Source organism: Plenodomus lingam (genome assembly GCF_022343315.1).
Source record: "Plenodomus lingam strain CAN1 chromosome Unknown contig_2, whole genome shotgun sequence".
NCBI classification, from domain to species: domain Eukaryota; kingdom Fungi; phylum Ascomycota; class Dothideomycetes; order Pleosporales; family Leptosphaeriaceae; genus Plenodomus; species Plenodomus lingam.
The window spans coordinates 76,520-148,608 of record NW_027093937.1 but is presented as its reverse complement, the minus strand read 5'-3'; the positions used below and the strand labels follow the sequence as shown (position 1 = coordinate 148,608).

Sequence of the window (72,089 nt, the reverse complement as noted above, 5' to 3'; positions counted from 1 at the left end):
GATAAGTTAGATAGCTAGAGGTTATAAGTCCCTTTAACTTCTAAATTAAGTATACTCCTAGATCTTACAACAACTAAGCTAATATCCTAAGTAGAAGGGAATAGGATATATTTAACCTTAAGACTACTTAAAGGGATAATTGCTTACAAGTAATAATTACCCTAGATAGGTTACACCCCTAAATTAACTCTAACTTAGCGCAAGACTACCTAGCTAAGCGTTCCTTACTAATCCTTGCTTTAATTATAGTAGTTTAGAACCCTATAACTCTTAGATCCCTAGAACTTATTAAAACTCTTCTCTAAGAAAATAGGTCCTTATTCCTAAAAGAAAGATTAGAGTTGCCTAAGCACTATTAGATAGAAAATAGACTTCTTCTCTACTAGGATTAACTTTGCGTGCCTGCTAGATTAGTCCTATATACTAGACTAATTTGTAAGGCTTATAATTAAGTGTCTACTACCTACCTATCTACTACTAAAACCTATTAGATTCTAGCCTAATATTACTACTAGAAAGGTATAGAGACTACTTATAAACGCTATATTTAAAACTATATCCTATACAGGAGAGGGCACCTAAGATAGCACTAACTCCCTAGCATGTTACACCCCCTTCTTATCCCTAGTCTACTAATGCAGCACCTGTGCATTAATTTTAAGGATTTTCCCTAGGATTAACGTAGTTATAATTAGATTATAGTTATTATTAATCGCCTATTAAAGCAAGCTATTACTATCCCTTGCTACAAAACTATAGACGCCTAAGGTATAGCTACCTTATTTATTTAGTAGGTGTACTAATTTAGATATACTTTAGATACTATTATTTCTAATTAAGGCCCTTAGTTTATATCTAGTTTCTAGTCTAAGTTCTGTTAGATTATAGGCACTAAAGTTAAGCTCTCTACTACCTACTATAAATAAACTAATAGACAAACTAAGATTATAAATAAGTATATTAATTAGAGACTAAGGCCTTTTATATCCTATTACTAAGATAACTAGAGTAACCTACTACCTATAATAGACAGTGCCTAAAGTACTCTTCTATATTTATCTATTAGCATAGCTCTATATTAGCTCCTCTTTAGTTCCTTACTAAAGCTAAGCTAGAATTAGAAACTAGAAAAGACCCTATCTACTATACTAGAGAAACTAAACTATAAGGACGCCTTATCCCTTGCTACTTAGATGCACAACGCCTAGAAGATTGCTAAAGAAAATATAGAAAGAGCTTAAGACTAAATACGCTCTACTACTAATTGCTATTATTATCTAGTTAACTAGAAGGTTAGTAACTATATTTATCTATCTACTACTAATCTTGCTATTTTACAACCTAGCTAAAAACTATCTAAATAATAGGAAGGTCCCTTTAAGGTACTAGAATAAGTAGGAAACGCGTATCGCCTCTAATTACTACCTAGTTCTAAGATCTATAACGTTTTCTCTCCTAATATACTATATAAAGATCCCTAAGACCTATTACCTAGATAAGAGGCTCTAAAACCCCCTAGTACCCCTATATAAGGTGTAGAGGAATAGGAGGTAGAAGAAATCCTAGCTAGCAAATTATATTAATCTAAGCTAAAATATAAGGTTAAGTAGGTTAGACACAATCCTAATCCTGTTTAGTATCCTACCTCTAACTTTATAGGTGCTCCCTATAAATTATAGGTATTCTACTAATAGTATCTAAATTAGCTAGGTCCCCTACGCAGCTTACTAAAATAGATTTAAGCCTAGGAAAAAGGTAAAGAGGATCTAATATTACTTTATAATAATCATACCTAATATTAGAACTAATTTATATCCTATTTAGCTTCATATTATCTATTAACTACTATCTATTACTATTATTCTTGTTGCTATTTATTGTTATATTCTATTTAGAACCCTTAATATTCCTAGGACACTACCCCTAGGAAACCTCTTTAATTTATATCTATCTCTCTATTAGAACCTAGTTTAGACTCTGTATTAGTAGAGATAGCACCTAGACCACCTTTCTTGGCTAGCTTCTGGACAACTAGTGCAGCAGGTGCGGGAGCAGGCGTAGGAGTAGGGGTAGGAGCTAGGACTAAATTAGACTCCTTCTCGTGGAACGCTTTTATTTTAGCCTACACTAGAAAGGTTGCCTCCTAATTTAGTGCTAATTCCTCCTTAAGTTTATTAATAGCCTTTATTAAGCCCCTAACTACTAAGACTATCTTATAGATACTATTCTAAAGCTAATATAAATTAGATATAGTAGTATAATAGGTAGCTATAAGGATTTTAGCAGCTTCTATACCCTTAGTCTAAGTATTAGTAATAGTAACGCACTTAGCTAGGTTTTAGGTGGTGTCTTAAATAGTAGCCTTAAACTGCTTAACATCCTTCTAATAGGCAACCACAGCTTCCTTATCCTTATCCCCTTTAGCAGGGTTTGCTATTAGGCTATAGTACTCTTCTAGAGCACCCCTAAGGGTAGAGTACTCTTAGCTAATAAAGGAAGGAATCTACTAGGATTAGTAAAGGAACCCTATTAGACTTAGATACTTACTAGATTGCAATACTTATTCTAGGAGATATAGTACTAGCACTTCTTAGAATTCTTTAACTTAAAATTAAAATTATTAAACCTAACCCTAGCTAGAGCCCTAACTACTCTTATATAGAGAGCGCGATAAGCGATAGGAAGGACTCCTAGTAGTACTAGTACTAGCATAGCTAAAGGTTCTAATTTAGATTAGTAACTATTTAATTATATAGATTAAATACTTACTAGATTTTAAATAGATTAGGTTAAATAATTAAAAAATAGGGTATATAGGAATAAGAAAGTTAGTAGGTAGAGGGCTAGTTATATGTAGGCTAGGGATAGGGGTCTGTGCCCTAGGAAGAAGAAGTAAAGGTAAAGGTAGAAGTAAAGGTGGATTTATTTTGCAAAAAGCTCTTCTTTAATAAGGGATCTAAACCTAATCCTAAGGATAGGGACCATCCTTTCTCTATAGGAGGGGGTAGTATAATAATAGGGTAGAATTGCCTACCTATTATTCTATGCTAAGTTAGGCCTAATAAAGGCCTAACTTACTTATATATATAGAGAATAGCTTACCTATAGTTAGGATAGGCATGTTCTTCTTGTCCTTTTGTACTAGACCTATAGGTGTAGGAATCTTATCCTTTTCCGTACAGACGCGCACTCCCATATGCCTTTAAGTCGTATAGGATACCTTTTGGATGCCCTACCTACCTAAGTTGTTACACTATAGTCCCTAAGGTTAAGCCTACAACCTAGAGGGTTATAGCTACTACCTATAACACCTAGAAGTTTTGCACTAGACTATTAGCATACGTTATAATAGAGGAGTCTTTTAGCTATTAAAAAGTTAGACTTAGTTTAGCCTAAAGAGTTTAACGCGCGGACCTAGGCACTTTATAAAGGTATCCCTCTTCTATAGAAAGGAGGTATAACTATAGGTAGCTAGATTAACAAGATACGTGTAAGCACAATTATATAACAGAGGAATATTATACATAACTTTATAGGAGCACTAGGGGAGCACTTTAATAAAACTTTAGGGTTAATAATAGTAGTAGGGAGCTTTATAGAGTCTAGCCTAGCACTTATATAGTTATATAGTAGTATAGCTAATTTTAGGTTATAGTACCTATTTATAAAGGAAGCGCGTAATATATATAAGAAGCAACTTAATAAAATACGCTTAGTAATATAGTATATCTACGCTAATTACGCTAAATTTAGTTAGAAATACCTAAGCTAATTTACCCTATAGGTTAGTTAGACACACTAAGGATATATAAATATAAGGTACCTCCTATATTATATAGGTCTAGACTAGCTTGCTAGCTTCCTAAACTTAGAGGTATACTATAGAATATAGGGGCAAAACTAGTTAAAAGATAATTTTATTAATATTACTAACTAGCATAGGGTCTAGGTTATAATTACTAAGCTAATAGGGAAGGTAGATGCTATCTTAAAGGCTAAGGAGGAACTAGAAGATTATTTCTTATAACGTGTTAGGGTAATTATTTATTACTACGTAATAGGCTAATATACCCTACCTAGACTAACACTTAAAGGTATAAGTAACCCTTATAACTTTAATATACGCTATAGGGAAGAGGATAGTGCTTACGCTAAGATTTAGCGCCTAGTGCTATAATAGTATAGGAAGTTAGAGAACTAGGTAAGGGTACTACTTAGTATAATCCCCCTTAGTAAATAGATATAAAAAGAAGGTATAAGGTTATTAATAAACTGTAGGATACTAGTGCTAAAAGAAATTAAAGATATTCTAGCTAGCTCTTTATAAGAAAGCAGAGAAGTAGCTAAAAAGAAAGTAGAGGAGGAGAGGGTAACACAAGAGATTAAGAATCTAGGTTATAACTAGCTACCTAGGACTATATCCTACGCTAGACGCGCCTAGACTATACTACTAGATAGGAGTGTAGTCTAGAATAGAGGACTATTAAGGTTAGGAAGTATAGTAAGGGAGTTATAGAGTTATAAGAAGAGGATAAAGGATATACTAGATACTACCCTAGGAGAAATTAAATTAGCCACCTATATCCTAGAGGAAGAATCCCTAGCAGAATCGCCTATATAAAGGATAACAAGAGCCTAAGGAAGACACGCTGCCTAGCTCCTAGCAAGGATAGGTAATATATTTACTAGGAGTTTAGAATTATTAGTTAATATATAGTAGCAGGCCTATAACTATAGGATACTAATATAGAGGTAATAAATAAATTACGTAATATATTACCTAGACTACTTAAGGAACTTAATAAGACTCTAGATACTAAAATAATAATACTAGAAGAAGAGGGTATTACTAAAGATAAGCATGCTATAGTTAAGAATAAAGCACCCTATTAGTGCAAAAACTAACGCTCTGCACTATAGTTAATTGCTGCTAGGATTAGGAGTGGCGTACTTAATAATACTAAGAGAAGGAAGCTACTTAAAGTATAGTACTACAAAGTTACTAATTATAGCACTATCTAGGACACTAAGGGGAGGATAGTGCAGGATTTAAATTAGGTATGCTTTAGCTACTTAAAGTTTATTACTAGTAAGATAGGGCTCTACACCTAGACTTTAAACGCGGAGGCAAGCAATAGATAGCTAAACATGCTATACTATAAGCCTAGAGAATAGGGGAATTTATAAGCTAACCTAGTTACTATAGTAGCTTTTACTAAGCTATTTAACTAAGATTATACCTCTAAGGATTTGCAAGCTTATTACTACTAGCCTAAGAAGATAGCACTAATAATTAACTAGGCCTAACTATAATAGGTAATAAAATTTAAGTAGAGTTACTAAGGCTTCTTATAGAAAGGAAGTATAACCCTAGACACCTTTACCTAGATCTATAAAGACCTAGAACTTATAAGGATAGTAGATAAGTGCTTTAAGATATATAAATAGCACTTAAAGTAGATAAAGTAGGTAGCTAATTTAGGGTAGTGTAGGACTATATACTACTCTATTATTTAATAGCTAGTATAAGGGGATATAGGATACTAGCTCTAATATACTATAATCTAGGAAACTACAAACCTAATCTTATACCTATACTATACTAAGTACACCTAGGTAGGAGACTAGATATTCTTTTGTTACGTAGACGTGAACCTTTCTAAGGCAGCGTAGTTAGGACAAGGGCTTAAGATAATCTAAGGCTTAGTTTCTTTTAATAATAAGAACTAAGATAACTATACTAAGCTCCTAATTAGATTTAAAGAAGTATAGAAGAATTAGGTAAACTAGATAGATAGAGTATTAAGGAGGAATAAGAGGGCCTATATCTAGGTATAGGAAGATAGGGTGCACTAGCCTAAGGAGCTAAGGGAGAGGTACCCTAAGGTAAGATAGGAGAAGGAAATCTATAAAAAGGGATAGGTAAGGATTATAAGCCTAGTAATACTATATAGATCTACTAGACCTACTACTTAAACGTGGCGTATAGTTCTACTATAGTATATAAAAGTGCAGGATAATATAATAATAATAGAGGTGCTAGAGATAGGGATATATATAGAAATCGCGCTAGCCTATCTATAGATAAGTATAGCCCTAAAGACTCTATTAGGGCACCTAGTTAAATATAGTAGAGTCTAATAGCAATTTCCTAAAGATGTCTAGGCTACCTACCTAACCTAGATCTTAAAGGTAATTATATATTAGGTTTAATAGGATAACCCTTAAATAAAGGTAGAGATCTAGAAGTACCTAATAGGAGATTTAAATAGGGAAAGGATAGAAGTATAGATTAGGAAAAGTTAGGTTAAGATAGTAAAGGAGTTAAAGAAGTATTAGGCTATCTACGTTAAGAATAAGAAGCTTGTATTTAGTAAGGATAAGGATGCTAGGGTACTAGACTAATCCTACTTTAGTATAAAGGGGGTGCAGCCTACTAAAGTAGGAGAATAGTAGAGGTATAATAGACAGATTAAGTAATTAGAGACTCTAGATACTATTAAAAAGCATCTAGGAGCTATTAAAGAGGAATAGAAGGCAGAGGGATCTAGGCGCTTAGGGCTAGGCTTTGCAGGAAGCCTAGCAAGGGCGTGGAGGAGAACTGTCTTGTTAAGTTTAGGTTCAAGATTAGAGACCCTAGATACTCTAACTCCCTTACCTAAAGCTTAACAAGCTAGGAACTAGGGTCGTAGACCTAGAGGAGGAGAGTAAGGGCTAAGCTTAATAGGGCTAAGCTTAAAGGAGGGGGAGGTTTATGCTATAGCACGGGATATATAGGAGAAAAACAAGGCTTACCCTAAAAAGTTAGGCAGGTTAAATAGTATAAAGGTATAAAGGATTAGAGGATAGAGTAGTATAACTCCTAGAGACTTTACTTTAACTCTATAATATTAACTTTTCTCTTATAATCCTGCATTAAATTTATATCCTCTACTATAGGATCACTACTATTAAACCTTGCCCCTCCCTCTTCTCCTCGTTTAAATAGGTTACTCTCCCTAATAGTTTACTAGGATTGGACTTATATATATAGAGCTTTAGCTACCCTTACTAGAAGGTGTATAATTAGTAAACCTTCCTTACTAGAGGTCCTGCTTTTGTTAGGCACTTGGCAGTAAGCTAGCAGTTAATTAGATAGTGGGTTATACAGGGGTATTAACTAGGATTAACTGGGATTAATTAAGATTGATTGGATCAAGATGCTCTGTGATCCGGTTAATATCCCTCCTGCAACAATACCTATTTAAAAGTAGATTAGGGCTAATACTAGTTATACTAGAGTCCCTAATATTAAGTATAGGTTAGTAGGCTAGTAGGTAGTTAGGCTAGTTAGTCTACTTAAGGTATACTATTATACGTAGGACTACTTATACCTCTTAGTTTGCCTGCTCTATCCTGCTGTCTGTCTAGGGGTAGTATGTAGTAGATAGTAACTAGTTTATCTTTATTATCTAGCATAACATTATCTAGAAAGATCCTAACTAGTCTAAGCCTTAGTTAGTAATAATAGAGGATAGGAAGCCCTAGAACTGCTACTAATTATCCTAGAAGATCCTTGCACAATAACTAGCTACTATAAAGACTATTACTATAAGCTAAATATATTTAGATAATCTATTAGTAATAACTAATAGGAACTAGGGTTTACTATTATCTTTTATAGGTAGGTTAACTTTAGAATCTATAGATATTTAGGACTAGTATTATAATACTACTAGTATAGGTTATAATACACCCTATTAGCGCTTCTAGGATATATAAGCACTATAATAGTAGTAGTTCTAAATATACTACGTTATGTCTCCTAATATTCTATCCTAATAATAGTTATAGTATAGTATCTAAAATATTGTGTTCTTTCCTAGATATCCTACTAAACCTAACTTATATACTTGCTGTAACAATAAGGCAGAATTGCCTGCCCATTGTTCTATGCCAAGTCAGGCCTAATAAAGGCCCGACTCACTAATGTATATAGAGAACAGCTCGCCTATAGTTAGGATAGGCATGTTCTTCTTGTCCTTTTATACAAGACCTATAGGTGTAGGAATCTTATCCTTTTCTATATAGACGCGCACTCCTATATGCCTTTAAGTTGTATAGGATACCTTTTAGATGCCCTACCTACCTAAGTTGTTACATTACAAGAAGAATATTATCCCTGCTAGTAATAGTATTTAAGAATATCGCACTTGTTATTATTTTTAAGCTACTAATTTAGTTCTAGTAGCTATCTAACCCTATAACTCTATAGTTAGAATAGCTATTAGAACTTCTAATAACCAAAGCCTATAGGCTTGGACTTCTAGACCTATAGGTGGTGCTAGATTACCTTTAGAAAAATCGCGTTAGATTGCGTTAAGGTAGAGACCTAGAGACTACTAAAAGCCTAGAGGAATTAGAGGCAAAGCTAATATCCTCCTACAACCAAACCCCCTAAAAGAAAGAAAAGATTTATTATTCTTATTAACTATAAAATATTAGATAAGGGCAAAGGAAGGGTATCTAGTTTAGCTACTTTTAAAAGCCTATTTACTAATAGAAAGAAATTAGATAAGGAAGACTTAATTAACAACGCCCTCCTTAAAGGACCTACTTCCTATCTATCCCTTAAGGTACCTTATGCTCCTAGGAAATCTTAAAGCAACACCTCCCTTAAAGATAAATATATATTAACCCTATCTAAAAAGAAGAGGTTAGAGGAACAAGTTAAGCAACTTACTAATTAGTTATACAACACCTCCCTCTATAAGGAGATATAGGGTACTACCTAACCTAGCTAGTCTTTAGCTTCTATATTAAACCCTATAGTGTATGCTATAAAAACTAAGAGATAATCTAAAAAGATGCTAAATATCTCTATACTTAGTAATAGTGCTAATCCTACTTTTAGATAATAGCAAGCATCTATTTAGGATAGGCTAGAGATTAACGCTAATTACTACCCCTCTTCTAGAGCTTAGATAGCGTTAGTCTAGGGACACTACTCTAGACTAGCAAGAGAATACTTAGAGCCACGTTACCTATCTAATTCCCTAAGTCTTTAATTCTAAAAAGCTAAGGAAATAATTACCCTCCTTTAAACTTACTTTATTACTAGAAATAAGATAGCTAAGAGTTAGACTATATTTAACTGCCTATATATAACTAATATAGAGATATTCCCTATTTTTAAGTTATAATTCTAGAGTCTAGCTATTAGAGGAGAAGTACCCTAATTAGAGTAGTATTACTACCTCTAGATAAAGATTACACCTTCCCTAAGGATACTAAACCTTGCTTTCTAACAGAATTAGCATAATAATTTTAAGACTATAGTAGATTATCTTACTACTTTTAAAATAGAACGCCGCCTATGCCCTACCTTATCTACTTCTACCTAGACTACTCTATTATCTAGAAAAGGACTAACCCCTTTCTAACACTCTAGAAACTAGTCCTATTTAGATACTAATTAGAAACCCTATAATAGACCTTTAATAGCTAAACCTTATATACCCTACTTATAATAATAAGGCACTACCCCTTAAAATAATTAACCCCTATCTGCTACGCTAGCTACTCCTAGCGCTACTATAATAGGAACCCTAGTAACTTGCTATAATTATAGAAAGCCTAGGCACTTCTCTAGTAACTACCCTAAACCCCCTAGGATTTAGGCTATAGATATAGAATAGGTTATTAAGAATTCTAAGGAAGAAGAAACTACTAAATTAACTAATTTAGATAGCTATTAGACAGGAAATAATAACGCCTAGGAGGATCCTCCTTCCTAGGCCTAACTTAATATAACCTATTAAACCTTTCCTTAACTAAATTATTTATTAGTTCCTATTTACTTGCACGTATAACCCTATACCTTAATAGATCTAGTGTTTGCCTAAACGCTTTAGTAGATACTAGGGCCTAAGGTTATTTATTTCTTAATTTAAAAATTACTTATAATATCTCTTCTATACTTAGGGTATATATCTAAAAGCTACTATACAAGCTTACTATTAAAGGATTCTAGGATTAGATTACCTCCCTAGTTGCCTACTATATTTAGCTTTATATAATAGTTAGTAGCTAAAAGGTTTATAACTACCCCTTTATAATAGTAGACTTAGGTTCTTAGGATTGTATTATTAGACAATACTAGCTAAAATAGTTCTAAATCCTAATTAATACAGATAAATCTTATCTAATCTAGCTAGAGAAATATCCTCTAACCTATAACCCTGCACCTCCTATTCTAGTATAACTCTACTAGCAAGTGCTATCTACTCTAGTTACCTATAATATCTTGCAAAGAGACGCCCTTTAGGATTAAGAAGAGAACTAGAACTAAAATAGTCCTAGTTTAATTAATAGGATACGTAGTATACTTAAAATTCTAGCTACTTATAGGGCTACTACTAAACCTATTACGCTACCTACCCTAGTCTAATTGCTAACTATTACCCTACCTGCAAAATTCTAAATTACTACTATTTCTACTAATACTTTCTATTTTAATATAAAAAAATCTTCTAATAAATTCTTTACTACTAGCCTATATAAGATTAAGTGTAGGATCTAAACCCTATCTAAATAGGACGCTCTTAACTACAGCTTGTTAGATTAGAAGCTCCTATCTAACTATAACTCCTATTAGGACGTCTTTAACAAGGCTAAGGCTAACAAACTTCTAATCTACTAGCCTTACAACTATAAGATAGTCTTAGAGGAACCCCTTCTAAACTACTAGAGTCCCCTCTATTATTAAAATGCTAAGGAACTCTAGGCTACTAAGGAATATATACAAGAGCACCTATAGAAAGGTTTTATTAAGACTAGTTAGAGCCTGTTTGCCTCTCCTATCCTGTGGGTTAAGAAGCTAAATAGAGGCCTTAGGATCTATGTAGACTACTATAAGCTTAATAGCTTAACGCAAAAGGACGCGTATCTAATACCCTATATAGATAATCTTTTATCCTAGCTAGCTAATGCAAAAATCTTTATAAAATTAGATATTTATACTACCTTTAATAAGATCTAAATAGACCCTAACTTAGAGGAGTACACTACTTTCTATACTAGGTATAGTACCTATAAATGCAAAGTCCTACTATTTAGGCTATATAATAGACCTGCAGCCTATTAGCGCTATATAAATAATATACTAATAGATTATTTAGATAACTTCTGTATTACCTATCTAGATAATATCCTTATCTACTCTAAAAACCTTGCTACTTATAAGGACTATATTTAAAAAGTCCTTAAGCGTCTTTATTCTGCTAGATTATAGGCTAATATTAAGAAAAGCGAATTCTATATAACCTGTACCTATTACCTTAGATATATCCTAACTAATAAATGCTTAGAGGTGGACCCTAATAAAGTTAAAGTACTCTAAAACTAGTCTGCTCCTAAGATAATAACTAGAGTAAAGTCCTTCCTAGGATTTACTAGATTCTACTAGCAATTTGTAGAGAACTTCTCTAAGATAGCTAAGCCCTTAACTACTCTCTAGAGCCCTGCTACCCTATTTGTATAGACTTTAGAATACTAACAAGCCTTTAACTAGCTTAGGAATACCCTACTAGCAATCCTAAGCTTAGCTTACTTCTATCCTAAGTACCCTCTAAAACTAGAGATAGACGCCTCTAATAGAGTTATTGCAGCTGTCCTCTTATAGGAGTATCCTAATAGGAAATAGTACCCTATATCCTTCTTTAGTTAGACCCTTACTAGTTCTAAACTTAACTAGGAAATCTATAATAAAGAATTATTTATAATAATCTGCGCCTTTAAGAAATAGCGTGCTAACCTAATAAGTACTTAGCACCTTATTAGAGTATACACAGACTATAGAGCACTAGAGTACTTTATATCTACTAAAGTCCTTAGTGCTAGATAAGTTAGATAGCTAGAGGTTATAAGTCCCTTTAACTTCTAAATTAAGTATACTCCTGGATCTCACAACGCCTAAGCTAATATCCTAAGTAGAAGGGAATAGGATATGCTTAACCTTAAGACTACTTAAAGGGATAATTGCTTATAAGTAATAATTACCCTAGATAGGTTATACCCCTAAATTAACTCTAACTTAGCGTAAGACTACCTAGCTAAGTGTTTCTTACTAATCCTTGCTTTAATTATAGTAGTTTAGAACCCTATAACTCTTAGATCCCTAGAACTTATTAAAACTCTTCTCTAAGAAAATAGGTCCTTATTCCTAATAGAAAGATTAGAGTTACCTAAGCACTATTAGATAGAAAATAGACTTCTTCTCTACTAGGATTAACTTTGCGTGCCTGCTAGATTAGTCCTATATACTAGACTAATTTGTAAGGCTTATAATTAAGTGTCTACTACCTACCTATCTACTACTAAAACCTATTAGATTCTAGCCTAATATTACTACTAGAAAGGTATAGAGACTACTTATAAACGCTATATTTAAAACTGTATCCTATGCAGGAGAGGGCACCTAAGATAGTACTAACTCCCTAGTATACTCTACCCCCTTCCTATCCCTAGTCTACTAATGCAACACCTGTGTATTAATTTTAAGGATTTTCCCTAGGATTAATATAGTTATAATTAGATTATAGTTATTATTAATTACCTATTAAAGTAAGCTATTACTATCCCTTGCTATAAAACTATAGACGCCTAAGGTATAGCTACCTTATTTATTTAGTAGGTGTACTAATTTAGATATACTTTAGATACTATTATTTCTAATTAAGGCCCTTAGTTTATATCTAGTTTCTAGTCTAAGTTCTGTTAGATTATAGGCACTAAAGTTAAGCTCTCTACTACCTACTATAAATAAACTAATAGATAAACTAAGATTATAAATAAGTATATTAATTAGAGACTAAGGCCTTTTATATCCTATTACTAAGATAACTAGAGTAACCTACTACCTATAATAGACTGTGCCTAAAGTACTCTTCTATATTTATCTATTAGCATAGCTCTATATTAGCTCCTCTTTAGTTCCTTACTAAAGTAAAGTTAGTATTAGAAACTAGAAAAGACCCTATCTACTATACTAGAGAAACTAAACCACAAGGACGCCTTATCCCTTGCTACTTAGATACACAATATATAGAAGATTACTAAAAAAAATATAGAAAGAGCTTAAGACTAAATACGCTCTACTACTAATTACTATTACTATCTAGTTAACTAGAAGGTTAGTAACTATATTTATCTATCTACTACTAATCTTGCTATTTTATAATCTAGCTAAAAACTATCTAAATAATAGGAAGGTCCCTTTAAGGTATTAGAATAAGTAGGAAACGCTTATCGCCTCTAATTGCTACCTAGTTCTAAGATCTATAATATTTTCTCTCCTAATATACTATACAAAGATCCCTAAGACCTATTACCTAGATAAGAGGCTCTAAAACCCCCTAGTACCCCTATACAAGGTATAGAGGAATAGGAGGTAGAAGAAATCCTAGCTAGCAAATTATATTAATCTAAGCTAAAATATAAGGTTAAGTAGGTTAGACACAATCCTAATCCTGTTTAGTATCCTACCTCTAACTTTATAGGTGCTCCCTATAAATTACAGGTATTCTACTAATAGTATCTAAATTAGCTAGGTCCCCCACGCAGCTTACTAAAATAGATTTAAGCCTAGGAAAAAGGTAAAGAAGATCTAATATTACTTTATAATAATCATATCTAATATTAGAACTAATTTATATCCTATTTAGCTACGTATTATCTATTAACTACTATCTATTACTATTATTCTTATTGCTATTTATTATTATATCCTATTTAGAACTAACCTAGAACCCTTAAGGTTCCTAGGACACTACCCCTAGGAAACCTCTTTATTCTATATCTATCTCTCTATTAGAACCTAGTTTAGACTTTATATTAGCTAAGATAGCACCTAGACCACCCTTCTTAGCTAGCTTCTGGACAACTAGTGCGGGAGCAGGTGCGGGAGCAGGGGTAGGGGCTAGGACTAATTTAGACTCCTTCTTATAGAACACTTTTATCTTAGCCTATACTAGGAAAGTTGCCTCTTAATTTAGTGCTAATTCCTCCTTAAGTTTATTAATAGCCTTTGTTAAGCCCCTAACTACTAAGACTATCTTATAGATACTATTCTAAAGCTAATATAAATTAGATATAGTAGTATAATAAGTAGCTATAAGAATTTTAGTAGCTTCTATACCCTTAGTCTAAGTATTAGTAATAGTAACGCACTTAGCTAGGTTTTAGGTAGTTTCTTAAATAGTGGCCTTAAACTACTTAATATCCTTCTAATAAGTAACTATAGCTTCCTTATCCTTATCCCCTTTAGTAGGGTTTACTACTAGGCTATAGTACTTATCTAGAGTACCCCTAAGGGTAGAGTACTCTAGGCTAATAAAAGAAGGAATCTACTAGAATTAGTAAAGGAACCCTATTAGACTTAGATACTTACTAGATTGCAATATATATTCTAGGAGATATAGTACTAGCACTTCTTAGAATTCTTTAACTTAAAATTAAAATTATTAAACCTACCCCTAGCTAGAGCCCTAACTACCCTTATATAGAGAGCGCGATAAGCAATAGGGAGGACTCCTAGTAGTACTAGTACTAGTATAGCTAAAGGTTCTAATTTAGATTAGTAACTATTTAATTATATAGATTAAATACTTACTAGATTTTAGATAGGTTAGGTTAAATAATTAAAAAATAGGGGATATAGGAATAAGAAAGTTAGTAGGTAGAGGGCTAGTTATATATAGGCTAGGGATAGGGGTCTGTGCCCTAGGAAGAAGAAGTAAAGGTAAAGGTAGAAGTAAAGGTGGATTTATTTTGCAAAAAGCTCTTCTTTAATAAGGGATCTAAACCTAATCCTAAGGATAGGGACTATCCTTTCTCTATAGGAGGGGGTAGTATAATAATAAGGTAGAATTACCTACCTATTATTCTATACTAAGTTAGGCCTAATAAAGGCCTAACGTACTAATATATATAGAGAACAGCTTGCCTATAGTTAGGATAGGTATATTCTTCTTATCCTTTTATACAAGACCTATAGGTGTAGGAATCTTATCCTTTTCTATACAGACGCGCACTCCTATATGCCTTTGAGTCGTATAGGATACCTTTTGGATCCCCTACCTACCTAAGTCGTTACAATCTTAGCTCTTACTTACCTACTTCCTTACTAGGAAGGATAGTATAGAATATTAGGCAAGCTTAGGGCTAAATTAGTTTATTAGTATTTAATCTTACTATATATTATAAAGAAATAACTCTTATATAGATTATATATATTAGGATATAGCTATACCTAAAGGAGTACTACTAGTACTATGTCCCCTTACTAGAAGAGTTATAGCACTTGCTATTAGACTTATTAAAATGTGTAAAGCGTAGATAATTTAAATAAGTTTTAGTATAGCAAATACTAGGCTACTTATAGTAGGAGGATCTTAGGGTCTCCTTAGGAGCTAAACAGGGAGTAGGAGTAGAAGTAGGGGCCTTAGTTAGGGTCTAAGGAGGAATAAGAGCGAGAGAGGGAGTAAGCGCTAGAGAAGGAGATGGAGCTAGAGGAGGAGTAAGAGCTAGGGCAGGAATATACCCCTTCTTTAGCTTTTTAATCTTAGCTAAATATAACTATATATACTTCTTATAAGTAGTATTAATTAAGGCCTCCTTAATAATAGTAGTAGCTATATACTTAGCTACTATACGCTTAGTAATAGCCTTATACTTAGTAGCTATACGCTTAGCTTCTTTAGTAGCTTTAGTAGTAGCGTGCTTAACTTTAGTAGTAGTAGCTTTAGTAGCATAGAAGGTATTAAGGGTAGTATAGGTAGAGTAAGTATAAGTAGTAGATTTTAACTTTAACTAAAAAATAGGTTAGTAGGGATATAAGTATAGGTTAGATCTTTAAGGTTATATAATCTTATAATTTAAGCTATAGTAAAGATTATAGTTAGGTAGATAGAGTTTAGAGCTTACTCTAGATAATATCTTAGCGCGTAAGCGTATAAGCTAACTAAGGAAGGCAAGCTAGCTCTAAACTACTATCTAAAGGGTGCGCTAATTTAACCCTTTAGATATATAATACTCTAATTAGCTACACTAGTTACCTAACTATATATACAGATAACTATAATAAGAGATCTACCTATACCTAGGGCGTGTCTTATAGGATGGATAATAACTAGATTATAGAGTATCTTAATCTAATTAATCCTAATTAATCCTAATTAATACCCCTATATAACCTACTATCTAATTAACTAATAGCTTACTACTAAGTGCCTAATAAAAGCAGGAGCTCTAGTAAGGAAGGTTTACTAATTATACACCTTCTAGTAAGGGTAGTTAAAGCTCTAATTATATAAGTCCTATTGTAGTAGATATAATCTAATATTCTATCTCCTAAATCATTCCTAAGCTTAGTGATCCAAATTTCCACACTTACTTTATATCCTATGGATGACGACTGAGAACATGCTACGGATGATGGCCGAGAGTATGCTACGGACGTGGCTATTGAATTTTGAGTGGTGGCCTCTTTGGTACTACTCTTTGAAGGTGGTGTATGCACAGACTAAAGTAAGCATCGACAACAATAGAGGCATAAACATGGACAATATGTCGGTCACAATCAGGATTGTAAGCCACAGCGCGATGATTAACAGAGGGACATGTGTTATGTGAGTCCAATTACATAGACTTGTTCTCTAAATATAATTATGTTAAGGGTCTTGAACGACCAGACTAACTCGCTCAAGTAGGTTTCCTGGATATATTCCCATGGCCCTGATATGCAAGTAAGACATGTTAAGGGCGCCCTTGTACATGTGCCTTCAGAAGTCGCCGTCCAAGAGTAGATTCGCGGCGGCGCGGCCTCCAGCACGGCCTAGATAATCTACTCTTGGACGGCGACTTCTAAAGGCACATGTACAACTATATAGAGTGAATTGAGAGTAGGCAAGACAAGGATTATTATCGTGAAGGTAAGTTTAAGCAGGTCCTATAGATGTTTGTAGAGATTTGGCATATAAGGCTTTCAGTCGTGTGGTGTTAGTGGTGGTTAGTTAGTGGTGAGTGTCCACGAGCTCGAGGGTTTACTAGTATATACAGATGCGAGCGCTGTTAGTATTAAGTATTGAGAGCAACCTATTTGTATACATGGACATGTTTACCTAGTCTCCATCACTAGGCGCAATACCAACATCACTAAGAACTAGATGTAGGTAGTTATTGGGCTTGGTAGCTAGATAGCAAAAGACTGACTCCCTGGGTAATTCGTGCCTGAGCATCCTTCTATGAATGTTAGCGTGGATGAACAACCACTGAGAAAGCAAGTGCCTTTTTATTGGCTTTAGTGGTAGTCTCACTATTTGTCCAAAGACTGTCAAGCTATTGCCGAAGGCGATGAATTACTTTGTGACTTTGGCTGCTTCCCGTCGTGACTCCAGCTACTTCATGCCTCCAAACATGCCTCCAAACATCTGCATCATTACCAGCTTACTGTTCACAACCAGAGCCACTGTCTAGATATACATTCAGTAGCAAACCATTTGGTGGGGGTGATGCAGCGAAGTGACAGGCACCTTTTGCAGGTTAAAAGGCCATCGTCTCCACCCTGCCTGAACACCCTGATAGCCTTGAAGTTCTTGTTGCTCCGTCGTCACAATCGACATATAGGTGCCGTCGAGCACACTCACATACTCTTTTATGGACTCGTCTAGTACTCCTAATAGCCATCTAAGCACAAGCGACAGTTGAAAAAACTCTCGAAGCACATTTACATGCATCTGTGAAATATTCCATGGATCATGGTACTGTGATGACGAAACTTATTAAAGAGGATTGTGAGACAGCTACAGGGTCGGGCTTATTTACTCTATACAGTTATCTTGTCAAGACTAAGAGATTACCTAATAAAATTGCGCAAAGGTTACTTGCTAATCCTACAACACATCAACTATATCGGTCCAAAGCTAGTTAAGACGGATGGACAAGATTTGCACTACACAGGGCTCGTAGAAGAAAGGATGAAGTCGTCTCTTGTGATAGGAAGTGGCCGTTCAAATCCTGCAAACTCACTCCCACTCTCTACTGCACCAAATTCTTCGAACTTCCCAAAGACTGCCCAAAGCAGACTATGCATCAACTCTTCACTCTTGACCCCTCGAGCCATTTCTGGAAGCCCAATTTCCTCGAGGTAGCAGAGCGCGTTTTCCGAGGCGCTATGGCGGTCATTGCCTTGTGCGCAGCCCCACATGCTTTGTGGGAGCAGGAGGTTCTGGCTCAGGGTTAGCGAATGGTGACGAGATGAAGAGGGTACAAGTGGAGAATACACACCCTTGCAAGCACCAGAGCCCCAAGACTGAGCCGGCGCGCCAGGAAGGCATATTGGGAGCCCACCTTGCGCCACTTCTTCATGTTTGCCACAAACTCCTTGTAACTCAGGCCTGGTGGCAAGTGGTCCTGTAATGCGTCGAACAACTCTGACTCGCGCTTTATTCTTCTCCGCGTCTTCGACCTAGCCAACATCCTACTCTTAGCAGCCCACAGACAGGCGTCGACATCGTCTGCAACGTAGAAGAAGAGATGCATGACCAGAGATACGACGATACTGACGACATCGGTGCATTTAAGCTTCATCATGAAGGCGACATATTTCGCGTACATGACAGGTGTTGGGTCAGATGGATTAGCTAGGGAGGCGAAGATGGTTAGGGCACGCTGAGAGATGAATTGAACCGTTTCGATGTCGAGGGAATAGTCGTAGCCGAAGAAGCGGCGGTACCACTGGGTGGTCGAGCCCTCTGGTGGCGAGGTGGCACGCTCGCCGTGAGGTGTCGATGCGGTCGAAAGGATGGAAGCTTCAGATGATGCTTGGCCAAGGGCAGGTGCAACGACGATCCCGTTGTTTGAGTCGAAGTGATGGAAGTCCACCAATTGCGTAGAAGGTGCGCCATGATGCAGGGGGGGGGAGTTGCCTAACCTTGGGCATGCAATTGTATTGATTGCGCTTGAGATATTGTCGAACACTTGATTGCCAGTAGCCAAAGGAGTTTCTAAGGCGGGAAATGACGTGTCTAATATAAGAGACGTGTTGCTGAGCCCAGGGTTGTTGGAGTGAGATCTTAGGTCAATGTCTGTCCAAAGTCAGCACACCCCCAGCATGCAAACAATGAGTCACACCTTGCCACGAGCTCGAGTCATAGCTAGCCAACGGAGAAGGAGAAAAGTCATCCATGTTCCAAAAACTTGAGTTATCGTCACAGTACTGGCCGGTTTCGTGCGCGAGTGCACTACCAGGCGGCGCAGCGTCAGTCGACTGTGAGCATGAAGAGACGTCTTCCATCTGCCCTGAATTTGGTTCTAGATTTGTGGCCGGATGCAGCGACGTGAAGATCGACGACTCGAAGCCAAAGGGCGTTTGGAAGGCATGAAGTGGATATGCAAAGGCCTGGTGTTGCATCGGCATTTGCATCTGATAGCCCATGAAGTGTGGCCAGGACAGGCCACAGGTAAAACTCAATGGTGACCAGCAGGTGGGTGCAGGCGATGCAAAGAGGCCTATGACTGGACTTGGACTGTAAATCGAAGCCGTGGCATTGTCGTTATGGAAGGCGGTGCTGGGCATGGGTCTCTTGGAGCGGTCAGAACAAGAAGAGCACTCGCCAGCATCTGGAAATGTACGCTTCGACATGCTGACTATGGTGTGGACGATGGCGGCACGGGAGGGGAGAATGGAGTTGAAGGAGGCAGAGATGCATGTGTTCCTGCCCCCATTCGCAGCTCCCGTCTGGGAGTGCGGCAGAGTGCAGCGAGTTGCATCGCAATGGAATCGAAATTGGCCGAGTGAAACCAGACAGGCTGGCGAGAGGTGCAAATCAAATGGGAAGATGCAGCTGCTACCAAAGGCTCCAAGACAGGGCTGAGAGGAGTGGCAGAGGGGGATGAAGAGTGAGAGTGGGTCGAGTGAAACACGGTGGTGGTGGAGGGCCTCAGGGGTAAAGTTGGTGGTGTTGGCCTGGCCGCAGACGACGAAGACGACGAGTTTGCTACTTGGCTAATGTCTTTTTAACTATCAGCCATTCCTCATGGCTGGATGAGCATCATGCCCACGGTGCTAGTGAATCGGCGATTGCGCAGCCTGCTCGACCTGGCATACCTCTACATTCTCGTCGCACTCGCTCGGCTTCTGGCCGCCACGGAAGCAAGTACAGCAGCGGCTGCTGCTGCGAGTAGACGGCGAGCGACACTGCCGCGCGGTCGGAAGCGTAAGCGGGACGGCTTCACGGGCAACGAGGAGGATAAAGCCAAGGCGCAGAAGCGGTGCTGCACAGTGCACCCTAACCAGCCCACAGACACCGTCGGCGGCCTTGTCGACAGCCACGACGCCGTCTGTCATGTCATCTGCCATGTCGGCCGCCGGCCTGCTCTTCGCTGCCACCACGGTGCTTGCCCTAGCTGTGCCAATTGTCCTGTTGTGCGGGTAAGTCAGACTGGGCCACACTCGCTCTCCTCGGTGCTCTACTCCTTGCGCCTTGCTCACTCGCCTGCCGGTCTAGACGCGCCTCGTTGCGCACCATGGTCGCCCTGGCCGCCCTCATGCCCCCCCCGGTTGTGCTCGTCGTACACGCACGCACCCTCGCCCACGTCGTTAACCCTGGACCCGGCGCTGAAGCCATCTACTGGGCCCTTGTCGTCGCCGCCACGCTTGCCTTGCTCAGCGGTGCCGTGCTGCTGGTAGAGGCCATGGGTGTGTTTACGGTGCTGGGCGTCGTGGGCCGCGCGCTGCGCCTGTGGTGGCTTGGGAGGGGCTGGGTGTTTGGCTGGGGCTGGCGCATGGCCCGGCCCGCGCCGGCGCGAGACTACTTGTACAACAACTACCTTGCCACGCACCCGCTGGAGACAGGCACCGACACAGGAACAGGAACAGCTACCGCGGATCCATGGAGGCCGCGGGACGATGGCGATGGCATGTGGGCTGAGGATCGCGAAGCGAGAGCCTATTGGGCGTGGAGGGTGGCGGCAGAGGAGGCGGCGCTTGCGAGGACACTACGTCAGATAGCTAAATAAGCTGTCTGCCCAGCCATTGCAGGAACTGTGCAAAAGGCTAGGAGACAGCCCGGAACAGACCGTGGGTGGAGAGATGATGGTGGGGCGGAAGATATTGTATCATCCATTTGGAGAAGGCGGTGGAGAAGACTGGACATGGAAAGGCTGTGGCTGTGCTAGAAATCGAATGCTGTGGCTGTGGCTGGAAATCGAAATTCTGTGGCTAGAGGTAGCATGGTGTTGCAGAGCGGATACAAATCAGATCGCGGAGCATCTTGATCCGATTATCTAATCTAACCGCTAATCAATATCCTTAATTAATATTAGTCAATCTACCTATTGTAGAGCGGATACAAATTAGAGTATAGAGCATCTTGATCTAATTATCTAATCTAACGCTAATTAATATTTGTGGAAATCTAGATTACTAAGGTTAGGAATAATTTAGGAGATAGATTATTAGATTATATCTACTACGATTAGACTTATATATATAGAGCTTTAGCTACCCTTACTAGAAGGTGAATAATTAGTAAACCTTCCTTACTAGAGCTCCTGCTTTTTATTAGGCACTTAGTAGTAAGCTAGCAGTTAATTAGATAGTAGGTTATATAGGGGTATTAATTAGGATTAATTAGATTAAGATACTCTATAATCTAGTTAATATCCCTCTTATAACACACCCCCTAGGTATAGGTAGATCTTTTATTATTATAGTTACGCTTATAGTTAGTAGGTAGTATAGCTAATTAGAGTATTATATATCTAAAGGGTTAAATTAGCTTACCCTTTAGATACTAACTAGTATACCTTCCTTATTTAGCCTACACTTATATATATAGATATTATCTAGACTAAGCTCTATAACTCTATCTACTTAACTATAATCTTTACTATAGCTTAAATTATAAGATTATATAACCTTAAAGGTCTAAACTATACTTATATCTCTACTAACCTATATCTTAGTTAAAGTTAAAAACTACTACTTATACTTACTCTACCTATACTACCCTTATTACCTCCTATATAGCTAAAGCTATAGTTACTAAAGCTACTACTACTAAAGAAGAGTATACTACTACTAAGCATAAGGCTATTATAGAGCGTATAGTAGCTAAGTATATAGCTACTACTACTATAGTTAAGATTAAGAAGCTAAGGAAGGGCGCTTCTGCCTTAGCTCTTACTACTCTAGCTCTAACTCTAACTCTAGCTCCTGCTCCTCCCTAGACCCTACCTAATATCCCTGCTCCTACTCCCTTTCTAGCTCCTAAGGAGACCCTAAGATCCTCCTACTATAAAGAGTCTAGTATTTATTATACTAAAACTTATCTAAATTATCTATACTCTATACTCTTTAATAAGTCTAATAGCAAGTGCTATAACTCTTCTAGTAAAGGGACTTAGTACTAGTAGTACTTCTCTAGGTATAGCTATATCCTAATATATATAATCTATATTAGAATTTTTCCTCTATAATACTTAGTAAGATCTATACTAATAAACTAATAGCCCTAAGCTTACCTAATATTCTACACTATCCTTCCTAGTAAGAAAGTAAGTAAGTAAGAGCTAAGACCTTCTTAAGGATAAGAAGTAGAGGGTCTTAGTACTCCTTAAGAAGAGTAAGGCTAAGTAGTAGGAGCTAGTAAAAGCTACTACTACTACTACTAAGCTTATATGTAAGGCTAATACTATAGCTAAAGGCGCCTAGAGCTCCTTATTAGAAGATAAGGACTCTAGCTTCTCTAAGGTTCCCTCTATAGATCCTAGGCTAGGGTAACCTAGGTAGCTCTCTATAGACTCTAAGGCACGCTTCTTACGCGTAATAGAGCTCCTTAGAGAAGCTACCTAGTTAATAATAGAGAGGTAGGCTATAGTTAGTTATTCTTATATTATATATTAATAGATCTTATATACTACCTTACTTTAATTAATACTATATAATATATACTCTACTATTATATAACTTTAGGTACTCCCTAAACCTTATAAATTATTATATAGTTAGGTTTTTAGTAAGCCTATTAGCTAGTATATTACTAGTAGGTAGGTAGGTAATATAAAAAGATCCCTTTATATACTCTTATCTAAGCTATATATTTTAAATATCTATATAGCGTAGCTTAGTAGTAATCCTTTTATTATTACCTACTACTAACCTAATAGATTATTAATTATTATAATTAATTATCTAGGTAGTATCTAAAGTAAGGTGTATTTTAGTTAAAAAGTGTTTTAACGCTATTACTTCTTTACTTACTTACTTAAGTGTAAGGAGCTCTACCTTAGTAGTTAAAGTAGTAATAGTTACTTATTAAGCTACCTTCTAAATAATAAGTCCTCTAAAGAGTATAATTAGGTATCTATGTAATAATTGCTAAGTATTAATATTATTAGTAAATAACGTATTACTATATATTATAAGCTTATTAGGATCCCTATTCCTATATTAGATTAATTAGTATTAAGTTTAGTATAGATAGATAGTTACTAAATTAACTGTATTAAAGTGTTATTTAGATAGGTTAGTAAGGTATTAGGAGAGCTAGGAGGCTATATAGGTAATATTAGGGCGCACTATAATTAAGGTGTAAAGGATTAATCTAACGCGCTCCTAATAGTCCTTAATCTCTTGTTTAGTAGCTTCTCCTGTGCTCTTTTTAATATCTTTAATTAATAGTAGTGTAGTAGGGAATTTTCCTATCTCTACTAGATTAAATTTCTTTGTAATCTTGTTAATATATTTATTATAAACAAGCGTTATTATCTGTCTCTTTCTATCCTAGATTACTCTTACCCCTAGAAACTAGCTTACAGGTCCCTTTTCTTCTATAGTATATCTTTGCTTTAGAGCTTAGATAACTTTATAAGCCTAGCTTGTATAGTTTTAGTAATAGAGCGATAGGATATTGTCTATATAGAATATTAACAAGATACTATAATCTCTATTAAAGAATAGGTATAGCTCCTCTTTAGAAGTAATAAGCTTATTTTCTTAGAGTATAGTTAAGAGCTTATTATACTATAATAATAGTAAGACTTTTAGTCTATATAGAGCTTGTTTAAGCTTAACGCACTTTCTAGGTATTTAATATCCTTTAGGTAGCTTAAAGATAACTATAGGGTGTTAATCCCTTAAGGTGTTAAGGAAAGCTCTAACAACGTTATATTAATATATCTTAAGGTTAAACTTAGCTCTAATAGCTATTATAGTCCTAAAGGTTTAAGCTACTAGGGTAGCTACGTAGGTTAAATAAATTAAGTTAGTAAGCTATAGATCTCCTCTTACTACTATCCTTGCTTTATACTTAATTAGGTAACTATCCTAATTAAGCTTATATATAAACACCTATTTAAGTAGGAGTAGACGCTCTCTCTTATTTAGCCTATTAATCTCCTTCTAGGTACTAGCTTTTAGTAGAGTATTAATTTCTTTATATGCTACGTCTCTAAATTGCTATCCTATTTAGTAGTTATAGAGATCCTTCTATTATTTTAGCTCTTTTTATAGAGCGTCCTAGTGCGTATTTCTTTTAAGGTTTTTAGGAGATTTACTCCCTATTGCTACTGCGATTATAGCGTGGATTATAGCGTTTAGTTTAGAATATACTAAAAGATTATGTAAGGGATTTCTAATTAGATCTATATCTAATAGATCTATTACTATATATATCCCTGCACTTATAAAGCCTCCTAGTAGTTTATTAGGGTCCTATCCCTAAGTTTGCTTACTAACACGCGTTAGTGGCAGTCCTTTAATGCGCAGTTTTCTACTTCTTCTAGGAGCTCTAGGTACCGCTTGTAAGGGATCTGCAGGAGATACAGAATCTAGTCCTAAAGCAGGTAGGTAGGAGCTCTGCTTACTACCCCTATAAGAGCTAGATAGGGTGCCTTTACCTATCTCTGTGCTCTTATAGAGTAACCTACTAATAGCACTCTCCCCTCTAGGTCTTTCCTAGGAGCTACCTATTATAGCGTTAAAGTAAGTTAGATTACTACTATCTTAGGTAGTAAGACCCTAATCTATAACCTATATAAATCCTTTATCTCTGTGAAGGGCTTAGGCTTATGCCTAAGCCTGGGTCTAACACAAGACAGACCAAGTCCAACACCACTACTAAGCGAACACACTAGACACCCATAAAAAGGCGTAGAGGGCTTATCTCTCCTTTAAGATACTAAATACTATTATTAACGCTTATTATATTCTCCCTTAAGGCTAGTCTATAATATTTTAGTATCTTCTTCTAAACATACTATAATAGTAATAAGAGATAGACGCGCTAGATATTTAGAATAACTAGGTGCAACCTAATATAGTAGAAAGGCTAATACAACAGGTCTATAGTTTAATAGAATAATAGGCTTAAGACTCTGCTATAATAGCTATACTATATTAATAGAACAAGGAAATACGCAATTAGATTCTATCCTAACCCTCCTCTAAGCCTACTAGGTTTAATAATATGCTGGCTCCGCCCTCTCCTACCTTATATTACAAACCCTTCCTAGTTAGCTTACTATATAATAGCACTAAGGTAAACTTCTTCTCCTAGCAAATAACTATAGAGTTTAAACTGCGTGCAGATAAGGTCTTTATTAGGGATAAGGAGGCAAGGTTTATATATATTTAGTCCTAGTTATTGCCTATAGTCTAGCGCGCTATAGCACTATACTTTAAGGATAGTGCACGCAAGTATTAGGATATAAGCAGGTTTCTTAACTACCTAGCGTTCTATTATAGCAACTATTACAGGCAGGAGCACGCCTAAGTTATATTAGAATACTTATATTAGGGCTAAAATTAGCCTTTTATAGAGTTCTTTGTAAATTTTATATAGCTTCTTATATAGTTAGGAGGGTTATACTAGGATAATAAATAAAAGCTTTTATAACTTTAGCAATCTCTTAATAGCTATATACGCTTAGTTTCCCTTAATAGGGGAGTCTCTAGGACAAACTATAATATAGCTATAGAGGAATACAAGACAATTGCGGTAGATATTAAAATAGCCTCTCTAGAACTAGGTTTTCTTTAGGCTAGTAAGTCTAAGGAACCCTAGTAAAAGTCTACCTTAGATTAGGATAGCAATATAAATATAGTAGAAGTAGTAGCCTTATTAAGTGCACTTACTAAACTACTAATATCACGTCCTAACTAGATCTTACAGGACCTGTTTAATATATAGAAACTAGCAAAGGTCTACACCTAGTGTAGATAGGGTGGTTATTTTATGCGTGCATGTCCTAATACCCTATTACTATAACTAGTAGGTGTTAAGATAGTTGTAGTATTAGCAAGCGGCCCTAATTTAGGAAACTAGCTACCCTTAACCCTAGGCTAAGTTAGGGGTATAAGGAGGACACTATAATAGAGGAATTATTAATAGCAGAGGCTATTAAGTGTCCCCTAGATATTAAGGTAGGGTTAAATAATCCTCCCTTCTTTATTCTCCTCCTCCTAGGTAGAGTAGAGAACGTGCAAGTAATAGTTAATTTAGGGTGCTAGTGTTTTAGTATAGTTAAGGAAAAGTTAGTAAGATAGATTAGTAGGACCTTTATTAACATTCCCCCGCGACCCTTATAATATGCCTAGGGAATTGCTAAGGGTACAAGAATTACATAGTTAGTAGTATTAGACTATAATTTAGATAGTTAGCAGTCTTAGCTATTAGCTTATATAGTACCTTATCTTTCCTATTAACTAATACTAGGTAGACTATAGCTTTATAGAGAGGTTGTTATTATAGACATTCTACAAGGCGAATTAATAATTAGGAAGGCAGGAAATATAGTAGTACAAGAGAGCGGGAGACGCCTATATCCTACCTATATCTCTATTATCTTAGGTTTAGTTATAGCGGGGTTGCTAAATTAAGAACCCTAATAGGAAGATATATAGGTACAAATTTTTATAACAAATATACTAGATATATTATAGGTAATATATAACTTACGCCTAATAAAATATCTAGAAAGTGTTAATAAGGGAAGTCCTATTAATATACACACTATCTATATTACTAGTAACACAGTTCCCTATAAACCTAAATATAAGACTAGAAAGATAAAGTTGCTACTAGAACTATAAGAGTTTAAGGACCTGTTTAACAAATAGTTAGTAAGTAGTTTACTACCTTATTAAGGTAGTATAGATTACTATATTTAGTTAATAACTCTCCTAGATAGAACCTAGCCTAACCCCCTATAGGGTCCCCTATACCCTATATTATGTGATTAATTACTAGAACTAAGAACATAACTTACTAGATTAATAGACAAGGGCTAGATCTAAGCAAGCTCTTCTATAGCTAGAGCTCTAGTGTTGCTAGTAAAGAAGCTATTAGGCAGTTGGCGCCTTTATATAGATTACTAGATGCTTAATAGCATAATAATATTAGACTAATACCTGCTACTACTTATTAAGGAAACTTTACGCACACTATCTAGTGTAAAGTAGTTTATAAAAGTAGATATTTACGCCACCTTTTATAAAGTTAGAATAGTAGAAGGTTATAAGTCTTTAATAGCTTTCTACACCTAATTTAGGTTATATAAATAGTTAGTATATCTATTTAGTCTTAGTAGTGCGCTATCTACTTTCTAATAATATATTAATACTACACCTATAGAGTTACTTAGACTATATATAATAGCCTACCTTAATAATATCCTAATTTATTTAGGAGGAGACTAGTTTAACTATATAGAAAAAGTAAAGCATATACTTACGCTATTAAAAGAAGTAGGACTGCACCTAGACTTAGAGAAATATGCTTTTAGTGTTAAGAAGGTACGCTACCTAGGCTATATTATTAAGGCAGGCAAATTACTTAGACCTAACCCTAAAAAGCTTAGGGTAGTATAGGAATAGGAATCCCCTAGGAATATAAGAGAGGTAAGGAGTTTTCTAGGTTTTACTAACTTCTACCGCGATTTTATTATAAAGTTTTCTAAAGTAGCAGCGCCTTTAAACTAACTAACTAGGAAGGACACCCTATTCTAATAGGGGGAGGAAGAATAGAGTGTATTTAATACACTAAAAAAGGTATTTATATTAGGACTAGTATTAATATAATAGGACCTAGCTAAAGAAACATTATTAGAAGTAGACTATTTAGGATACGCTCTTAGGGGTTGCTTATTGTAAAAGGTTAGGGGCGTTTAGCGCCTAGTCGCTTACTACTCTATAGCACTAACACTAGAGAGATAAAACTACACTATATATAATAAGGAATTACTAGCTATTATTAAATATTTAAAAAGCTAGTTAGTAGAGTTATAGAGCGTTTATAAACTATTCACAATATTTACAGACTATAAAAACCTAGAGTACTTTACTAGCCTTTAAAGCTTAAGCAAGTAATAGTGCTGCTAGGTAGAGGAACTTTTAAAATATTAGTACATCCTATAGTATAGACCTAGCTATCTTACAGGATAACCTAATACCTTAAGTAGGCAACCACAAGATTTAAACTCCTATAAAGCAACACTATAGTTAGTAATGCGCCCTAAATTAATTTAGGTTATAGTATTAGAAGCAGAGGAGGCGTCTAAGTTACTAAAGGGCGCTAGCCTCTTTACTAACCTATATATACAGATACTATAGGACAAAGTAGTACTAGAAGATAAGATATACTAAGTGCGTCTTAATACGGTTTAAAAAGGCGCTAGGTCTTTCCTAGTTCTAGCTAACACAAAGTAATAGATTAGGGACTGTATAATTAGCGCACACAGCACTTTGCTTTAGAGGGGCGTTATTTAGTTACTAATATAGGAACCCCTTATAACTACTATTATATAGCAAGCATATAAATTAGGTTTAGTAGGATATCTAGGAAAGAACACAATATTTTAAATACTACGCTATAACTATTATTAGGATAGAATATTAGGAGACGTTGCGTAGTATATTTAGAACTACTATTATTATAGTACTTATATCTCCTAGAAGCGCTAATAGGGTCTATTATAACCTATACTAGTTGCGTTATAATACTAGTCCTAAATATCTATAGATTTTATAGTTAACCTACCTATAAAAGATAATAGTAAACCTTAGTACCTATTAGTTATTACTAACAGATTGTCTAAATATATTTAGCTAGAAGCAACAGTCTCTATAGTAGCTAATTATTATGCAAGGATCTTCTAGGATAACTAGTAGTAGTTCTAGGGCTTCCTATCCTCTATTATTATAGACTAAGGCTCTAACTAGTTAGGATCTTTCTAGATAACGTTGTGCTAGATAACAAAGATAAACTAGTTACTGTCCACTGCATACCACCCTTAGATAGATAGCAGGACAGAGCGGGCAAACTAAGAAGTGCAGGTAGTGCTGCGTATAATAGTATGCTTTAAGTAGACTAACTAGCCTAACTACCTGCTAGCCTGCTAACTTACACTTAATAATAGGGACTCTAGTATAACTAGTATTAGCCTAAATCTACTTTTAAATAGGTATACTATAGACACACTATAAAAGTTAATATTACTACTAGTAAAGCCTAAGAATCCTTATAGAGAGGCTATAGCGTTCTTATTGCACCTATAAAGGGGTGCAGAGCTAGCGCAAGCTACTATTACGTTCTAATAGCAATAATAACAGGAAGCAATAAACTAGTCCTAACGCCTAGCTAAAAAGTTCCTAAAAGGCAATATAGTTTAGTTTATAATATATAATATAAAGATAAACTAACTAAGTAAAAAGTTTAACTAGCTATAGGTAAAGTATAAAGTAATAGAAGTTCCTACTCTACTTATAGTAGTATTAGACTTACTAGGGAGCTTGTATAAGACTATACATGTAGATCTGCTAGAGAGAGCTACTAATAACCTGCTACTAAGCTAGAAGCTTTAGGACTTATAACTAGGTCTAATAGTTACTCTAGAAAATAAAGATATAACGCTAGATAAATAGGAAGTAGAAGAGATCCTTTATACAAAGAATATAAGAGGAAAAGGGAAGTGTTAAGTCCTAGTAAAATAGAAGGGGTATGTTAATCTAACATAGCACCTGCTAGAGGTAGTATAGGATACTAAGGCTCTAGATAGGTTTAAGGAATAGTATAGGGATACTACGTATAATAATAGCCTAATACGCATAAAAACTAGGAAATAAGGGTAAAAGGAAACTAGAATAATAACTTAGACCTTTGTTATAATTAAGAAGTAGAAAGGTATTAGAGAAATCTTTTAATTATCCTTATAACACTCTAAGCAAGTGCCCTACTACTAAAGTTTTATAATATAGCTAACAATTAGGTAGTAGTATCTATACTATTACTATCTATAACTACCTCCCCTATAGCCCCCCCTAAACTATTGTTTATATTATTCTAACGCCTCTACATCTCTTAGTAATAGTAGTAACGCTCACGCGTAGCGCAGGTAGGGGACAACTTAGTTAACAAGTACAAGCAGCAGTAGTAGCAGCGTTAGGAGGAGGGTAGTGCTTTAATAGCTTGCTAACGCGCAGTACCCTAGGCCTAAAGAAAACAAACGTTAGAATAGATATAAAGGGAATAAGGGAAAACTAATACTAATAATAAGAGTCTTAATACCTTAGGTAGTACGCTTAGTAGCGCTCTTAAGCTTATTAATATAAAGGTTAGTTTAGGCCTAGGTCTTGTTTATACGCTAGTTAATACGCTAGAAGGTAACACTAGTAGTAGCAGCAAGCTATATAATATTATTATTGCTATAACTACTACGTAAAGGCGTAATAGTAGACTAAAGTAGAAACACTAGAGCACTAGTAGTAGATAGAATAACAGTACTAAGCTAATACTAATTATAAGCGCGCAAGTAGGCAGTAGGGGCAAGTAGAGTAATAGTATTATTAGTTTAAGCCCTTAATATAAGATCCTTAAAATAATAGTAGAGCTAGTAGAACTATAGTATAAACTAGTAATAGGTGCCTTTAGTAGGTTTCCCTATAAAAGTGCTAAGGGTCCCCCTCTTTATAATATAAAGGCGATCCTCCTAGTAACTATAATAAAACTAAAGCTAGTTACAGAGGGCTTAGTGAATATTAGGATTATTAGCAAGGATAGCTTCTAACTAAGTACAAGTCTTGTAGCTATAATAGCAGGACTTGTATAAACGCCCTAGATATAGTTAGAACTCGCTATAAAGAAAATAAAAATTAAGGGGAACTTACTACTACCTTCCTAATAGTTACACTTACTAAAGAGATAAAGCTAGTTAATACACTAATTATAGGGAAGTAGCTTTATAAAACTACTATTATATTCCTTATTATCTAAGTTACTAGAAATAATAAAGCTACTAAGCAACTATATTTAGGGAGATATGTGCTAAGCAAAAAGTTAGTGCAGGAAATATAGGGAGAATATTAGAAGTACGCACCTTATCTTAGTAGGCCTAGCGCAGGGTCTAACTACCTTATAGTAGATCCCTACTACTAGCACTAGTAGTGGCAGACAAGAATATAATAGGGGCTAGATAGGCAGGATTAACAGAAAGAGAGTAGAGAAAGGGCTAATTAGTAGGGAGAATCTGTTGTGTAACAAGTAAGTTTAGGAAATTTATAGTAGGGTAGGATAGCTATATTAGAACTTTTATAGTAGGGTGCTAAAATAAGCGTATAGACGCTACGCGCGCGTACTACTTAATATATAGGCCTGTTATAAATTAGGAAGGAATATAAAGATATAATAATAAAACCAAGAAATATAGTAATAAAGCCTAATATAGATTATAAAGGACAAAGATATACCCCTAGACCCCTAAGAAAGACGATTTTATAATAGGTTATAAGGGAAGGTTAGGGGTATGTAAAGGGCTTAGGCTTATGCCTAAGCCTAGGTCTAACACAAGATAGACCAAGTCTAACACTACTACTAAGCGAACACACTAGACACCTATAAAAAGGCGTAGAGGGCTTATCTCTCCTTTAAGATACTAAATACTATTATCAACGCTTATTGCATTCTCCCTTAAGGCTAGTCTATAACAATCTCCTATACTAAAGTTTAGTTCTAGTGTTAGTTTAGGAGTTTAGAGCCCTATTAGCTTAGGGGACTTTATATAGATCCTTTATACTAAGCTAGCTATACTTAGTACCTACGCTAGAGGTGTCTGCTTAGGGGGTTGTGAATTACTAGGCTAGCTAGCCTAATTATTTACCTCCTCTAGCTCTACCCTACCCCCTAGCTCCTACGCTAGGTTTAGTCCTCTTTGCTTACTAGACTTCTTATATTACTCTACTATAATATAAAGCTAATTAAAGATATTAAGCTCTTTATATACTTCTCCTATATTATAGATCTTATCTTTACTAATAATATTAACTATCTTTTAAGCCTCTAACTATTAAAGCTACTCTAGATCTTTCTCTTTATAGAAAAGATCCTTATTAAAGGTAATATTCTGCGTTATAATAATCTAATTAAGCAAGGGGATCTATATCCTATAAATATTAGATACTCTATATCCTACTAGATATCTAATATAACCCTAAGAGTTTACGTTAAAAACGCTCTTGTAACGCCTAGCTACTTAATTTCTATTAAGGGGGTAAGCCTAATAGCTATAGGCGTATATTCTGCTCTAATTAGGGCGGAGATTAGTAGTTGCCTCCCTTATCTACTCTAGTTGCTACTACCTAAAGTATCTAGTAAACTAATAATCTAGCACTTTATTAGGTAATATTATATTATAAGCATAGGATAGGCTTATATTATAGAGCTAAGTTACTACTTTAATAATTTTAGGCTAGAGCTTTGTTAGTAGGTTAGCACTAATCCTTATTTTAATTAATTTTGTTATAATCTCCTGCCCTACTCTTTCTACTCCTCTATTAGGTTTATAGGTATATATAGGTAAGCTCTTAATCTTAATACTATTATTAGCTACCTAGATCTAAAAGCAAGACTAGCTATACTATAGGAGCGTTATAACCTTATTATCTTATATAATCTTAACTATACTAAGCTTATATTAGTTAAGTATTAAGCTGTTAAAATTTTTAAACACCTATATAATCTTATTAAGGTTTTTAGCTTATAGTAGATAGGTATAAAGCTTTCCTAAGTAGTTATACTTTAATACTAAGATCTATTGCTTATAAGCTATACCTATTAGCATATTAAATAGATCCTATAATACCTAGTAGTATAAACGTAGTAATCTTTCCCTTAGTTGTCTTAATATAACCTATTAGGCATGTGTAATAGCGTAGTGCTTATATTTGCTCCTAGGAGTTCCTTTAATCCTAACGTTTATTACTAACTTAACTAGAGCTTTAAGCGCCTTAGGTCCTAAATAGCCTAATTATTAGTGCTAAAGCTCCTTACTATTGTGTCTTAGGTAAGTTATCTAGGATTATTAGGGTTATTTAGGCACTATACTTTAGATTATTAGATATAGAGTAGAGGGCTTATATTCTAGGAAAGTTAAGTTAAACTTGCGTAGTAACTTAGCTAATATAACGCTCTTTTCTAATAATCTAAACTATAAGGTTATATCTAGCCTAAGGAACTAAACTCCTACTTTAAGCAATTAAGCTTCTAATATAATATTTATATAAAATCCTTCTACTAACACTACGTTAGTAAGCACTAAATCTTCTATTTTTATACCTCTTAGTCTATTAAGACTATTAGGGATTACTCTAGTCCCTCTGCCTAAGATTAGAAAAGCTTAAGTTCCTGCTTTAACTATCTTATATCTAACTAATCTAAATAAGCTTTCTTCTAGGTAGCTTATATTATTAACTAAGTGTACTACACCCCTGTTATTAAATATAGTACTCTTTAATAGAGCGTAAGCTTTAAAGTCTATAGTTAAATAGATCCTGTTTGTTTTCTCTACTATTAATATAGGGTTAATTAGTGCCGCCTAGATACTACCTAGATAGGTAATTACGTTTGCCTTACTACTATAATCTTAATTAATAGGATAGGACTTAATTAGAGCTTTTCTTAACTCTTTAAATTTTTAATTCCTATTAATCTTTTTCTTAATCTCTAATTATTAATTAGTAGTAAGCTTATTATATATATTAGTCTAAGCTTTAATAACATTTTTATATTTAGAGGTTTCTATAGGTAGGATCTACTATATAGGTATAAAGACTCCTTCTTAGGTTAATTAGAAGGTAGAGCTCCTATTATTATAAACACTCTAGGACCCTTAGAGCTTAATCTTATATCTTTCTCTTAGAGAAGTAATAAATAGATCTTAGTAACCTATAGGAGGTTATAAGTTAGCTCTCCTATTACTAACTTTTTAATAATCCTTTAAAACATAGTTTAACCCTAATCTAGTAAGATTGTAGTAGATAGAGCTTTAAGATAATCCTGTACTATAAGCTATCCTTTAATATTAGGAATATTATATACCTTAGCTTGCGTATATAGGATTATCTACTCCTTCTACTAGTAATTAGCGTCTTAGCTACTTATCTTTGCCTTAGTAAGATAAGCTTTATACTATAATGTTGCTAGTATTACAGCGCTTAAATTAGTTAGCGCTAGGTTATTATAGAGTACTTAGATAAGTGCTTAGAGGGTTACTCTTCCTTAATTAATAAGCTTTATATAGGCTAGGGTAAGGATCCCTTAATCTACTATATTATTAACCTATATAAAAAGGTTCTAGATTACTAATAACTTTAATACCTAATCTAATAAGCAGGCTTAGTACTAAGCTATTTAGAGTTTATACTGCTTGCTTGTTATATTAGATAGCGAGATACCTGTTAGTATATTAGGCTTAATAGGTTTATTCTTAAAGTAGTTTTTAGTATCCTAAGTATTAGGGTCTACCTCTACCTAGATCCCTTTAGTTAGGGTATAGTATCTAAATTAAATATACTAGGTAGGCTAGTTAGTTAATCTAGTAAGTAGGATATCCCCCTTTAGGATTTAGTTGCTTATAGTAGAAGAGTAATAAGTAAGCTTCTACTTAAGAAATAGTATAAAAGAAAAAGTAAAGCTTGCTAGCTTAGTATCTAAGTTAAATAATACGCTTAAATAGATAGGACAATCTTTAATAAGGTAAAGCGCGAACTAGGCTTATAACTATAGAAATCTAGATTACTAAGGTTAGGAATAATTTAGGAGATAGATTATTAGATTATATCTACTACAATTAGACTTATATATATAGAGCTTTAGCTACCCTTACTAGAAGGTAAATAATTAGTAAACCTTCCTTACTAGAGCTCCTACTTTTTATTAGGTACTTAGTAGTAAGCTAGCAGTTAATTAGATAGTGGGTTATACAGGGGTATTAATTAGGGATATTAATCGGGATTGATCGGATCAAGATGCTCCGCGATCTGGTTGTTATCCCTCCTGCAACACCTTGGTATTGCAATATGTTACTATCACCACCTCTACCACCACCTCTACCACCCACTCTACTACCACCTCTACTACCACCTGGAAATCGCCATATATTAATACCTATCCTAATACCAACGTTAATATAGCGATATATCACTATTACCGCCTATACCACCGCCCATATCACCACTAATACCCACCTCGATACCGCGCACAATGCCCAACACTCAAACTCCAACAGGCCTCCTAACTGGCCCCTCACTTGGCCTACCTGCTCCTTCCCTTGTTCCCTGCCCGCTTCCATGAGCGCAATCTGGAGTCTATGCTGAAGCTGCCTTGCCTTGGCCGCTGCAACCGCTAGAGATCCATGTACCATGTGCAACTGATACACACTCCGTGCCAGCTCGTTGAATGCAACCTGCACGGCTAGCTTGCTGTAGCCTGAAGGTCGCGGAACTGGTAGCGCCGCAATTGCTCGTGTGTAATTATAAGCTTCTTGACCAATTCGCTGACTATGCTGCCCTCGCTCTCGCGTGTTGCTATAGGTGCCGCCCATGCGCAATCAAATTCTCTGACCTGCAAGTATAGCTAGTGCGTCGTAGCAAAAGTGGCATTAACAAGTCGGAGCTCCAAGGTCGCAGCATGAGTGCGTTTCGTCACGTTTGCTAGGCACGCTATACCGCTGCTTGTGCTTACGTTGATAGGGTGCGTAGGGTAAAATGCAGGCACTGAGGCACAATACCTGGAACAAAACATCGCAACCCTATATAAGAGGAAGACCGTGACCCGCTGTCATGAAGGCTGATGCATTAATGACAAGACTGCGCCCTGGATTTGGATTCTTTTTGGACATTTGGAAAGAAAAAAGTAGTGGCTGGATGGCGACTTGAACGACGTGGCATCTGCGAACAACAGAGGCACGCTTTAATCTGGCAGATGTATATTGAGCAGACAACCAAACAGACAGAGCAGCAAGCTCAGGTGGTGTGCAACATCAGAGACATGGCCAAGCAGTCAGTGATGTTCTAGCGTAATCCTACCGGTAACCGATTGGTGCTGATTCACATCTCTTTCACCATTCTTAATCATTTCCTCTTTCAACCTTGATATGTCTTTGTCTCTGCTCGTGCGGATAGTAGTCCTAAGTCGCGCCACTTTTTGCCCTCCACCATCCATACTTTATCTTGAAATCTAGCAACAACTAGGTCAAGGCTAAGTACTCCGCTCTACAAAGCCTTTGATACTTGTTACAGCATTGGTAGTCATTAGAGACATATACACAGCTTACTACCGTAAATCCTACGAGGCTCGCTGTTGCAGGACCCTAAGGCAAGTTCATGAAACTCAACTAGCTAAGTCCAGCAGGTCGATGTATCAAAAGCATCTCTTAGGTCACCGTCAGCACGAGGATATACACAAACACCAAGAGTATCTTATCTTCTCAAAGCACCACATTCCTCCGCATCACATACTAGAACCAGCCAGGAAAAGCAGTACATGAATTCGCTAACTAAGACGCTCGACCTAACTGCTTGAATAATTCACAGCGCCTATCTCTCAACCGCTCTGCCCGTCCCATACCCACGCGCACCCGCTCGTCGACACCGTCACTGCCTAGGCGCCAGCACTCAGTCAGGACTCGCTCCGCGTCCAACTCTCACGACATTCGAACTTGGCTGATCGCCAGCTCCGTCAAACTCGTGACTAGCTTCAGCGACAGACGCAATCAGTTCATGGTTAACTGATCAAGCCCACGATACATTCTTCACTGGCATCCAGAAGTCAGTTAGGAGGCGACTAAGTTTGCGTGCTATTGCCATGACCGCCGCAGCCGCAGGCACCCTCTACGTCGCTGGGAACCTCCTCGCCTACAATCTTTAACCAAAGCCCTTCTACCTCGAGTAGTAGCACTACTGTAAAAAATTGTTTACTGTAGAATGGTACGCTAGGGGTTTACTATATAGGTGTAAACTAACCTTGTGTATACCTGTAAATAGGTTTAAAGTGGTAGTTTACTTTTATTATAGGGGTTTAAATTAAGTATAAAAAGTAGTTTTATTTCTATTATACGCTATAATACCTAACTTAGACTAAAAGGGATAGAAAAGATTAGCTTTACACTATACGCATATATAACATAATAATAAGTTATAATATTGTTACTAATAGGAGGTGGTGATAATAGAGGTGGTGGTGGTGATAGAGGTGGTGGAGGTGGTGGTAGAGGTGGTGAAGAAGATTAACGTGATCCACCACCGAGCGCCCACCCCCACCGAGCGCCCACCAACACCAAAATCCACCACCCACTAAATGAGGATATTGCGCCACCTACAATAGCTATTATTACAAGATTTCTTAGAGTTGCAATTATTAGATCTATTAGAGTAGATTAAATATTTTAGATTATATAAGCAGCTTTTTAGGGGGTCTAATTAGGCGCCCACGCTGTAAAGTTGCCTCTACTACTATATCCTCTTCTACTAGCTCCTTATTAACCACCTTAGCTAGTATAATAGTAGGAGGCTTAAGGATTTACCTCTTGCCTATTTAGGATATTTTAATATTATTTTAGAGTTACTTTTCTAGTTACTTAGTAGTTTTCTACTTATTATATATAGTAGCTTTTTAGGTAGCTTTCTCCTCCTACTCCTTCTTAGTAATTACTTAATTTAGGTAACTCTCCTCTATAAGTTAAGCTTTAGCAAGCTTCTATTACTTATAAAGCTTAATTACCTTACTTTTTTAGTATTATAGCTCCTATTCTTTAAGGTTCTTTTACCCCTAAAGCTTAAACACTTGCTCTACCTTTAATAGTAAAATAAATTAGGCACTACTACTATAATTATTATTAGGGGGTAATAATAGAGGTTTACTACACTTCCTATACTTCTTCTTATTAGCTAGGGTAGCCCTTAGGTGTTTATTTTTATAGTTAAGTAGAGTATTTCTTACTAATATAGTATAGATTATCTAGCTAAGCTTCTTTAACTATTTATTATAGATATTAATTATAGTATTATAGAGTAACTACTCTATCTTTCTCTAATTACTTGTACTTAATATTAAGGTTATACTATTACTTAAAGAAGGCTAGTTACTATTATTTATAGGTGCTTTAAACCTTAAAAGGATAATATTAAGGTTAAGTAGTAAGATACCTATTACTTTAAAAGCTATTAATATTAGCTTTTCCTTAAAGGTATTACTCTATATAGTATTAAATAACTAGTAGAAATCCCTCTTAGTAATACTTATAAGCCTATAGGAGCTATCTAGAAAACTAGATAGTTAAGCTTTATATAAAGCTATAAAGGGAGTAAATACTATAATATTAAGTAGCTAAAGGGTGTAAGTGCTATAAGGGGGATATATTATAAGTAGGATCTTATATTTATTATAGTACTTAATAAACTCTATTATTATATAAGATCTATAGCTATTAAGGATAAGGAGCTAGTATAAAGTATAAGCTTTAGCTTTTGTCTTATAATTAAACACCTCCTTAAGCTAGGATACCCCTAGGGTGTAGCTTATCTACCTACTTAGTAATCCTATAAAGAAAGCTTAGTATTATAATAGGTTAAAATCTTATAACTAGGTATCCTATAGAGCTCTAGATTAGGACTAATAAATAAGGGTAGGGGTAAGAGTAGTACTATTAGCGTATATATAAGCTATAGTAGTAATCTACTCCCTATTACTATCCTAGAGTATAGCTCTAATCTTTCTCTACTTATAGGCGCTCTTATTAAATATATATTTAGTTTTTAATAGTACTTTAATAAGAAAACCCTTCTTATCTATATTATAGATATACTAACTCTTAATATTATATTACTCTATTTTTTAGTATAAAAGCTTAAAGTATAAGCTATACTTAAAGGTAGAATTAGCTTTAAAGTAGTTATAATTAAGCCTAGTAGCCTAATAGGAGATAAGATTAATATTATAGTAGTTAATAAAGCGCTATACCTAATTTTTACCTACTAGATTCCCTATTATTTTAGTTATAAAATTTTAAATAATAGTCTATATAAGGGGTAATCCTTACCTATAAAGCTCTTTAATATACTTTATAAGCTTACTTTCTTATATAGTATTAAGTATTTAACTATTTAGTAGAGTAGTAGTATATACTTACTAAATTTTCTAGTAGTATTTAGATAAGGTTAACTATAAGTAACTATACTTTTCTACTATTTCTAAGTATATAAAATCTTCTCTAAGAGTTAAGGATTTAATTGCTACAAGCGCGTTATTAATAGGTACTATAGTTATTAAGAAATTTAGTGTTAAAAATTTGGTAATTTTGGTGTTAGTGGGCGCTCGGTGGGGGTGGGCGCTTGGTGGTGGATCACGTTAAAGAAAGGAGGGGTAAAATACTTAAATAGTAGGAAACTAGGTATTACTACTTAATACTAGTAGATTAATAGAAGTAGAAATAAAAGTTATTTACTTTTATAGAATATATAGTATAATAAACCCTATTTAGGTTTACTTCTTCTACCTAAACTACTTCTTAGTCTACTTTAGATAAATATGGCTACTGTAAACCGGTTTTGTACCGTAGTGTAGGCAGCATTCCAAACTTGGTTACACGCCGACAGTCCTGACCAGATCGTTGGTCTTCACGCCCTGCTCTTTGCTCGTGCTGTGCAACCTTCGCCCATGGTTCATGTCCACTTTCGCAACCTTTACAAGCACTGGTCAGTGGACAAGGGATATGTGCATAATGGTGCAGACGGCAACTTCCCTGGCAGGGCAATGATGGAGATGGTTTATGCCTAGATACCACAAACGCCCACCCTTTACAGAATGAGATTACCTCCGATATGAACGTCAGAAACCAGAGTTCAACATGACTATCACGGGCGATGATCTTCCCCAATTTCAACCTGGATGCGTCTGCGACCTTACGCTTGCTATGACTAGCCAAGTCTCACATGCCCTTACACCCTTTTGGAAGCACGCACCCCTACCTCAAATACCTGGCGGCCTTTCATCACACTGCCCCTGCACTATTAGCTCTGCAGTCTGGCGCCTTAAACAGGGCCTCGACCCTGCCTTCCTTCCGCCATCAATAGCCAAATTCTATAGCGACGACAAAGACCTACACGAGCGCACATATCTACCTAGTAGCTCTAGAATTACAGATATATGGAAGTGGGTGTTTAGATAGTGTAGATCTCTTTAACTTTTTATTTATCATAGTGTTACGTTGCCCCACAACGGTGCGTTCACGGCACGGTTATTCCATTACGGGATATGGACGTGAAGAGATGTTGCCATGGTTTAAACAAGGCTGGGTTCCCAAAGATGTATTCAGTGTAGCCTAGCGATAAACAGGTAACGTGGAGTACCTTGTGCATCCGGTCTAGGCTAATGGTTTGTATCATTGAAGCAGACATCCAGCTTGGCAAGCGCCATAGTGACCCGTAAGGCTAGGTTGTCAGAAATGGGAACAGTAGCATAGGACACAGAAACGAGAAGCATAAACCAAGATGCGCATGATGCAATCAAGACAGATCTTGAAGACCATTTTGGTCTGAGAAGACTCGCGCAAATGATTGAATACCGAACGAAACAACCTAATGTCTAGGCCTCTTAGCAATAATTGCAGCTACTAGCACAGAAGAGGCATTAAGCGACCGAGCGATAGAGTGCAACACCACCAAGCATGAATTGGGTTATTGGGTGCATATTGGCTTCTAAGCCAAACGAGACGGAGTAACAAGGCCCTGACTACATAGCGAGAAACACTGCGTAACGAGGTGACTTCACTAATTAGTCATAGTAAGACCTTCCTATGCAGTTATATCAAGGTATGGACAATTTACAAGTATTGTTCAGCTGTTCCACATCTAATGCTGGTGTGTGAACATAAAAGACCCGCGTTGTTAACTGCGCTGTTAATCATTGTATTACTGTACCACTTTGTCTAATTCCTAGGTAACTAGCAACGTGCCGAGTTCCTTTGTCTGGACCGCCTTGCACAGTCTCGCACTGGCACCCTCTGGCACATGCTTAGTTGCGATGCCCCTCAGTCTCCATAGAACACTATCACAGTGAACTAACCACCATGAATCCAGCCAGCCGAGACTTCCCAACGGCATACCTGACACCTTCGCGGCTCGGGTAGCATATTTCAAAGTGCCACTATCAACCCTCAGCTATCCTAAACTTGAACGACCCTCAATAGAAGATCAAGCCTGAGACCAACAGTACTTCACTTAATACGGAGGGAACGCAGTCGTCGAATTCTTATTACCATAGATGACTTTTGGTCGACCTGTGCGAATGATCTGCATACCCGCTATAGCTTCTAATGCTACTCGTAGTAGACCCCTCATGGATAGACCACTTAAGCCTCCAGGACTAAATTGGACTAAGGTCCTTAAGAAACACTACTCGGAGCTTAAAGTAAAGAAGAGTTGGCCGTAGGACTAGAAAGGTTATAATATCTATAACATGGCTAATAGTGTCCCCTAATGCTAAAAGACCTGAGTTACAAGCTGTGGAAATGCCTGCGAATGAGGTAGGCTATTTGCATAAAATCTGATCCGTCCATAATGCGCTAACATATTTTTGGGCTTTCAGTGACGATGAAGGCAACCCCGTCAATCACCACAGCCAAGAGGGAGTAGTTGGAGAGCGTAACGCAAGGGTAGCGATTAGCAAAAGGTCCAGTAGACATCCAATAGTTCCATACACGTGATGGTACCTATAGTTAAGGATGTGTAACAAAATGGTGGAGATGGCTATGTAAAATTGGTAAGCACTTAACATACACGGCGAGTGGACGTTTACAGCAGGCAGACATTCAGAGGCGGCTAGCGTTAACAATGACCATATCCAAGCCATACATTAGGAACGAGGGCTAGAAGGTAACGATTAAATCACTAGGCGGAGCAAGATTGTTGTGAGTAAAATGAGCGAAATGCACCTTCATCCAAGCCAGGCCATGCCCAAGACGACGAAGAAAGCAACGCACGCATTATTAATTAATATGATTTTGCGACTGAAAAGACAAGAAGTTCTAAGAGGCTAGATATAGAGCAAGGAATAGCAGAAAGCTAGGAAGAAAGATGTGTAACAGGATTATAGAATTCAAGATGCGTGATGGGACAGGGAGAGGAAAGGTGGTCTACTTTTGCTTTAGGAGCATCAACCGTTATTCCCACCAAAGCTGACTCAATGGCCAGGGACATGACCCTCAATTATTCAATGATATCCTGTTTCAACCCTGGAGTATTATCCCTAGATAATGGACGGCGTGGTGCGAGTGAAATATATTCTTGTACTAGTGTGGCAGTGCAAATGTCCCCACCTGTCATGTAAGAAAATCTAGTCTCTCGCGTGGCAGGGAAAGAACAAGACGAGGACATTCTAGGAGGGCACAACATTAACATCTTAGTATACTAAATCATATTCCTTTTTAGCTATAGAAAGTTAAGGTATCGCGCCTATAGGAGGCTTGCACCTCCTATTTCAGAAATCAAGCATGGCCTATTGTAGGTAGGTAATTGCGCATACAAAAGTTAGGTGTACAAGTGTTATTAGGTGTGACTAAATTAGGCCTTCGCCGCATCGTTAGACTCTCGTCTAAACTCGACGCTTGTGGCCACGCCTGACAGCGATTCCTTTGTCCTACTCCGCAGGTTGTTCTTGATGACGGTGATGCACGCACATTGTTCGATGGTGTTCTCGATGGTGTATTCGACGGTGTATTCTATGATGTGCGCGACAGTGTGTTTGAACGTGTGCCATACAAGGACGGGATTAATAGTTACTTGGCGTGTAGTTGGGTTAATGGCCATGTTGTGTATGGCTAGTCTGTCCCACTCCACGAGGTTCGTCTCGATGACGGTGATGCACGCATGTTCTTTAACGATGTATTCGACGGTGTATTTAACGATGTATTTAAAGGTGTGTTTGAAGTTGTATTTAGTCTTAATGGTATGTTTGAAGGCGTGTTAAGTCTTGCTGGTGTATTTGAAGGTGTTTTCAAAGGTGTATTTGGTCTTGGAGTGTTTGATGGTGCGCTCACTCTCCATGTAGAGTTTGATATAGACGATGCTGTCTGCCTATTGTACGACGACGAGGATGCTGTTGCTGCGTGCACCTTGGGCCTCGGCGTTGCCTGCACGTTGCTCGGCGAGGACTTGTCCCCTCTTGGTGTCGCCTGCACATCCTGTAACAAGGCTGCTTGCACATTGCTCGACGACGCTGCCAGACTCGACGCTGCCTGCACATTGCCCGGCCTACCCTTGGACCTGCGCAAGAGCGGCTGCGGGGCAGGCAGATCACGGCCCAGCCAGTGATATACATCTCTTAGCGTGCGCAGATTCTCCTTGGTCGAGCCGGCTGAGTGGAGGGTGAGGAAGATGAGGACGCGCGGCAACGGCTCGGAGAGAGGACGATGAATTGCTCTGACCAACTGTGACGGGCTAGTACACATTTACGGCATGGTAGAGAGGGAGGGGGGAGGGGGGGGGGAGGGGGAGGGGATAGAAGGGACACTTGCATTGGAGGCCCGCCACATTACTGGGCTGATGTGGTCCACCGTCGTTACCAGATGCCTGTTGGAGCGGCTGGGTAGGGACAGCGAGGCCGAAACGGCGTGGACGATGTGGAGGATGTTGCCCAGGGCACGCAGGCCGTTGTCGTTGTGTACACGTTCGCGCTCTGCCGCGCTGTCCAGGTTGTTGATTTCGTTGCCAGCCAGGTCGACAAGGTGGACAGAGCCTTCGGTGGTCTCGCCCGTGGCTGCGCGCGTGGTGCGCATGAAAAGGGCGACGACGAGGTGGCTGCGGCTTGACTGGGCATTGCCGCTCGTCGACCGCGACCGGCTGTCACGCTGGGCGGCCATGTCAGCAAGTGTGGCAGTGGCGTGGGCCAGGTCGTGCAGAGGCGTGCGGGGGCTGTGAGGGCCAGTTCCGGCGGCGTGGCGGCCCGTCACGCGGAAGGGCTCAAACGAGATTGCGGGGGAGGCGTTGGCGGGGGAGGCGTTGGCAGGGGTGGCGGTGCCATTAGCGCGCGGGCTAGGTTGCTGGTGGTAGGCGAGCTCGCAGCCGTCGGCGTCGTAGACGCGCCCATGGTAGATGTCGACCTGGCGCGCTTCAATGGCCACAACGTCGCCCTGCTGTTCGTACAGCTGCTTGAGGTGGAATAGGCGGGCCAGCGTGTGCGGCACCAGATTCTGCGCCATCAGGTGCGTCTTGCCGGAGCCGGTGCGGCCGTGGGCCAGCAGCAGCACATGGCGCGGCGGCTGCATGGCCACGCCGTCCACAAAGGGCTCGCACTCGCGCCAGATGACGGCTGGGGCTGAGGGCGTGGGCGGATGGACGTATTCGAGGTTGTTGAAGCAATAGGTGCTGCGGCTGTCACGTATTGTCACGCCGTGGTCGCTGAAGTCGTGGCGGTCCGCAGCATCATCCTCAACATCATCACACGGCCTGGCCACCACGTGCACGCGGAAGCCACCCTGCGCCTCAACAGCCCGGTCCGTCTGCCGCAGACGCAGTCGCCGCTCAGCCTCAAGGGCGCGTTGCAGCTGTGCGTATTGCTGTGCGTGCTGCGCCTCTTGCTGCTGCAGCTGCTGCTGGCTTGCGGCCTTGAGACGTGCCACCTCGCTCTCGTGCGCGTCGGCGAGCGCCGCCGCCATGCCGCTCATGAGACGGTAGGCCGCCGTTCTGGAGATGTAATCGTCGTCTGCTGCTGCCGCCATGCGGACCCAAACATGGGTGGAGCGTTGAGATTGAAGATGCAAAGGAGGTGGTGGTGGACAAGGAGCGAAGACTTACGTACCCGGTACCGAGGCTGCGCGTGCTATGGCCGTGTTCAACCTATCACGATGACTTTACTAGGGATCCTAAATATAATAGGAAATTACAAAAATATTAATTACTTTAGAACAGAAACTTAGAATAGTAGAATTTATAGTAGAGAGGTTAGAGGTACTCTATTATATAAGATCTACCTTTTTAATAATTTATAGCATGTGATATAGTTTAGATAAATAAGGTCTTTTTTTAAAGAAAGAGGTTTATAAAAGTTACTTATTTAAAAAGATTAGTAGTAGAACCTTATTATTTAATGTAACTTTAATAGTATGTTATAGACTAGCATTAAGAGAGAATACAATAAGCGTTAATAATAGTATTTAGTATCTTAAAGGAGAGATAAGCCCTCTACGCCTTTTTATAGGTGTCTAGTGTGTTTGCTTAGTAGTAGTGTTAGACTTAGTCTGTCTTGTGTTAGACCTAGGCTTAGGCATAAGCCTAAGCCCTTTATATACCCCTAACCTTCCCCTATAAACTATCTTAAAATTATCTTTCTAGGGGTCTAGGGTTATATCTCTATCCTCTATAATCTATATTAGGCTTTATTACTATATTTTTTAGTTTTATTATTATATCTTTATATTCCTTCCTAATTTATAACAGGCCTATATATTAAGTAGTATACACGTGTAGTATCTATATACTTATTTTAGTACCCTACTATAATAGTTCTAATATAGCTATCCTACCCTACTATAAATTTCCTAAACTTACTTTGTTATATAATAGATTTTCCCTACTAATTAGCCCTCTCTCTACTCTTTCTCTATTAATCCTACCTATCTAGCCCCTATTATATCCTTATTAACTACTACTAGTACTAGTAGTAGGGATCTACTATAAGGTAGTTAGACCCTATACTAGGCCTACTAAGATAAGGTGCGTACTTCTAATATTCTCCCTATATTTCCTATACTAACTTTTTGCTTAGTATATATCTCCCTAAATATAGTTACTTAGTAGCTTTATTATTTCTAGTAACTTAGATAATAAGGAATATAATAGTAGCTTTATAAAGCTACTTCCCTATAATTAGTATATTAACTAGCTTTATCTCTTTAGTAAGTATAACTATTAGGAAGGTAGTAGTAAGTTCCCCTTAATTTTTATTTTCTTTATAGCAAGTTCTAACTATATCTAGGGCGCTTATATAAGTCCTACTATTATAGCTATAAGACCTATACTTAATTAGAAGCTATCCTTGCTTATAATCCTAATATTTACTAAGCCCTCTATAACTAGCTTTAGTTTTATTATAGTTACTAGGAGGATTACCTCTATATTATAAAGAAGGGGACCCTTAGTACTTTTATAGGGAAACCTACTAAAGGCACCTATTACTAGTTTATACTATAGTTCTACTAGCTCTACTATTATTTTAAGGATCTTATATTAAGGGCTTAAACTAATAATACTATTACTCTACTTACCCCTACTACCTACTTACGAGCCTATAATTAGTATTAGCTTAGTGCTATTATTCTATCTACTACTAGTACTCTAGTATTTCTACTTTAGTCTACTATTACACCTTTATATAGTAGTTGTAGTAATAATAATATTATATAGCTTACTACTACTACTAGTATTACCTTCTAGTATATTAACTAGTATATAAACAAGACCTAGGCCTAAACTAACCTTTATATTAATAAGCTTAAGAGCGCTACTAAGCGCACTACCTATAGTATTAAGACTCTTATTATTAGTATTAATTTTCCTTTATTCCCTTTATATATATTCTAATATTTGCTTTCTTTAGGCCTAGGGTACTATACGTTTATAAACTATTAAAGCACTACCCTCCTTCTACTACTACTACTACTATTACTTATACTTATTAACTAAGTCCTCCCCTACCTACACTATACGTAAGCGTTACTACTATTACTAAGAGATATAGAGGCGTTAGAATAATATAAATAATAGTTTAGGGGGAGCTAAGGGGGGGTTAGTTATAGATAGTAATAGTATAAAAACTACTACCTAATTATTAGCTACCTTATAAAACTTTAGTAGTAGGGCACTTACTTAGAGTATTATAAGGATAAATAAAAGATATCTCTAATACCTTTCTACTTCTTTATTATAATAAAGGTCTAAGTTATTATTCTAGTTTTCTTCTACCCTTACTTCCTAGCTTTTATACGTATTAGGCTATTATTATACGTAATATCCCTATACTATTCCTTAAACCTATCTAGAGCCTTAGTATCCTATACTACCTCTAGCAGGTGCTATGTTAGATTAATATACCCCTTCTATTTTACTAGGACTTAACGCTTCCCTTTTCTTCTTATATTCTTTACACAAAGGATCTCTTCTACTTCTTATTTATCTAGCGTTACGTCTTTATTTTCTAGAGTAACTATTAGGCCTAGTTATAAGTCCTAAAGCTTCTAGCTTAGTAGTAGGTTATTAGTAGCTCTCTCTAGCAGATCTATATGCATAGTCTTATACAAGTTCCCTAGTAAGTCTAACACTACTATAAGTAGAGTAGGGACTTCTATTACTTTATACTTCACTTATAGCTAGTTAAACTTTTTACTTAGTTAGTTTATCTTTATATTATATATTATAAACTAAATGTTACAGGAGGGATATTAACCAGATCACGGAGCATTTTAATCCAATTAATCCTGATTAATACCCCTGTATGACCCACTATCTAATCAACTGCTAGCTTACTGCCAAGTGCCTAATAAAAAGCAGGAGCTCTAGTAAGGAAGGTTTACTAATTATTCACCTTCTAGTAAGGGTAGCTAAAGCTCTATATATATAAGTCTAATCGTAGTAGATATAATCTAATAATCTATCTCCTAAATTATTCCTAACCTTAGTAATCTAGATTTCTATAGTTATAAGCCTAGTTCGCGCTTTACCTTATTAAAGATTGTCCTATCTATTTAAGCGTATTATTTAACTTAGATACTAAGCTAGCAAGCTTTACTTTTTCTTTTATACTATTTCTTAAGTAGAAGCTTACTTATTACTCTTCTACTATAAGCAACTAAATCCTAAAGGGGGATATCCTACTTACTAGATTAACTAACTAGCCTACCTAGTATATTTAATTTAGATACCATGCCCTAACTAAAGGGATCTAGGTAGAGGTAGACCCTAATACTTAGGATACTAAAAACTACTTTAAGAATAAACCTATTAAGCCTAATATACTAATAGGTATCGCGCTATCTAATATAATAAGCAAGTAGTATAAACTCTAAATAGCCTTGTACTAAGCTTACTTATTAGATTAGGTATTAAAGTTATTAGTAATCTAGAACCTTTTTATACAGGTTAATAATATAGTAGATTAAGGGATCCTTACCCTAGCCTATATAGAACTTGTTAATTAAGGAAGAGTAACCCTCTAAGCACTTATCTAAGTACTCTGCAATAACCTAGCGCTAACTAATTTAAGCGCTGCAACACTAGCTAGATTATATTATAAAGCTTATCTTACTAAGGCAAAGATAAGTAGCTAAGATACTAATTAATTGTAGAAGGAGTAGATAATCCTATATACGTAAGCTAAGGTATATAACGTTCCTAATATTAAAGGATAGCTTATAGTATAAGATTATCTTAAAGCTCTATCTACTAGGGTCTTACTAGATTAGGGTTAAACTATGTTTTAAAGGATTATTAAAAAGTTAGTAATAGGAGAGCTAACTTATAACCTCCTATAGGTTACTAAGATCTATTTATTACTTCTCTAAGAGAACAATATAAGATTAAGCTCTAAGGGTCCTAGAGTGTTTGTAATAATAGGAGCTCTACCTTCTAATTAACCTAAGAAGGAGTCTTTATGCCTATGTGGTAGATCCTACCTATAGAAACCTCCTAAATGCAGAAACGTTATTAAAGCTTGGACTAATACAGGTAACAAGCTTACTACTACTTAACAATCAGAGATTAAGAAAAAGATTAATAGGAATTAAAAATTCAAAGAGTTAAGAAAAGCTCTAATTAAATCCTATCCTATTAATTAAGATTATAGTAGTAAGGCAAGCACGATCACCTATCTAGGCAGTATCTAGGCGGCACTAATTAACCCTATGTTAATAGCGGAGAAAACAAACAGGATCTATTTAACTATAGACTTTGAAGCTTACGCTCTATTAAAGAGTACTATCTTTAATAACAGGGGTGCAGTCTACCTAGTTAATAATATAAGCTACCTAGAAGAAAGCTTGTTTAGATTAGTTAAATATAAGATAGTTAAAGCAGGAACTTAAGCTTTTCTAATCTTAGGCAGAGGGACTAGAGTGATCCCTAATGCTCTTAATAGACCAAGAGGTCCAAAAACAGAAGATTTAGTGCTTACTAATATAGTGTTAGTAGAAGGTTTTTATGTAAATATTATATTAGAAGCTTAATTGCTTAAAGCAGGAGTATAGTTCCTTAGGCTAGATGCTACCTTGCAGTTTAGATTATTAGAAAAGAGCGTTGTATTAGCTAAGTTACTGCGCAAGTTTAACTTAACTTTCCTAGAATACAAGCCCTCTACTCCTTATCTAATAATCCAAAGCATAGTGCCTAAACAACCCTAGCGATCCTAGATAACTCACCTAAGACACGACAGTGAGGAGCTTTAGCACTAATAATTAGGCTATTTAGGACCTAAGGCGCTTAAAGCTCTATTTAAGTTAGTAATAAACGTTAGGATTAAAGGAACTCCTAGGAGCAAATGCGAGCACTGCGCTATTACACATGCCTAACAGGTTATATTAAGATAACCAAGTGAAAGATTACCACGTCTATACTACTAGGTATTATAGGATCTATTTAATATGCTAATAGGTATAGCTTATAAGCAATAGATCTTAGTATTAAAGTGTAACTACTTAGGAAAGCTTTATACCTATCTACTATAAGCTAAAAACCTTAATAAGATTATATAGGTGTTTAAAAATTTTAAGAGCTTAATACTTAATTAATATAAGCTTAGTATAGTTAAGATTATATAAGATAATAAGGTTGTAACGCTCCTATAGTATAGGCAATCTTGCTTTTAGATCTAGGCAGCTAATAATAGTATTAAGATTAAGAGCTTACCTGTATATACCTATAAACCTAATAGAGGAGTAGAAAGAGTAGGGCAGGAGATTATAACAAAATTAATTAAAATAAGGATTAGTGCTAACCTACTAACAAAGCTCTAGCCTAAAATTGTTAAAGTAGTAACTTAGCTCTATAATATAAGCCTGTCCTATGCTTATAATATAATATTACTTAACAAAGTGCTAGATTGTTAGTTTACTAGATACTTTAGGTAGTAGTAACTAGAGCAGATAAGGGAGCTAACTACTAATCTCCGCCCTAATTAGAGCGGAATATACGCCTATAGCTATTAGGCTTACCCCCTTAATAGAAATTAAGTAGCTAGGCGTTACAAGAGGGTTTTTAACGTAAACCCTTAGGGTTATATTAGATATCTAGTAGGATATAGAGTATCTAATATATATAGGATATAGATCCCCTTGCTTAATTAGATTATTATAACGTAGAACGTTACCTTTAATAATAATCTTTTCTATAAAGACAAAGATCTAGAGTAGCTTTAATAGTTAGAAGCTTAAAAGATAGGTAATATTATTAGCAAAGATAAGATCTTTAATATAGGAGAAGTATATAAAGAGCTTAATATCTTTAATTAGCTTTATATTATAGTAGAGTAATATAAGGAGTCTAGTAAGTAAGAAGGACTAAACCTAGTATAGGAGCTAGGGGGTAGGGTAGAGCTAGAGAAGGTAGATAATTAGGCTAGCTAGCCTAGTGATTTATAACCCCCTAAGCAGATACCTCTAGCGTAGGTACTAAGCATAGCTAGCTTAGCACAAAGGATCTATATAAAGTCCCCTAAGCTAATAGGGCTCTAAACTCCTAAACTAATACTAGAACTAAACTTTAGTATAGGAGATAAAGGATCTATATAGGTTATAGATTAGGGTCTTACTACCTAAGATAGTAGTAATCTAACTTACTTTAACGCTATAATAGGTAGCTCCTAGGAAAGACCTAAAGGGGAGAGTGCTATTAGTAGGTTACTCTATAAGAGCACAGAGATAGGTAAGGGCACCCTATCTAGCTCTTATAGGGGTGGTGAGCAGAGCTCCTACCTACCTGCTTTAGGACTAGATTCTGTATCTCCTGCAGATCCTTTACAAGCGGCACCTAGAGCTCCTAGAAGAAGTAGAAAACTGCGCATTAAAGGACTGCCACTAACGCGTGTTAGTAAGCAAACTTAGGGATAGGACCCTAATAAACTACTAGGAGGCTCTACAAGTGTAGGGATATATATAGTAATAGATCTATTAGATATAGATCTAATTAGAAATCCCTTACACAATCTTTTAGTATATCCTAAACTAAATACTATAATCTATGCTATAATCGCAGCAGTAATAGGGAGTAAATCCCCTAAAAACCCTAAAAGAAATACGCACTAGGACGCTCTACAAAAAGAGCTAAAATAATAGAAGGATCTCTATAACTACTAAATAGGACAGCAATTTAGAGACGCAGCATATAAAGAAATTAATACTCTGCTAAAAGCTAGTACCTAGGAGGAGATTAATAGGCTAAATATAGGAGAGTATCTACTCCTACTTAAATAGGTGTTTACATATAAGCTTAATTAGGATAGTTACCTAATTAAGTGCAAAGCAAGGATAGTAGTAAGAGGAGATCTATAGCTTACTAACTTAATTTATTTAACCTACGCAGCTACCCTAGCAGCTTAAACCTTTAGGACTGCAATAGCTATAGGAGCCAAGTTTAACCTTAAGATATATTAATATAACGTTGTTAGAGCTTTCCTTAACGCCTTAAGGGATTAACACCCTATAGTTATCTGCGAGCTACCTAAAGGATATTAAATACCTAGGAAGTGCGTTAAGCTTAAACAAGCTCTATATAGACTAAAAGTCTTACTATTATTATAGTATAATACGCTCTTAACTACACTCTAAGAAAATAAGCTTATTACTTCTAAAGAGGAGCTATGCCTATTCTTTAATAGAGATCGCAGTATCTTATTAATATTCTATGTGGACAATATCCTATTACTCTATTACTAAAACTACGCAAGCTAAGCTTACAAAGTTATCTAAGCTCTAAAGCAAAGATATACTATAGAAGAAAAGGGACCTATAAGCTGGTTTCTAGGGGTAAGAGTAATCTAGGATAGAAAGAGACAGATAATAACGCTTGTTTATAATAAATATATTAACAAGATTACAAAGAAATTTAATCTAGTAGAGATAGGAAAATTCCCTACTACACTACTATTAAGTAAAGATATTAAAAAGAGCATATAAGAAGCCACTAAAAAGAGATTAAGGACTATTAGGAGCGCGTTAGATTAATCCTTTACACCTTAATTATAGTGCGCCCTAATATTGCCTATGTAGCCTCCTAGCTCTCCTAATACCTTACTAACCTATCTAAACAACACTTTAATGCAGTTAATTAAGTGATTGTCTATCTATACTAAACTTAATACTAATTAATCTAATATAGGAATAGGGATCCTAATAAGCTTATAATATATAGTAATGCGTTATTTGCTAATAATATTAATACTTAGCAATTATCATATAGATACCTAATTACACTCTTTAGAGGACCTATTATTTAGAAAGCAGCTTAACAAGCAACTGTTACTACTTTAACTACTAAGGTAGAGCTCCTTGCGCTTAAGTAATTAAGCAAAGAAGCAATAGTGTTAAAACGCTTTTTAACCAAAATATACCTTACTTTAGATACTACCTAGATAATTAATTGTAATAGTTAACAAACTATTAGGTTAGTAGTAGGTAATAATAAAAGGATTACTACTAAGCTGCGCTATGTAGATATTTAAAATATATAGCTTAGATAAGAGTATATAAAGGGATCTTTTTATATTACCTACCTACCTACTAGTAATATACTAGCTAATAGGCTTACTAAAACCCTAACTATATAATAATTTATAAGGTTTAGGGAGTACCTAAAGTTATATAATAGTAGAGTATATATTATATAGTATTAATTAAAGTAAGGTAGTATATAAGATCTATTAATATATAATATAAGAATAACTAACTATAGCCTACCTCTCTATTATTAACTAGGTAGCTTCTCTAAGGAGCTCTATTACGCGCAAGAAGCGTGCCTTAGAGTCTATAGAGAGCTACCTAGGTTACCCTAGCCTAGGATCTATAGAGGGAACCTTAGAGGAGCTAGAGTCCTTATCTTCTAATAAGGAGCTCTAGGCGCCCTTAGCTATAGTATTAGCCTTGCGCGCAAGCTTAGTAGTAGTAGTAGTAGCTTTTACTAGCTCCTGCTGCTTAGCCTTACTCTCCTTAAGGAGCACTAAGACCTTCTACTTCTTATCCTTAAGAAGGTCTTAGCTCTTACCTACCTACTTCCTTACTAGGAAGGATAGCGTAGAATATTAGGTAAGCTTAGGGCTATTAGTTTATTAGTATAAGATCTTACTAAGTATTATAAAGGAAAAATTCTTGTATAGATTATATATATTAGGATATAGCTATACCTAAAGAAGTACTACTAGCACTAAGTCCCCCTACTAGAAGAGTTATAGCACTTACTATTAGACTTGTTAAAGAGTGTAGAGCGTAGATAATTTAGATAAGTTTTAGCATAACAAATACTAGGCTCTCTATAGCAGGAGGATCTTAGGGTCTCCTTAGGAGCTAGAGAGAGAGTAGGAGCAGGGATATAGGGCAGGGTCTAGGGAGGAGCAGGAGCTAGAGTTAGAGCTAGAGTAGTAGGAGCTAGAGTAGGAGCACCCTTCCTTAGCTTTGCAATCTTAACTATTGTAGCAGTAGCTATATGCTTAGCTACTACACGCTCTATAATAGCCTTACACTTAGTAATAGTATGCTCTTCTTTAGTAGTAATAGCTTTAGTAATAGTAGCTTTAGCTACGCAGGAGGTAATAAGGGTAGCGTAGGTAGAGTAAGCGTAAGTAGTAGTTTTTAACTTTAACTAAGATATAGGTTAGTAGGGATATAGGTATAGTTTAGATCCTTAGGGTTATATAATCTTATAATTTAGGCTATAGTAAAGATTATAGTTAGGTAGATAGAGTTATAGAGCTTAGTCTAGACAATATCTACACGCGTAAGCGTAGGCTAAATAAGGAAGGCGCGCTAGTTAGTATCTAAAGGATAAGCTAATTTAACCCTTTAGATATATAACACTCTAATTAGCTACACTACCTACTAACTATAAGCGTAACCATAACAATAAAAGATCTACTTATACCTAGGGGGTGTGTTATAGGAGGGATATTAACTAGATTACAGAGCATCTTAATCTAATTAATCCTAATTAATACCCCTATATAACCCACTATCTAATTAACTGCTAGCTTACTACTAAGTGCCTAATAAAAAGTAGGAGCTCTAGTAAGGAAGGTTTACTAATTATTTACCTTCTAGTAAGGGTAGCTAAAGCTCTATATATATGAGTCCAATCGTAGTAGATACAATCTAATAATCTATCTCCTAAATTATTCCTAATCTTAGTAATCTAAATTTCCACAGAAGGTTTACTAATTATTTACCTTCTAGTAAGGGTAGCTAAAGCTCTATATATATAAGTACGATTATAGTAGATATAATCTAATAATAAATCTCCTAAATTATTCCTAACCTTAGTGATCTAAATTTCCACAGTATCCTTATCCTTATCCCCTTTAGCAGGGTTTGCTACTAGGCTATAGTACTTATCTAGAGCACCCCTTGTCACGAGTTAGGTAGGTAGGGCATCCAAAAGGTATCCTATACAACTTAAAGGCATATGGGAGTACGCGTCTGTATAGAAAAGGATAAGATTCCTACACCTATAGGTCTTGTACAAAAGGATAAGAAGAACATGCCTATCCTAACTATAGGCGAGCTGTTCTCTATATATATTAGTAAGTCAGGCCTTTATTAGGCCTAACTTAGCATAGAATATTAGGTAGGTAATTCTACCTTATTATTATACTACACCCTCCTATAGAGAAAGGATAGTCCCTATCCTTAGGATTAGGTTTAGATCCCTTATTAAAGAAGAGCTTTTTGTAAAATAAATCTACCTTTACCTCTACCTTTACCTTTACTTCTTCTTCCTAGGGCACAGACCCCTATCCCTAGCCTACATATAACTAGCCCTCTACCTACTAACTTTCTTATTCCTATATACCCTATTTTTTAATTATTTAACCTAATCTATTTAAAATCTAGTAAGTATTTAATCTATATAATTAAATAGTTACTAATCTAAATTAGAACCTTTAGCTATGCTAGTACTAGTACTACTAGGAGTCCTCCCTATCGCCTATCGCGCTCTCTATATAAGGGCAGTTAGGGCTCTAGCTAGGGGCAGGTTTAATAATTTTAATTTTAAGTTAAAGAATTCTAAGAAGTGCTATTACTGTATCTCCTAGAATAAGTATTATAATCTAGTAAGTATCTAAGTCTAATAGGGTTCCTTTACTAATTCTAGTAGATTCCTTCCTTTGTTAGCCTAGAGTACTCTGCCCTTAGGGGTGCTCTAGATAAGTACTATAGCCTAGTAGCAAACCCTGCTAAAGGGGATAAGTATAAGGAAGCTATAGTTGCTTATTAGAAGGATATTAAATAGTTTAAGGCTACTATTTAAGAAGCTGCCTAAAACCTTGCTAAGTGCGTTGCTATTGCTAATGCTTAGACTAAGGGTATAGAAGCTACTAAAATCCTTGTAGCTACCTATTATACTCCTATATCTAATTTATATTAGCTTTAGAATAGTATTTATAAGATAGTCTTAGTAGTTAGGGGCTTAATAAGGGCTATTAATAAACTTAAAGAGGAAATAGCACTAAATTAGGAGGTAACCTTTATAGTATAGGCTAAGATAAAGGCGCTTAACAAGAAGGCGTCTAAATTAGTTCTAGCTCCCGCACCTACTCTAGTAGCTACTCTAAAACCTGCTATACTAGTTATCTAGAAGCTAGCTAGGAATAGTAGTCTAGGCGCTATCTTAGCTAATATAGAGTCTAAACTAGGTTATAATAGAGAGATAGATATAGAATAATGAGGTTTCCTAGGGGTAGTGTCCTAGGAACCTTAAAGGTTCTAGGATAGTTCTAAATAGGATATAATAATAAATAGCGACAAGAATAATAGTAACAGATAGTAATTAATAGTATAATATATAACTAAATAGGATATAAATTAGTTCTTGTTGCAGGAGGGATATTAACTGGATCACGGAGCATCTTGATCCAATCAATCACGATCATACCCCTGTATAACCCACTATCTGATTAACTGCCAGCTTACTACTAAGTGCCTAATAAAAAGTAGGAGCTCTAGTAAGGAAGGTTTACTAATTATTTACCTTCTAGTAAGGGTAGCTAAAGCTCTATATATATAAGTCTAATCGTAGTAGATACAATCTAATAATCTATCTCCTAAATTATTCCTAACCTTAGTAATCTAGATTTCCACAGTTATAAGCCTGGTTCGCGCTTTACCTTATTAAAGATCGTCCTATCTATTTAAGCGTATTATTTAACTTAGACACTAAGCTAGCAAGCTTTACTCTTTATACTATTTCTTAAGCAGAAGCTTACTTATTACTCTTCTACTATAAGTGACTAAATCCTAAAGGGGGATATCCTACTTACTAGATTAACTAACTAGCCCACCTAGTACATTTAATTCAGATACCATGCCCTAACTAAAGGGATCTAGGTAGAGGTAGACCCTAATACTTAGGATGCTAAAAACCACTTTAAGAATAAACCTATTAAGCCTAATATGCTAACAAATATCGCGCTATCTAACATAATAAGTAAGCAGTACAAGCTCTAAATAGCTTAGTACCAAGCCCGCTTATTAGATTAGGTATTAAAGTTATTAGCAATCTAGAACCTTTTTATATAGGTTAACAATATAGTAGATTAAGGGATCCTTACCCTAGCCTATATAGAGCTTGTTAATTAAGGAAGAGTAACCCTCTAAGCACTTATCTAAGTGCTCTATAACAACCTAGCGCTAACTAACTTAAGCGCTACAACACTAGCTAGATTGTAGTACAAAGCTTATCTTGCTAAGGTAAAGATAAGTAGCTAAGACGCTAATTACTAGTAGAAGGAGTAGATAATCCTATATACGCAAGCTAAGGTATACAACGTTCCTAATATTAAAGGATAGCTTATAGTATAGGATTATCTTAAAGCTCTATCTACTAGGATCTTACTAGATTAGGGTTAAACTATGTTTTAAAGGATTATTAAAAAGTTAGTAATAGGAGAGCTAACTTATAACCTCCTGCAGGTTGCTAAGATCTATTTATTACTTCTCTAAGAGAATAACATAATATCAAGCTCTAAGGGTCCTAGAGTGTTTACAATAATAGGAGCTCCACCTTCTAACTAACCTAAGAAGGAGTCTTTATACCTATATAGTAGATCTTACCTATAGAAACCTCCTAAATGCAAAAACGTTATTAAAGCTTAGACTAATACAGGTAACAAGCTTACCACTACTTAATAATTAGAGATTAAGAAAAAGATTAATAGGAATTAAAAATTCAAAGAGTTAAGAAAAGCTCTAATTAAATCCTATCCTATTAATCAAGATTATAGTAGTAAGGCAAGCACGATCACCTATCTAGGCAGTATCTAGGCGGCACTAATTAACCCTATGTTAATAGCGGAGAAAACAAACAGGATCTATTGGGGCATAGACTTTAAAGCTTACGCTCTATTAAAGAGTACTATCTTTAACAATAGGGGTGCAGTCTACCTAGTTAATAATATAAGCTACCTAGAAGAAAGCTTGTTTAGATTAGTTAAATATAAGATAGTTAAAGCAGGAACTTAAGCTTTTCTAATCTTAGGCAGAGGGACTAGAGTAATCCCTAATACTCTTAATAGACTAAGAGGTCTAAAAATAGAAGATTTAGTGCTTACTAACGTAGTGTTAGTAGAAGGCTTTTATATAAATATTATATTAGAAGCTTAATTGCTTAAAGCAGGAGTTTAGTTCCTTAGGCTAGATGCCACCTTGCAGTTTAGATTATTAGAAAAGAGCGTTATATTAGCTAAGTTACTGCGCAAGTTTAACTTAACTTTCCTAGAATACAAGCCCTCTACCCCTTATTAAATAATCTAAAGCATAGTGCCTAAACAACCCTAACAATCCTAGACGACTCACCTAAGACACGATAGTAAGGAGCTTTAGCACTAATAATTAGGCTATTTAGGACCTAAGGCGCTTAAAGCTCTAGTTAAGTTAGCAATAAATATTAGGATTAAATAAACTCCTAGGAGCAAATGCGAGCACTGCGCTATTATATATACCTAATAGGTTATATTAAGATAACTAAGGGAAAGATTACTATATCTATACTACTAGGTATTATAGGATCTATTTAACATACTAATAGGTATGGCTTACAAGTAATAGATCTTAGTATTAAAGTGCGACTACTTAGGAAAGCTTTATACCTATCTACTATAAGCTAAAAACCTTAATAAGATTATACAGGTGTTTAAAAATTTTAAGAGCTTAATACTTAACTAATATAAGCTTAGTATAGTTAAGATTATGCAAGATAATAATATTGCAACGCTCCCTTAGCGCGGTAAATCTTACTTTTAGATCTAGGCAGCTAACAATAGTATTAAGATTAAGAGCTCACCTGTATATACCTATAAACCTAATAGAGGAGCAGAAAGAGCAGGGCAGGAGATTATAACGAAATTAATTAAAATAAGGATTAGTGCTAACCTACTAACAAAGCTCTAGCCTAAAATTATTAAAGTAGCAACTTAGCTCTATAATATAAGCCTGTCCTATGCTTACAATATAATATCACCTAATAAAGTGCTAGATTATTAGTTTACTAGATACTTTAGGTAGTGGCAACTAGAGCAGATAAGGGAGGCAACTACTAATCTCTGCCCTAATTAGAGCGGAATATACGCCTATAGCTGTCAAGCTTACCCCCTTAACTAAGATTAAGTAGCTAGGCGTTACAAGAGGGTTTTTAAGGTGAACCCTTAGGGTTATATTAGATATCTAGTAGGATACAGAGCATCTAATATATATAGGATATAGATCCCCTTGCTTAATTAGATTATTATAACGCAGAACGTTACCTTTAATAAGGATCTTTTCTATAAAGAGAAAGATCTAGAGTAGCTTTAATAGTTAGAGGCTTAAAAGATAGTTAACATTATTAGCAAAGATAAGATCTATAATACAGGAGAAGTATATAAAGAGCTTAATATCTTTAATTAGCTTTGTATTGCAGTAGAGCAACATAAGGAGTCTAGTAAGCAAGGAGGACTAAACCTAGCGCAGGAGCTAGGGGGTAGGGTAGAGCTAGAGGAGGTAGATAATTAGGCTAGCTAGCCTAGTAATTCACAACCCCCTAAGCAGACACCTCTAGCGTAGGTACTAAGCATAGCTAGCTTAGCACAAAGGATCTATACAAAGTCCCCTAAGCTAATAGGGCTCTAAACTCCTAAACTAACACTAGAACTAAACTTTAGTACAGGAGATAAAGGATCTATATAGGTTATAGATTAGGGTCTTACTACCTAAGATAGTAGTAATCTAACTTACTTTAACGCCACAATAGGTAGCTCCTAGGAAAGACCTAGAGGGGAGAGTGCTATTAGTGGGTTACTCTATAAGAGCACGGAGATAGGTAAGGGCACCCTATCTAGCTCTTATAGGGGTGGTAAGCAGAGCTCCTACCTACCTACTTTAGGACTAGATTCTATATCTCCTGTAGATCCCTTACAAGCGGCACCTAGAGCTCCTAGAAGAAGTAGAAAACTGCAAGTTAAAGGACTGCTACTAACGCGTATTACTAAGCAAGCTTAGGGACAGGACCCTAATAAACTACTAGGAGGCTCTACAAGTGTAGGGATATATATAGTAATAGATCTATTAGATATAGATCTAATTAGAAATCCCTTACACAATCTTTTAGTATATCCTAAACTAAATACTATAATCTATGCTATAATCGCAGTAGTAATAGGGAGCAAATCTCCTAAGAACCCTAAAAGAAATACGCACTAGGACGCTCTACAAAAAGAGCTAAAATAATAGAAGGATCTCTATAACTACTAAATAGGACAGCAATTTAGAGACGTAGTATATAAAGAAATTAATACTCTGCTAAAAGCTAGTACCTAGGAGGAGATTAATAGGCTAACTATAGGAGAGCGTCTACTCCTACTTAAATAGGTGTTTATATATAAGCTTAATTAGGATAGTTACCTAATTAAGTGCAAAGCAAGGATAGTAGTAAGAGGAGATCTATAGCTTACTAACTTAATTTATTTAACCTACGTAGCTACCCTAGTAGCTTAAACCTTTAGGACTATAATAGCTATTAGAGCCAAGTTTAACCTTAAGATATATTAATATAACGTTGTTAGAGCTTTCCTTAACGCCTTAAGGGATTAACACCCTATAGTTATCTATAAGCTACCTAAAGGATATTAAATACCTAGGAAGTATATTAAGCTTAAACAAGCTCTATATAGACTAAAAGACTTACTATTATTATAGTATAATAAGCTCTTAACTACACTCTAAGAAAATAAGCTTATTACTTCTAAAGAGGAGCTATGCCTATTCTTTAATAGAGATTGTAGTATCTTGTTAATATTCTATATAGACAATATCCTATCGCTCTATTACTAAAACTATACAAGCTAGGCTTATAAAGTTATCTAACCTCTAAAGCAAAGATATACTATAGAAGAAAAGGGACCTGTAAGCTAGTTTCTAGGGGTAAGAGTAATCTAGGATAGAAAGAGATAGACAATAACGCTTATTTATAATAAATACATTAACAAGATTACAAAGAAATTTAATCTAGCAGAGATAGGAAAATTCCCTACTATACTACTATTAAGTAAAGATATTAAAAAGAGTATAGGAGAAGCTACTAAAAAAGAGATTAAGGACTATTAGGAGCGCGTTAGATTAATCCTTTACACCTTAATTATAGTGCACCCTAATATTGCCTATGTAGCCTCCTAGCTCTCCTAATACCTTACTAACCTATCTAAACAACACTTTAATGCAGTTAATTAAGTGATTGTCTATCTATACTAAACTTAATACTAATTAATCTAATATAGGAATAGGGATCCTAATAAGCTTATAATATATAGTAATGCGTTATTTGCTAATAATATTAATACTTAGCAATTATCATATAGATACCTAATTACACTCTTTAGAGGACCTATTATTTAGAAAGCAGCTTAACAAGCAACTGTTACTACTTTAACTACTAAGGTAGAGCTTCTTGCGCTTAAGCAATTAAGTAAAGAAGCAATAGCGTTAAAACGCTTTTTAACTAAAATACACCTTACTTTAGATACTACCTAGATAATTAATTGTAATAATTAACAAACTATTAGGTTAGTAGTAGGTAATAATAAAAGGATCACCACTAAGCTGCGCTATATAGATATTTAAAACATATAGCTAAGATAAGAGTATATAAAGGGATCTTTCTATATTACCTACCTACCTACTAGTAATATACTAGCTAATAGGCTTACTAAAAACCTAACTATATAACAATTTATAAGGTTTAGTTAGGGAGCACCTAAAGTTATATAATAGTAGAGCATATATTATATAGTATTAGTTAAAGTAAGGTAGTATATAAGATCTATTAATATATAATATAAGAATAACTAACTATAGCCTACCTCTCTATTATTAACTAGGTAGCTTCCCTAAGGAGCTTTTATTACGCGCAAGAAGCGTGCCTTAGAGTCTATAGGGAGCCACCTAGGTTGCCCTAGCCTAGGATCTATAGGGGGAACCTTAGAGGAGCTAGAGTCCTTATCTTCTAATAAGGAGCTCTAGGCGCCCTTAGCTATAGTAGTAGCCTTGCGCGCAAGCTTAGTAGTAGTAGCAGCAGCTTTTACTAGCTCCTACTACTTAGCCTTGCTCTCCTTAAGGAGCACTAAGACCCTCCTCTTCTTATCCTTAAGAAGGTCTTAGCTCTTACCTACCTGCTTCCTTACTAGGAAGGATAGCGTAGAATATTAGGTAAGCTTAGGGCTATTAGTTTATTAGTATAAGATCTTACTAAGCGTTATAAAGGAAAAATTCTTATATAGATTATATATATTAGGATATAGCTATACCTAGAGGAGTACTACTAGTACTAAGTCCCCCTACTAGAAGAGTTATAGCACTTGCTATTAGACTTATTAAAGAGGGTAGAGTGTAGATAATTTAGATAAGTTTTAGTATAATAAATACTAGGCTCTCTATAGTAGGAGGATCTTAGGGTCTCCTTAGGAGCTAGAGAGGGAGCAGGAGCAGGGACATAGGGCAGGGTCTAGGGAGGAGCAGGAGCTAGAGGAGCGGGAGCTAGAGTTAGAGCTAGAGTAGTAGGAGCTAGAGCAGGAGCACCCTTCCTTAGCTTTGCAATCTTAACTATAGTAGTAGTAGCTACGTGCTTAGCTACTATATACTTTATAATAGCCTTATGCTTAGTAGTAGCGCGCTCTTCTTTAGTAGTAGTAGCTTTAGTAATAGTAGCTTTAGCTGCGTAGGAGGTAATAAGGGTAGCGCAGGTAGAGTAAGCGTAAGTAGTAGTTTTTAACTTTAACTAAGACACAGGTTAGTAGGGATATAGGTATAGTTTAGATTCTTAGGGTTATATAATCTTATAATTTAGGCTATAGTAAAGATTATAGTTAGGTAGATAGAGTTATAGAGCTTAGTCTAGATAATATCTACACGCGTAAGCGTAGGCTAAACAAGGAAGGCGCGCTAGTTAGTATCTAAAGGGTAAGCTAATTTAACCCTTTAGATATATAAGACTCTAATTAGCTACACTACCTACTAACTATAAGCGTAACTATAACAATAAAAGATCTACTTATACCTAGGGGGTGTGTTATAGGAGGGATATTAACTAGATTACAGAGCATCTTAATCTAATTAATCCTAATTAATACCCCTATATAACCCACTATCTAATTAACTACTAGCTTACTACTAAGTGCCTAATAAAAAGCAGGAGCTCTAGTAAGGAAGGTTTACTAATTATTTACCTTCTAGTAAGGGTAGCTAAAGCTCTATATATATGAGTCCAATCGTAGTAGATACAATCTAATAATCTATCTCCTAAATTATTCCTAACCTTAGTAATCTAGATTTCCACAGTTCTAATATTAGGTATAATTATTATAAAGTAATATTAGATCCTCTTTACCTTTTTCCTAGGCTTAAATCTATTTTAGTAAGCTATATAAGGGACCTAGCTAATTTAGATATTATTAGTAGAATATTTATAATTTATAGGGAGCACCTATAAAGTTAGAGGTAGGATACTAAATAGGATTAGGATTGTGTCTAACCTACTTAACCTTATATTTTAGCTTAGATTAATACAATTTGCTAGCTAGGATTTCTTCTACCTCCTATTCCTCTATACCTTGTATAGGGGTACTAGGGGGTTTTAGAGCCTTATATTTAGGTAATAGGTCTTAGGGATCTTTGTATAGTATATTAGGAGAGAAAACGTTATAGATCTTAGAACTAGGTAGTAATTAGAGGTAATACGCGTTTCCTACTTGTTCTAATACCTTAAAGGGACCTTCCTATTATTTAGATAGTTTTTAGCTAGGTTATAAAATAGCAAGATTAGTAGTAGATAGATAAATATAGTTACTAACCTTCTAGTTAACTAGATAGTAATAGTAATTAGTAGTAGAGCGTATTTAGTCTTAAGCTCTTTCTATATTTTCTTTAGTAATCTTCTAGGCGTTGTGTATCTAAGTAGTAAGGGATAAGGCGTCCTTATAGTTTAGTTTCTCTAGTATAGTAGATAGGGTCTTTTCTAGTTTCTAATACTAACTTTACTTTAGTAAGGAACTAAAGAGGAGCTAATATAGAGCTATGCTAATAGATAAATATAGAAGAGTACTTTAGGCACAGTCTATTATAGGTAGTAGGTTACTCTAGTTGTCTTAGTAATAGGATATAAAAGGCCTTAGTCTCTAATTAATATACTTGTTTATAATCTTAGTTTATCTATTAGTTTATTTATAGTAGGTAGTAGAGAGCTTAACTTTAGTGCCTATAATCTAATGGAACTTAGACTAGAAACTAGATATAAACTAAGGGCCTTAATTAGAAATAATAGTATCTAGAGTGTGTCTAAATTAGTACACCTACTAAATAAATAAGGTAGCTATACCTTAGGCGTCTATAGTTTTGTAGCAAGGGATAGTAATAGCTTGCTTTAATAGGCAATTAATAATAACTATAATCTAATTAAAACTATATTAATCCTAGGGAAAATCCTTAAAATTAATACACAGGTGTTGTATTAGTAGACTAGGGATAGAAAGGGGGTAGAGTATACTAGGGAGTTAGTGCTATCTTAGGTGCCCTCTCCTATATAGGATATAGTTTTAAATATAGCGTTTATAGGTAGTCTCTATACCTTTCTAGTAGTAATATTAGGCTAGAATCTAATAGGTTTTAGTAGCTAATAGGTAGGTAGTAGACACTTAATTATAAGCCTTATAAATTAGCCTAGTATATAGGACTAATCTAGCAGGCACGCAAAGTTAATCCTAGTAGAGAAGGAGTCTGTTTTCTATCTAATAGTGCTTAGGCAAGTCTAATCTTTCTATTAGGAATAAGGACCTATTTTCTTAGAGAAGAGTTTTAATTAGTTCTAGGGATCTAAGAGTTATAGGGTTCTAAACTACTATAATTAAAGCAAGGAGTAGTAAGGAACACTTAGCTAGGTAGTCTTGCGCTAACTTAGAGTTAATTTAGGGGTGTAACCTATCTAGGGTAATTATTACTTGTAAGTAATTATCCCTTTAAGTAGTCTTAAGGTTAATTATATCCTATTCCCTCCTACTTAGGATATTAGCTTAGGCGTTGTAAGATCTAGGAGTATACTTAATTTAGAAGTTAAAGGGACTTATAACCTCTAGCTATCTAGCTTGCCTAGCACTAAGGACTTTAGTAGATATAAAGTACTCTAGTACTCTATAGTCTCTATATATACTCTAATAAGGTGCTAAGTACTTATTAGGTTAGCACGCTATTTCTTAAAGGCGCAGATTATTGCAAATAATTCTTTATTATAGATTTCCTAGTTAAGTTTAGAACTAGTAAGGGTCTAACTAAAGAAGGATACAGGGTACTATTTCCTATTAGGATGCTCCTGTAAGAGGACTACTATAATAACGCTATTAGAGGCGTCTGTTTCTAGTTTTAGAGGGTACTTAGGGTAGAAGTAAGCTAAGCTTAGGATTGCTAGCAGGGTATTCCTAAGCTAGTTAAAGGCCTATTAACATTCTAAAGTTTATAGAAATAGGGTAGCAGGGCTCTAGAGAGTGGTTAAGGGCTTAGCTATCTTAGAGAAATTTTCCACAAATTGCTAGTAGAATCTAGTAAATCCTAGGAAGGACTTTACTCTAGTTATTGTCTTAGGAGCAGACTAGTTTTAGAGTACTTTAACTTTATTAGGATCTATCTCTAAGCCTTTGTTAGTAAGGATATATCTAAGGTAATAGGTATAGGTTATATAGAATTTGCTTTTCTTAATATTAGCCTATAATCTAGTAGAACAAAGACGCTTAAGGACTTTTTAAACATGGTCCTTATAAGTAGTAAGGTTTTTAGAGTAGATAAGGATATTATCTAGATAGGTAATATAGAAGTTATCTAAATAATCTATTAGTATATTATTTATATAACGCTAATAGGTTACAGGTCTATTATATAGCCTAAATAGTAGGACTTTGTATTTATAGGCACTATACCTAGTGTAGAAAGTAGTGTACTCCTCTAAGTTAGGGTCTATTTAGATCTTATTAAAGGCAGCATAAATATCTAGCTTAGTAAAGATTTTTACTTTAGCTAGCTAGGATAATAGATTATCTATATAGGGTATTAGATACGCGTTCTTTCGCGTTAAGCTGTTAAGCTTATAGTAGTCTATACAGATCCTAAGGCCTCTATTTAGCTTCTTAACGTATAGGATAGGAGAGGTAAATAGGCTCTAACTAGTCTTAATAACACCTTTCTATAGGTGCTCTTATACATATTCCTTAGTAGCCTAGAGTTCCTTAGCATTTTAATAATAGAGGGGACTCTAGTAGTTTAGAAGGGGTTCCTCTAAGACTATCTTATAGTTGTAAGGGTGGTAGATTAGAAGTTTGTTAGGCTTAGCCTTGTTAAAGACGTCCTAATAGGAGTTATAGTTAGATAGGAGCTTCTAATCTAACAAGCTGTAGTTAAGAGCGTCCTATTTAGATAGGGTTTAGATCCTACACTTAATCTTATATAGGCTAGTAGTAAAGAATTTATTAGAAGATTTTTTTATATTAAAATAGAAAGTATTAGTAGAAATAGTAGTAATTTAGAATTTTACAGGTAGGGTAATAGTTAGTAATTAGACTAGGGTAGGTAGCGTAATAGGTTTAGTAGCAGCCCTATAAGTAGCTAGAATTTTAAGTATACTACGTATCCTATTAATTAAACTAGGACTATTTTACTTCTAGTTCTCTTCTTAATCCTAAAGGGCGTCTCTTTGCAAGATATTATAGGTAACTAGAGTAGATAGCACTTGCTAGTAGAGTTATACTAGAATAGGAGGTGCAGGGTTATAGGTTAGAGGATATTTCTCTAGCTAGATTAGTCAAGATTTATCTGTATTAATTAGGATTTAGAACTATTTTAGCTAGTATTGTCTAATAATATAATCCTAAGAACCTAAGTCTACTATTATAAAGGGGTAGTTATAAACCTTTTAGCTACTAACTATTATATAAAGCTAAATATAGTAGGCAACTAGGGAGGTAATCTAATCCTAGAATCCTTTAATAGTAAGCTTGTATAGTAGCTTTTAGATATATACCCTAAGTATAGAAGAGATATTATAAGTAATTTTTAAATTAAGAAATAAATAACCTTAGGCCCTAGTATCTACTAAAGCGTTTAGGCAAACACTAGATCTATTAAGGTATAGGGTTGTACGTGCAAGTAAATAGGAACTAATAAATAATTTAGTTAAGGAAAGGTTTAACAGGTTATATTAAGTTAGGCCTAGGAAGGAGGATCCTCCTAGGCGTTATTATTTCCTATCTAATAGTTATCTAAATTAGTTAATTAAGTAGTTTCTTCTTCCTTAGAATTCTTAATAACCTATTCTACATCTATAGCCTAAATCCTAGGGGGTTTAGGGTAGTTACTAGAGAAGTGCCTAGGCTTTCTATAATTATAGCAAGTTACTAGGGTTCCTATTATAGTAGCGCTAGGAGTGGCTAGCGTAGTAGATAGGGGTTAATTATTTTAAGGGGTAGTGCCTTGTTATTATAAGTAGGGTATATAAGGTTTACCTATTAAAGGTCTATTATAGGGTTTCTAATTAACGTCTAAATAGGACTAGTTTCTAGAGTATTAGAAGGGGGTTAGTCCTTTTCTAGATAATAGAGTAGTCTAGGTAGGAATAGATAAGGTAGGGTATAGGTAGCGTTCTATATTAAAAGTAGTAAGATAATCTACTATAGTCTTAAAATTATTATACTAATTCTGTTAGAAAGCAAGGTTTAGTATCCTTAGGAAAGGTGTAATCTTTATCTAGAGGTAGTAATACTACTCTAATTAGGGTACTTCTCCTCTAATAGTAAGACTCTAGAATTATAACTTAAAAGTAGGGAACGTCTCTATATTAGTTATATACAGGTGGTTAAATATAGTCTAACTTTTAGCTATCTTATTTCTAGTAATAAAGTAGGTTTAAAGGAGGATAATTATTTTCTTAGCTTTTTAGAATTAAAGACTTAGGGAATTAGATAGGTAATATAGCTCTAAGTATTCTCTTGCTAGTCCTAAGTAGTGTCCCTAGACTAACGCTATCTAAGCTGTAGAAGAGGGGTAGTAATTAGCGTTAATCTCTAGCCTATCCTAAATAGATGCTTGCTATTATCTAAAAGTAGGATTAGCACTATTACTAAGTATAGAGATATTTAGCGTCTTTTTAGATTATCTCTTAGCTTTTATAGTATATACTATAGGGTTTAATATAGAAGCTAAAGACTAGCTAGGTTAGGTAGTACCCTATATCTCCTTATAGAGGGAGGTGTTGTACAACTAATTAGTAAGTTGCTTAACTTGTTCCTCTAACCTCTCCTTTTTAGATAGGGTTAATATATATTTATCTTTAAGGGAGGTGTTACTTTAAGATTTCCTAGGAGCACAAGGTACCTTAAGAGAGGGATAGGAAGTAGGTCCTTCTAGGAGGGCGTTGTTAATTAAGTCTTCCTTATCTAATTTCTTTCTATTAGTAAATAGGCTTTTAAAGTAGCTAAACTAGATACCCTTCTATTACCTTTATTTAATATTTTGTAGTTAATAAGAATAATAAATCTTTTCTTTTTAGGGGGTTTGGTTATAGGAGGATATTAGCTTTGCCTCTAATTCCTCTAGGCTTTTAGTAGTCTCTAGGTCTCTACCTTAACGTAATCTAACGCGATTTTTCTAAAGGTAATCTAGCACTACCTATAGGTCTAGAAGTCTAAGCCTATAGGCTTTAGTTATTAGAAGTTCTAATAGCTGTTCTAACTATAGAGTTACAGGGTTAGATAGCTACTAGAACTAAATTAGTAGCTTAAAATAATAATAAGTGCGATATTCTTAAATACTATTACTAGCTAGTATAATGTTCTTCTTATAATATAACAACTTAGGTAGGTAGGGTATCTAAAAGATATCCTATATAACTTAAAGGTATATAGGAGTGCGCGTCTATATAGAAAAGGATAAGATTCCTACACCTATAGGTCTTGTACAAAAGGACAAGAAGAATATGCCTATCCTAACTATAGGCGAGCTGTTCTCTATATATATTAGTAAGTTAGGCCTTTATTAGGCCTAACTTAGCATAGAACAATAGGCAGGCAATTCTGCCTTATTGTTACACCCCTAAGGGTAGAGTACTCTAGGCTAATAAAAGAAGGAATCTACTAGAATTAGTAAAGGAACCCTATTAGACTTAGATACTTACTAGATTGCAATACTTATTCTAGGAGATATAGTACTAGCACTTCTTAGAATTCTTTAACTTAAAATTAAAATTGTTAAACCTGCCCCTAGCTAGAGCCCTAACTGCCCTTATATAGAGAGCGCGATAAGCAATAGGGAGGACTCCTAGTAGTACTAGTACTAGCATAGCTAAAGGTTCTAATTTAGATTAGTAACTATTTAATTATATAGATTAAATACTTACTAGATTTTAGATAGATTAGGTTAAATAATTAAAAAATAGGGGATATAAGAATAAGAAAGTTAGTAGGTAGAGGGCTAGTTATATGCAGGCTAAGGATAGGGGTCTATACCCTAGGAACAAGAAGTAAAGGTAAAGGTAGAGGTAAAGGTAGATTTATTTTATAAGAGCTTTTCTTTAATAAGAGATCTAAACCTAGTCCTAAGGATAGGGAATATCCTTTCTCTATAGGAGGGGGTAGTATAATAATAAGGTAGAATTACCTACCTATTATTCTATACTAAGTTAGGCCTAATAAAGGCCTAACGTACTAATATATATAGAGAACAGCTTGCCTATAGTTAGGATAGGCATGTTCTTCTTGTCCTTTTGTACAAGACCTATAGGTGTAGAAATCTTATCCTTTTTAGTATAGACGCGTACTCCTATATGCCTTTAAGTCGTATAGGATACCTTTTAAATGCCTTACCTACCTAAGTTATTATATAGATAGAGTAGATAGATAAGTTCTTTATATCCTTTTATATAAGACCTATAGGTGTAGAAATTATACCCTTTTCTATATATACGCGTATTCCTATATGCCTTTAAGTTGTATTAGATACCTTTTAGATGCCTAACCTACCTACGTCGTTACAACACGCGTATTAGAGGATTAGTAGAGAGGTAAACATAAGGAGCTCTCGTTAGGCAGGGACTATATATTCAGACTGGATAATTGTCTAAAAGAACAGGTACAAACCTTAATCCTGTGCAACAGCTTTGGCTAGATAAGTGTACTTAGTTTCTAGATATAATTAAGTAGATATTAGCCAATTAGAATAACATATTAGGCTACTATTACCTAATATAATTATTTACCTATTATTCTTAATATATACGTTACTAGTATATTATATTTTAAGATAACTTAAAAATTAGTGGTATAGAGTAGACTAGAAAGTTACTATTATAGGAGGGATAATAACTAGATTATAGAGCATCTTAATCTAATTAACTAATCTAAATCCTAATTAATATCCTAAATCTATACCCCTAGCTAATCCACTATCTAATTAACTTCTAGCTTACTACTAAGTGCCTAATAGAAAAAGGAGCTCTAGTAACGAAGGTTTACTAATTATATACCTTCTAGGAAGGGTAGTTAAAGCTCTATTTATATACATCCTATTATAGTAGATATACTCTAAATATTCTTTCTCCTAAATTATTCCTAAGCTTAGTAATCTAAATTTCCACACGTGTTATAATTCCTGCATTATAATATAGTATGCAAGTCCTAGCTAACTTAAGAATTATCTTCTAACTTTAGATAGTCAATACTCTAATAAAAATTCCTATCCTTAGATACAAGTTTAATATTGTGACGTGAATAAGTTTATGTTTACCTATGTTGTGCTCTTTTGTTGCTAAGCGGCAGCTGCATAGTACTAGTTGCAGTTGCTTGCACTGTTCAAGATCCTTACATGCTCTTACCCTGGTTGGACGTCCCATTTCCCAGGATTAAGCCTTCTAACTGTTGCGATTGTCTCATACTTTCGAACTATGATCAATCCCTGGCCAACGAAGCCATTTTGGTGGGTCACATGGCCCGCTCTACTTTCGGCGTCCCAAGAGGGATGGCACGTCCTGCCTTATCCTGGCTGCTATGGGTGAGACTTACACACAACATCTTAACCATCCATTATATTCGACACAATCAACTTGACCCCTACAACCTATGCACACACTGTACCTATAGTCATCTGCTGCACAGAATGAGCAGCTGCCCAATCTAGGCCCCCGTTGGCGCTGTTCGGCTACTCAACGCGGTCGCGTCAATCCATGCAGCGACACAAAACGCTAAACTCCCAGATCGTCGACCATTACGTTGCAGTTGCCAGTGAGGGTTCGCGCGAAGAGGTGCGCGTGGCATTTGCACAGGCACTGCGAGTGGCACAGACAACCAAGGGCATTGTTAACTTGTCAACGGTCGCGGGTCGTGTATCTGCCCTGACGCGCAATTACGTGATGCTACTCGACACCTTCTGGACGTCAACGTTTTGGCTCGCTGTACACCGTCACTTTGACCAGTCGCTAGCTGCGTTTGTGGCAGAGAGACAGGAAATATACGAGACTCCAACACTATACCAGAAGCTGAATAGCATTACCCACATTATCGACTACTGGGGTGACGGGTTCTGGCACGACTTGGGCCGCCTGGGTGTTCGCCTGCCTCTGAATCCGGGCAAGAACTTGATTGAGCAGGTATACAAGGCTGCCGTACAAAGCAGGTCATTAGCCACCTTCGCCTGCAACATTCGCTCGCGATTTCTAGGTGGAAGCGGCACATACTTTGTTGGGGGACTCGTCCGAGCCAAGAAAGGCGAAACATTGAAGAAGCAGGTCAACGCCGGGACGTACGTGCTGGCAAGGCTGCCGCTTGCGGCCTACATTGACGCTGTCGATACCGGCGCATGTTCAGAGCCAGACGCGAGCGAGGTGTTGGCGTGGCAGGCGACCTGGGAGGAGCGAGACGGTGAGATTGGCACTGACAGGTCGGGGGACGACTCAGATCCGGAGTCTGAAGGGGGAGGCGTGCAGG

At 35.9% G+C, this 72,089-nt stretch overlaps 6 protein-coding genes across 6 annotated transcripts in view; 3 read left to right on the top strand and 3 right to left on the bottom strand.

Moving 5' to 3' along the window:
• Positions 1 to 17,989: 17,989 nt before the first annotated feature.
• IAQ61_004953 (uncharacterized protein) lies at positions 17,990 to 19,681 on the bottom strand (the record flags this gene model as incomplete). The annotated part of the gene is made up of 3 exons (XM_003838022.2): positions 17,990 to 18,265; positions 18,325 to 19,124; positions 19,171 to 19,681. The coding sequence occupies 3 exons, from the start codon at positions 19,679 to 19,681 to the stop codon at positions 17,990 to 17,992; spliced, it is 1,587 nt and encodes a 528-aa protein (XP_003838070.2).
• A 411-nt stretch (positions 19,682 to 20,092) lies between these two features.
• On the top strand, positions 20,093 to 21,546 carry IAQ61_004952 (uncharacterized protein; the record flags this gene model as incomplete). The annotated part of the gene is made up of 3 exons (XM_066096553.1): positions 20,093 to 20,320; positions 20,343 to 20,470; positions 20,547 to 21,546. 3 exons carry the CDS (start codon positions 20,093 to 20,095, stop codon positions 21,055 to 21,057), a joined length of 867 nt encoding a protein of 288 aa, XP_065953476.1. The 3' UTR covers positions 21,058 to 21,546.
• Positions 21,547 to 35,192: 13,646 nt separating this feature from the next.
• On the bottom strand, positions 35,193 to 35,913 carry IAQ61_004951 (uncharacterized protein; the record flags this gene model as incomplete). The annotated part of the gene is made up of 2 exons (XM_066096552.1): positions 35,193 to 35,195; positions 35,629 to 35,913. The coding sequence occupies 2 exons, from the start codon at positions 35,911 to 35,913 to the stop codon at positions 35,193 to 35,195; spliced, it is 288 nt and encodes a 95-aa protein (XP_065953475.1).
• Positions 35,914 to 40,177: 4,264 nt separating this feature from the next.
• On the top strand, positions 40,178 to 40,956 carry IAQ61_004950 (uncharacterized protein; the record flags this gene model as incomplete). The annotated part of the gene is made up of 2 exons (XM_066096551.1): positions 40,178 to 40,524; positions 40,831 to 40,956. Exons 1-2 carry the CDS (start codon positions 40,216 to 40,218, stop codon positions 40,954 to 40,956), a joined length of 435 nt encoding a protein of 144 aa, XP_065953474.1. The 5' UTR covers positions 40,178 to 40,215.
• Positions 40,957 to 42,928: 1,972 nt separating this feature from the next.
• On the bottom strand, positions 42,929 to 45,084 carry IAQ61_004949 (uncharacterized protein; the record flags this gene model as incomplete). Its single annotated transcript, XM_066096550.1, has 3 exons — positions 42,929 to 43,306; positions 43,405 to 43,794; positions 43,882 to 45,084. 3 exons carry the CDS (start codon positions 45,082 to 45,084, stop codon positions 42,929 to 42,931), a joined length of 1,971 nt encoding a protein of 656 aa, XP_065953473.1.
• A 26,245-nt stretch (positions 45,085 to 71,329) lies between these two features.
• Positions 71,330 to 72,089, top strand: part of IAQ61_004948 (uncharacterized protein) — a gene marked incomplete at both ends in the record, with an annotated part of 1,902 nt that continues 1,142 nt past the window's right edge. Inside the window, one exon of the mRNA XM_003838028.2 lies at positions 71,330 to 72,089. This exon is cut by the window's right edge and continues 1,142 nt beyond it. Coding sequence (XP_003838076.2) covers positions 71,330 to 72,089 — 760 coding nt within the window.